Consider the following 72,089-nt stretch of genomic DNA (forward strand, 5'->3'; position numbering starts at 1 on the left):
CTGTTTTTGCAAAAAGAAACCTTCACATTTGCCTCGAAGTAACCAAACAATTTGAAGGCTCTGAAGGACATCACCAAACTCAGCCAAAGTTGTGCAACACTTTTCCCTCCTTCACATTCCTGCCACAGAGTGAATTCTTGCCTGGGCTATTGCCATGGTTTAGCATAGCTTGAGTTTTAGTTAAGGAGGGCTCCATCAGCCATGGAAGTGATTCTCTTCCAAAGAGGGGCTTACAGCTTCCTCTAGACCCAAAAGAACCAATCAAATGGCTAATTTGAATATTGGCAAGTTCGTTAAGCCACTTAAGAAGCTTGACACGCCTCTATGATCCACATTTCAGAACAAACCAAGCCCGGGAAAGCTCTCTTGCTTCTGGCTTTTGGACAGGTAACCGGGGGCCTGCGGCGCGGCCCAGTGGGGCCGAGCTGGGCCCTGCTTGGCCGGGCTTGGCCGGCTCGGCCGCGGCGCGGCTTGGCTGAGAGCTCAGCCGGTTCTGCTCGCTGGACACCCGGCACAGCCCTGCAATGCGAGCCGGGCCGGCCGGGAGACGGCCACCCTGGAGCCACGGGCCCTGCTCCGCCCGCAGCCCTGCTCCATCCACAGGGCCCTGCTCCGCCCGCGGCCCTGCTCCATCCACAGGGCCCTGCTCCGCCCGCGGCCCTGCTCGGCCCGCGGCCCTGCTCGGCCCGCGGCCCTGCTCCATTCACGGCCCTGCTCCATCCACAGGGCCCTGCTCCATCCACAGGGCCCTGCTCCGCCCGCGGCCCTGCTCCGCCCGCGGCCCTGCTCCGCCCGCGGCCCTGCTCCGCCCACGGCCCTGCTCCATTCACGGCCCTGCTCCGCCCGCGGCCCTGCTCCGCCCGCGGCCCTGCTCCATTCACGGCCCTGCTCCGCCCGCGGCCCTGCTCCGCCCGCGGCCCTGCTCGGCCCGCGGCCCTGCTCCATTCACGGCCCTGCTCCGCCCACGGCCCTGCTCCATCCACGGCCCTGCTCCGCCCACGGCCCTGCTCCGCCCGCGGCCCTGCTCCATCTACGGCCCTGCTCCGCCCGCGGCCCTGCTCCATCCACGGCCCTGCTCCACCCACGGCCCTGCTCCGCCCGCGGCCCTGCTCCGCCCGCGGCCCTGCTCCGCCCGCGGCCCTGCTCCGCCCACGGCCCTGCTCCATCCACGGCCCTGCTCCGCCCACGGCCCTGCTCCGCCCGCGGCCCTGCTCCATCTACGGCCCTGCTCCGCCCGCGGCCCTGCTCCATCCACGGCCCTGCTCCACCCACGGCCCTGCTCCGCCCGCGGCCCTGCTCCATCCACGGCCCTGCTCCATCCACGGCCCTGCTCCATCCACGGCCCCGCTCCATTCGCGGCCCCGCTCCGCCCGCGGCCCCGCTCCATCCATGGCCCTGCTCCATCCACGGCCCCGCTCCATTCGCGGCCCCGCTCCGCCCGCGGCCCTGCTCCATCCACGGCCCCGCTCCATTCGCGGCCCTGCTCCATCCATGGCCCTGCTCCATCCACGGCCCTGCTCCGCCCACGGCCCTGCTCCGCCCACGGCCCTGCTCCATCCATGGCCCTGCTCCATCCACGGCCCTGCTCCGCCCACGGCCCTGCTCCGTGCGGGCGGGCCCGCGGCTCGTCTCGGCCAGGCCCCCTCCCAGTGGAGCCACTGAAATGAAATGCTCCACCGAAACGAGCTCCGGCCGCTGCCCGGCAGAAATTCAGTGACCAACAGCAAAAGGCGAATTCCAGCTGCAAGGCCCGGGTGAGATGAACTCTCTTAGTGCTGTAAGATTCCTCCAGAGCAGATGAAACCTGCAGACATCAATCCTCTCCCAGGTCAGAGGAAGAGGAAAGGTAAAGGCGCGTAAAGAAAACACCATAGAAACACCAAAGTCAATGAAGAAGGAAGAGCTGAAACCCTGACAGAGGAGAAAGAAGGATGCTTCCAACCTAGAAGCTGACATTCTGCTGTAAAGCTCTGGTGATGGACTATGAGACATCAGAGTACATCATTTCATGAGAGCATGGGAGGTGGAGCATTCAAACTGCAATTGTGAGCAAAAGTACCTGTGCTGAAACAAGCAAATGTTGAAGTAGCTGTGATCTGGTGAGAAGCTTGAACGGAGAGAGATGAAGGTGATGAAGACCCTCGCTCCCAGGGGAGGAGGAGGGCCTCTGTTCCTGGGGCTGAAGATGCTCCCAGAGGTACATGAAGAGAACCTTTGCTTCTGAGCAGCTCATCCTTAAAATGGTACCCCAATAGCTCAAGACTGAACCCTCGAAAGCAGTTGTGGGGAAAGCTGTGAGTCGAGGGAAGGGACTCTCACATGTGAGCAGAGAACCAACCCGGGCTTGCTGTGACATTGAAGCCATGAGAGAACTGTTCCTTGTGGAGATGTCTCCATAGCATGAGCAAGAGAGGCTCCTCTCCCCAAATGAACTGAAAAAGATTATTATAGAGGTGGTAAACAGACAATCTCAAGGGTTGTCTTTTTACCTTGTCAGTGGGAGAAGGGAGAAAGGTGGGGGGAAGAGAAGTGTTCTGAAGGTTAGTCTTGATTCTGACTTCTTTTTTCTTTTAGTTCTGTTAGTAAACTTGTTTTTACTCTTTAAGTTTTGTGCCTGCTTTGCTTTCTCCTAATTCATATCTCACAGAAAGAAAACAAGTAATGGATTTCGAACTAAACCACTACAGTTATGAAGTAAAAAGTTCTCATTACTCTGAACCAAATTATACATGCTGCAGGTTCAGTACTTTAATTTTACTAAATTACGCAAATTAAAAAAAAAAAAAAACCATGGGAACACAGGGATTTGTTCATCTTTAAAATTACTCAGGTGAGAAAGTGTGTGTTTCCTCACTTCCTTCTACCCTGTCTTCTCTCCTACACTGCTTTGAATTGCATAGATGTTACCTCTGGCTCCAGATTTGCAGCCACAGGTCTCTGGAGACTGCAAAAATAACCTCAATATGTTGAAGCACACTGGGTCAGATGGCACTTGGAGTGGACAGAATGGTCAAATCACACACAACTTCAGTGCCACACAAAGTTTTATGGACAGGACAAATCTCTCTCCATTTGTTAATTTTTCAGATTGGAGACTCCTAGGCTACTCAGCCATTGCCTGAAAAGGAACATTTAATCATTCTTGTCACCAGCTTTTAAAACTTTTCAGGTTCTTTTATGTTACTTTTGAGGCAGGAGGCTCCAAGTCAATGGTCCATCCTATTTCTGTAATGCCAAATGATGATGGTTTGTTCTCTATTCCTCTCTTAATAACTCTTAGCACTAGATTTGTTTTCCCCCTTATCATTACTTTAGTATTCTCATGGAACAATCTGTCATCATAATCCTGAAATATTGCTACCAAATGATAACCACCCTATTTTTGTATGTGAAATTAGGTGTGTTTGTCACCATTCATAGTGCTTTATATTTAAGTGCATGGAAGTACCAGACACTTTATTACCAGTCACAGTTTTATAAGGTTTTCCTATAATGTTTCATCCTCTGCCCTGTCTCCACACTTCCAGCTAACTTAGTACTATCACAAAATTTTGTTCCTTCACTACTCCTCTCCTTTTGCAGGTAGTTTATTAAAAGTATAAAAATCTTCCAGGGCAGAGCACTGCAGAACTCAGATGACCTCTCTCTGCTGAAAGAACTGGCTATTTCCCCCTGCACTTTGTTTCTTACGTTTTTAGCATTTACCCATCTATTCATGGACCTCCTTTCTTGCAGCAAGGCTTCTTAGTTTTCCTAAAGTCTTTGATCAGGGGCTCTGCGTAAAGTCTTTTTGGAAATCCAAACAGACTCTATCAAGCAGATAATTCCTGTGCCATTTCAATTACCATCTCATTTCCTTTTTCTTTTAAGTTGATTGAATATCCTCTACTGCTGTTTGGAATTTCAGTTTTATTTCTCAGTTCAGTTTCTACCAATGAACCCGCTCTCCATGTCAAAACTAATATGTTTTTACCTGCTCTGATATTTTCTCATGACATACTGATTATGGCCTGCAACCTATTCTTGATAACAGATTTCAATACCCAAGTGAGACAGATTGTTCTAAAATTTCTTCTCTTCTTCTTCCTCCCAAGTATTTTCTCAAGGACTCCAGAAACATCAAGCTCCTTTAGATTAAAACTCTTTTTTGTGTGTGTGTTTGAACAGAGAGTGAGGAAGCTTTGAGACCATCATCTCTAATTCTCACAAACACTGTCTCACTGACTTTTTGTGGGTCTCCACCTGTCTCTTGGCAGATATTTGCCAGTTCTGGTTCTTGAGTGGGATGAAAATTGGTTGAGACAGTTCTCTTAAGAACTTCCTAGTATTGTGTTTTACAGACCTCTTGCACACTGTGAGTTTTCAGTCCATGACTAAGTCTACAAAAATAAGCAAATAAATCAGCACTTTTTAACAGTATTATAAATTATTAATACCAATGTCTGTCTCGAATCTGGTTAGTGAGGTTTGTATTCAAGCCCTCCTGCATCCAAGTCATACCTCCCTCACACCTCAGACAATCTGCTGAGAAACCAGGGCTTAACTGCAGAAATATTTTAGTTTTAAATTATTTGTCATTGGTTTTGTCACCTCGGAACCATAACTGACCCATAATAAATGAAACTTACTGTGAGAAAACTCCTGAGTACAGTTTGAAAAATCACCCCCTGGTGCAGAAAAACAGCTCCTTTCTATACCAAGCAGTTGAACAAGCTCTCCCAAATGCACTGGGCAAAGGGGGAAAGGAAATATTCAAGATTCTCATAGAAATAAACACAGAGATATGCATCACTGCAAACACCTCACAGCAGAACTTCTCTGGAGTTAAAGAAAGGACAAACTAAGGGAGTTATTAGGGACACAAAAGCAGTAATAAGTTGGGTTTTTTCCCTCCCCTTGCATTTCCATATTGATTCTCAGCTAAAACTTCTCTTCTCTACCTTTTTTATCTGAGTGCAGCTGCTGGGTTCTCAAAACAAACATACATCATGCCCTATCAGACAGCATTGCCTTCAGCAGGTGATGGAGTGTGGTCAAGCCAGGCAGACACCAAAGCCCCTCATAAATCTTCATGTGTGAGAGTAAGAATAGAGCATGAGGAGGATCATAAGACAGGATAAAAAACTTCACCACAAGTCAGCCATTCTCAATTAAAACTAGATTACTGCTGGAAATAAAGTGTTCTTCTCACTCACTTAGGCTGAAATTAGGAGAAAGGGATTGAACAGATGTGCTGCTGTGTCGTGGAGATAATCAATCTACCAGACTGGGCAGCCCTGGCACAGGTAAAGCTGCTACAGTGGGGACAAAAGAGAGAAAAAAAAAAAACAGGATAAACAAAATTCCAAACACTTCTTGTACTAGTTTATCAAATGAATGTATTGTAAGATACATGGAATGAATTTTGAACCTGAATTGCAGCTTTTTTTGTACTCACACGTTGTCATCCATAGGAGCTGGGGGCAGTGGGGGCAGGGAGGTGGAAAAGGGACATAATTCACTTCCCAGGTTACTGAGGGGAAGTTACCCTGCTCACATGCTGATAAGTAACACTGTGACTGCTGCAGTTTCATATTCTGACTAATATTGCACACAGCCTGACAGCCATTAGCCTGCCTTTAAAGCATTTCCTTCCCCTCTAAATGGCTAAAGGGTTGTTCTTGAAAGTATTCACTTGACAGCACAACATTAGGCATGTAAGCTATTGCACCTCTGTGCCTCCTACATGTTTTTGGGGTTTTTTTGAGACCTAGCCATCATAAGGCAATTTTTAAGATTCAGAGAGCTTTCTTCAAATATAAATACTCAAAGGGAGATATTGCTGACTGAAAGCTTAAAGCTTTTGGGTTTTTTTTCTAAGTTTACTGAATTGCCAAAGAAAGTTACAAAATATTTGTAACAGATAAGACCCAGGAGTTATGAAATTTTGCTCAAATTTAACTGCAGGCTTTGTTGCAGCAGTGTTTCTGTACTTGTTCTTTACTTACTCTGAGGAAGCTCTGAGTATGGTGTTACCCAATTTTGAACATTTTCCTCTTGCAGAGTCTCTTCTCAGAGATAACCAGGGTGAATATCAGTGTCTACAAGGACTTTTCCCTGGGGAGGAACATATTTAGTCAAAGACATTATTGGACAAAAACAGCCCCCTGTATATATTATAACTCAGAATTTTTACGGAATAGTAAAACTTTACTAAATAAAAGCAAACCTGGCACATTTAGCTCAGTGAGGATAAACAAAAAGAGGCCATGAAAAAATCATAAGAAAATAATCTTGGATTCATTTTAAAGTTTCTTTTGTTTATTCATTTATTAATATTATTTTGCCAAGCCAGATAGCAGAAGTGTGAGGGCTGGTATTCAGAAATATCATGCAGGAGATTCTCCACAACACAAAACCTCTACATTTTCTCTACTTTGCCTGTTTACTTGCAAAGTTGCTCTTTGCCGCATTAATTAGGGCATTAAAATTTAATTCCTATTAGCTACTGAAGTTGGCGAAACCTTTCTCAGCAAGCATTATCCCCTTACCAAGTTTATATTATCAAAATTTAACATTAAGTGGTATTTTTAACCGTGAACAGTACAATATAAAAAATACTGTGTGTTTATTTTTCCTGCTAACAAACAATCAAGGTCACTCAAACCTCTCTAGGGGGGTAATAAGATAATTATCAAAGTGTATAGCGTGAGGTGCCGTGTTCTAGGTAACCCTTTCAGGGAATTCCTTCTTTCCTTTATCCTTAATTTCTCATTAGCACACATATTAGGTTTACTAAATGGCTTTTCAAGGTTCAAGAAGGAGCACCATTGCAATGGAGTGTCTTAACACAGCTTGTATTTAAATCAGTTTAAATCAATTTAAATCAAGCAGATTTACATAGGTTCAAACAGCTCTCAGGAATACAGTAAGGATAGACATGTGTTAATAATGTGATCCTTTTTATAAAAAAAAATAAAAAGAACACTTTGGAACAAAAGAAATACGAATAGAAAACAAATCCTATCCTGCTCAAAGCTGAATTATTGTAAAGATTTAATTAAAATTTTCCCTAAGGTTTCAAGTATTACTCAGAGGATGCAAATGTTTACGAAAATCACTTTGGGAGGAAAGCAGTAAGTTTCCCTGACTTCCAAGGACTTCTGAAATAGCTTTAAAAAAAATTGGCATAGATGGGAAAGTATTTTAGAGAAGCTGGACAAAGAATCTTCTGCTCAACATGGTTGTGCACTGTGAGGGTGACCCTTTTTATGTTTTAGAAATCACTGTACAAAAAAAAAAGGAATAAAAAAGCAGAAATTATCTAATTGTTACTGCTGCTCAGTGCAGAAATCATGGATGAGATAATTAAGCCCAATGATTGTTGTGAACTGTGTCTTCTCTTGACAAGAACTTGGAAAATGAGATATTTGTTTAATTAGAACGATGTGCACTTCTTAAAAAAATCAGTGGAGGTTAATAACTTTTCTGTGGTTATTAGAGCCGTAGAGGAATAATTGGGGCAACTGTTTAATGGTCAATTTGCTCACTGTATCAGACACCTGGTGTGTTGGAGTTCCTTGCAGGGGGGTGGGAGGGTTTGCACTTTTGCTTCCTGTGGTAGCACATTTATCATTTCCATACAATTTAACAAGGTTTCAGTTAAACCTGTAAATTTACTCTTAACTGGAAGCTCATTAACAAAGGGATGTGCTTCGATATTATCATATAAGGGTATTTTGACCATTAAAGATACACAAAAAAAAGAGTGGACTGGAGCGTATCACAAGAGATCAATAAACACCCTCCTACAACCAAAACTGGGTATTTATTATGGCAATTATTAAAATGTGGTCTGAGATAATGTCAATTTTCTGTAATTTTATTTTAAGAAGAAAGCTGAAATTTATGATTTTCTGAGCAAGCAGCAAGATTGAGAATCTATAGAAGGAATCTGTGAGGTTTATTCTTCATCAGTTGTGGGGAATTATGGTTACCTTTATAGTGAAGTGCTTCCTTCAATCTCATTTCCAATGTGTAAATTCACCACCATGTTTCAGTGAGGTCCAGAGTGACACCTGCTCAGAGAAATAAACTTTACTGCAAGATTTCCTTCCTGAATCTGAGTCCTTCTTTCTCCCAGTAAGGTTGCCCGTTGTCTTTTTTTATAGGAAGATACTTTTGGTATTTTATATCTAGCTTGCTTGTAGTTCACCTTAAGAGTTTTTAAAAGTACACTAAAATCTGCACATGAATTTATTTGCTTTTCAAGAAAACAAACAAATGTTCTCTAGTGTAAACACTGCAATGTAGAGGATTCTTTCTGACTCTATAGCTACTTGATATGATGGAAAAAAAGAGGAAGGTAAAGCATTAATCTGACAAAGGCAGCAGAATACTGATATAAATCATACAGGAGGCACATATTGCTTAAAAGGTGATGAACTTCACATCAAGATAAATAAAGAATATCTTCAGGCTTTGAATAACATCTTGGTAAACCCATTAAAGTGTTTGAATAGCCGCATACAGGTGGCATATCTAATTTTCTAGTACAGGAAATTATACCTTGGATGTCTTTCAAGTCAGGCCTCAGATGCTAAACTGATGGTTTAAGTTCCCGAGTCAGACATCAAGTGCAAATACGGTGTTTGCATTGGAGGATCACATTCCTTTCTATTTCATTACTCACAAAGAAATGGTACCACACACAGAAATAACAACTGGATTCCTAATAGGATACCAGTCCCTGTAAACATGGTAGAAAAGGCTACAAGAACTCCACAAAGTGCCAATTGAATAATGCAGTTCAAAAAATCTTACAGGTGTGTCTTTCTAGAAACATTTTTCAGAAGCTGGTGTTCAATTCCAAACTGGAGTCAGAGAGACTCCTCCTCCAGGTGTTCCCAGTTCAAAATGTAATGTCTCTGAAAGGCTCACTTTACCCAGATTTGCAATTTTCTTCATTCAACTTAGAGAAGAACAGGAGATGCACAAAAACACACGAAGCCAAGAATATATGAGTTTATGATTTTGGGCCCCAGACTTTGTGAATCTATTTAAGATACAACATTACCCAGAGCAGACAGGATGCTTTGCTCTAAAAAAATTTTTAAAAGCATAATTAATATTCAGTAAAAAGGAAAGGCTGGGTGAATAGGTTACCATTTCTTCAACCTTTGCACAAATGAACACATTAATTCATGTCAGTTGTTGTCTTACATGTGCTTGTTCATTTTGTATGAACATCGAACTGATGCATTTCTTATTGTACAAGAGACAAAACTGGCAAATACTTAATTTTAAGCAAGTGATATTAATGGGAATGAATTCCAGATTCTGTAAAGATCACAGACCCAGTAGAAATTTGATTCTAGCAGTTATATTTGCCTAGTGATCTGATGAAAGTAGATGATCTCTGCTGTGAGGGGGATTCTCCAAAGGGCTGAGTGCTAATCTAACTTTGAAATTACACACTCAAATCTACTTCAACAGCATGCATACTCTCATTGAATCTAATCAAAAACTGCCAACACAAATTCAGGTTTTATGAACAAGTGCTGACAGCCACTTACAGATAGTGAACAGACCAGCAACAGTTTGTAACTATTTTATACAGTATAGAATTTAAAATCAAATTTGAGAAAGAGGGGAGTAGAAAAATCTTAGTTTACTCTTTAAAAACTAACTTCTCAATTTTAGAAATTAGTAAGCAAATAAAGTATGGATATTCTGATCTTATTCCAACTTGCTAAGAACCAAGGGAACCTAAAAAAAAAACAGGGAAAAAAAAAGTATTCACTCTATATACTTTAATCTCCAACTTGCCAAAATAAGACTAAGAAAAGAAACCCTGATCTCTCTGAATTAAGATTAGTTTACTCATTTTTTAGCCTTTTGGGGATAAGACAAAATCAATTCATTTATACATGCATATAAGTCTATGAAGTGAAATGATGGGGTGGGCATATTTTATTAGTAAAAAGCTAACATAATTTATGTTATTCAGCTTTTTAATTTTCTTCACAGTTTAGGAGTGTCAAGTCACTGAAAGCACTCCATTCAGTGCATACCAAGCTGTAAGAATTGTGTGATAAATATCATCCTGAGACTCAGGGAACACCAGATTATTAAGAAACCAATCTGATGATTTTATTTTAAAGTCATGAACTTAAAAAGACACGTATTTAATCACTCTATCAGAAAGGTATGAAAATTAACTTCTAAGGAAAGAGGAAATTATACCATGATTTCCCCTTTGCTTTAATTAAGACTAGCAGGGAAACTGTATTTCTTTTGTTAAGGGAATAAAGGAATTTTGCCTTTACCTGATGCTTTTTCTCTTTTTCTTACCTGCCTGTGTAAAATATAATTTTAGAAGAACAGATGTCTGTCCAAGGATACTCTCCAGAAATAAGTCTTTCATAGTGCCAAATCCTCTCTAAAACTCAGGATAAAGCTCTAAAAGGAGAAAATGATTCTCTTCTACCTTTGAGCATCTTTAGCCTGTAAAAATAAAATACAATTGAGAGCTAAATGGGCGAGATTATTAATTAACAATTTCCAAACACTCCATGATTTGCAACGCAAGCAATTGCAGGTTTTAGGCTATTACTGAATTACATTACTGAAACAGCTCATTCAAATTTGACAGTCCAAATAAATGCATTGAGGTTCACAAGACAATGATAATATAATAAGCATTATTTAATGACATCGCCTAACTTCATGGCGTTAGAAAAAAAAAAGATATAAAATGTCTGAATTCCAGAAATTCCATTGACATCTGTAATTAAAATGTCAGGTACATCACACTTGTACTCACCCATTTTCTCCTCTCTTCCCCTTTACAGTTACAGGAACTCAATTAAACAATACCACAGGACCTGTTCAGGGCTGGAAACTACAGGAGGCCATACAGGAAATATGGCCTGCTTTAGAGACTAAAACAATTTGCTAGCCACGATGTGAGCAATTCCACAACTTTTTTCCCTTAGAAAGAGAATGTTTTCCAACGTATATTTAATTTACTTGCACAGACTTGGCATTCCTCATGCCTTTTCCTTCAGCTTCCTATGGAAATCTGTGTCACCATCTGTCCTTTCACTGAACAGCTCTTCCCTAATTGTCTCTTGTGTAGGCACACAAGGTATTTACCAGGTTCTCCTAAGCTTCTCCTTATGCAAACTGGTTTTTCTCTGTCCTACCATTCCACTAAGACAAGCAGGAAACTGCTTGCAAGAGGCTTCCTGTTCCAGATGGATGAGACTAGAAATCCCTAGATAGCTGAAGAAGTCTCTTTAGGGGCTTCCAGGACTCCAGTCTTAAATTTCACGACACTTCAGCTTTGTACTTCTGTACTAAGTGTGGACAATCCAAGTGGGTTCACTGTGGTTATGTGTTTTAAAGGGAAATTGTGAACAGTCAGAACATTAAACAAAATTCATCAAGCTGCCCATTCAAAGCATCTGAACTACAACCACTTCTTGAAAATAAGCCTTCAAATGATAATCTCTATTGTTGTTAAAACTTTACAATAGACCTAGACAACTAAATTTCTTCACATTACATTAAAACCTCTTATGTACTACAGTGTTGGGGGGTTTTTCTTAATTCCTAAATATTGACTGACAGTTTTGCTCTAAGGTATTAATACATTTTTATTATCTCTAAACAGGATCATGAAATGATAAACATAATTTCTATAATTTCATCTATTTTATGAATATGTGTATATATGAAACACTGAGAAACATTCTGCCCTAGATTTTTCTTTCCTAAGCCACAAGTTTGTTTCTCATTTCATGATTGTGGACACTGGGAGAAATGAATGGTCAGTACTACAGTTAATTACTTGGGCACTACTGTGTTTCACAGTTAATTAAAATATGTTAGCATATTTTCATTTCCCCACAGGAGGACATGAAAAAAAGAAACAAAATCAGAAAATGTCTTTTGCTACTTCTTTGAAACTGTATTTTCTTTATATGTCTTTGGAAACCCCATCAATGTTATTTACCAGAATAAAATATGAGTCATCAAGGGGAAAAACAAACATTTACTTCTCTGTAGAATTTGAGTACAGATACTAAACACAATTTTTTAATTTATCCCAGACACAAAGTATTACACTCCTCTTTTTTTCAGAGGAGAGCCCAACAGCCAGCAGTGCATGTTCCCAAACCAATATCAAGCTTGATGGGATACAGAGCTGTTCAGCTGCACCAATTCTTCAGGAAATGTTCCTCCTCCCCCTCTGAAGTGATGAAAGAAACAATACCAATACCACTCTGACAAATTGGCAGTGGAAAATATGATAGGAAATAACCTGTTTCAGACTGTTTCTTGCCATTTTATTAAAGATCAAATCAAACTTGCCTATCCTCAGTGCATCCACTTTAGCCTAATACAAGACACATAAAAATCATATTTTAAAGCAAGGGAGAGTACCCATCTGTTGCATGATGATTGACAGAAATCCCATTTCTGAAAGCTGAAATGGCAGATGGCCTTTCCTGATCCTCATCAGATGGATTTGTCATAAAAGGAAATGTGTCCTTTCATTTGACATACTCTTTCCCATTGATTTCCAGATGACAAATAACTAGGAAATGCACTGAGAAATAAACAAACCATGGCCTTGGACTTTGTTTCATAAGGACTGGGATTTTCTTGAGTTTCAATTTAATTTTCCATTAAACGAAGATGTACTGTAATACAGTCAGCTTCAGAGGGGGTTTGAAATGGGTCTTTTAATTTCCCCACATAAGAAATGCATTTAAAAGCTGAACTTCTGCAGAATGCCAATGCAGTTATTGCTAGAGAGTTCAGGCTGAAGTTGTGGGCACATATTGTGGTAAAGATACTTAGCTTCTTTCAGTAATATTATTTAGAACATGGCTTTAGTATCTGTTTCTTTCTGACTATTTCCATTTCTGAATATAATTATCTATTTAATGGTCGGATTTTAGTTTTTACTTATATTTTGAAGCAGGGGGAAAGTTTCTGCAGAACACAGGGACACTACAATTTCTTGAAGGGTAAAAATACTTCATCCATGAGCATGTTTAATCGTGAAAGACAAATTACTGTCCAATTCTGCTAGGTAGAAAAAACAGTTTCCTCTACACTCAGCCTTGGCACTAATTCCAGGAATTTCTACTGATTGGTTAATAATACTTCATAGTTCTTTATAACACAGGTATGTCATACCCATTAATTTCAATTATTAGTACCAGTTTTAGACTAACATTAGAGTTCCATCCTGAATTTGTTTGCTCTTTAAAAACCCTTTATTCCTCATCTCTTCTGCACATGGGCCATAGAGACCCACCAGATGGGTATCATCATCAAAATATAATTCATGTGAAGACCACAAAGCAGTTTTGATCCAGGAGTTCATTTTTTAAAAGGTTTTTGAAGTGGATACAAGGAATTTCAAAGCTATTAGGCTGAAAACATTTGATAATACAATTCATTATTTAATTAAGGACAACATGTTTCCAGGAAAGTAGAAGAATTGCCTCATAATCCAATCTGTTTCCATCAACCAGATGAGGCCACTAGAACTTTTCCAATTGAAAAGATACAGAATCTAAGCTGTAATTGGGATTTATTTATATCCAAACTAACTCTCTGAATTGAATCTAACACTGTAGTTGCAGAAGCACAGAACTCCAGCATGGAAACTCTTAGCAGCAGCCACAGCAGACAAGGAAGATGCAGTTCCAATTCTGGGCAAAAACAAAGTGATTCTTCTGCCTGCAGCACTTACAGAAAACACTATTTTCAGGCCAAGGTTGACAAGAAGAATTTCAACCTGAAAAAACTTCCAAGATTGAGAGGGGTGTAAAGATATGATAAAATCTTCCAGTATTTAAGAAGCGGAAGAAAAAAGAGAACAGTTTTTCTTCGATGTCTGTAGCAAATGAACTGAAAAGTGTTGGCCCAATGTTGTAGCACAGACGTTTCTGAATTGGAGTATAAAGAAAAGCACTGGAATAAATGAGGATAAACTGCTCCATGACTGGAGACCTCAACAAGTGGTTTGAAAAATCAGTCACTGAGGACTGATTGACATCAGACCAGAAGCTGGACTCTAATCTCCTCAGAGACCCTCCCAGCCCCATGATTTACATCCAGACAAAAGAAAAACATATCTAAAAAGTATGTAAGCATGCTGGTTTGTTTAAATCCACACAGCTTTATTGGCAGATATATTTCCTTTCACACTACAGCCTGTGACAGGCAAAGCAATAACTTCTTGAAGGGAAAATCTGGTTCTGGCAACTCTCTGCAAAATTTTGAATGACCTAAGAATTTAAAAAATGGATTTGAGACAGAACAAGAAAAGCCCTGGTCCTGGCATAACCTAACCAGAATCCAGCTCCTGTGTCAGAAAGTTGCTATTTTTCTCCTGCAAATTGAGAGAGTTTAACACCTTTTCATTTTAGCAACATCTAGGGACCATTTTCTTTGGTAGAAGTGGCAGAGCAAACCAGATCTCAAATGCTGGAAGGAGAGTTGTAGAGAAAATCTCCTGCATTTATCTCCCTGAAGAAAAATTAGGACTGATTTTAGGAACTAGGACTGAATTAGGGAGCAGTGGTAATGCACACATATAAGTATAAAGCCAAGAAAGTATTGTTAAGAATAATTGAAATCTTAAGAGTCTGCTAACTACTAGTCCAGGTCTAGCCATTACAGGGAAGGAAATAATAATGTAGTTTAAATTGCTATATTCTTTGATTTTTCACCCTTTCCTGGTGTCATTCTCATGCTTCCACTGCTCTGCAGGTGATTTTCTCACTGCTGTGGGGTCCCCCCCAAGCCTATGTCCTATCCTTTATAACCTTATCCCTGCACTCTTCCTGTGCCTCCACTTCTACGTATCTGCCCTTTCTCTCAAACTAGGACTGTATTTTTCAATGCTGCATTGTAGTGTTAGATTTGCAAATACCTCACTTAACAGAGAAAACCTACTTGTTGCTTTTATCATAATAAAGGTATGTAGATAGAGAGATAGAAACAGAGGTAGATATAGATAAAAAATTCCACCATGAAAAACACAAAAAACCCCAACAATAACAACAAAAAAGAAATTCCCAAACAAATTCATCATCATTGTCCCCCTCTCCTTCCCCATCAATGATTACTGAAAGCAAAGTGACACTGACCAGTTGAATTCTGACTACTTTTCTTTATACACTGCCCCCTTCTTCAGGTTCTGACTATCAAATCCATTCCTAATTCTCCCCTCTGCCTTGGGATCTCTCATGAATGGCTCTCAGTCCATGGGTTATTCATGACTTTTTTTTTTGACAAATAGGTGTGAACACATGGCAATGGAGCAATTCCTTTGAGAATGCATCAAATTTACTGCTCACACACAAGCTGTCTGCACAGTGTGTCTCACATGCAGCTGTGCAGGGCTCAGGCAATGAACCTCAGAGCTGATCTCCAGAATATCACTGCTCAGGAATTCAGGATGTGGGTGGTGCCAAGCAAGCTGCCAGATTCATGTAAATCCTACATTTTATCAAATAAATCTCAGTTTGAGGCAAATGCTTGCATGTCCTGGGGTAAGGAAAGGAAAAGGACATGGACGTGGGCATGATATTATCACCTTGAGTTACATCTATTTCTTTTCATTCTCCAGTTCCTCTACAGGATTTGTCAGCCGTGCTTTTGCCACAAGGACAACCAGCCTCTGGATTTGCAGCTGGGAGTCCTTGTCCCACACACACAAAGACACATCTCAATTCTCTCCTACTTCATAAACTCCTTCTATCTGGTCTTATATTCTGCTTGACACTAAACCTCCTCTTTCTCCTTTCCACAGTCTTTCTTTGAGACCTCCCTTTAATGCTTGCTCCATTCTTGCTGGGATTCAAGACACAGCAAAGCTGCTGTCTCTGATGTGTAAACAGTAGAAGTGATTCTTGACCCTAAAATCTAGATGGTTTGTCACCTCTCTGCTGATATTCCCTTAAACACACTCTCTATTCGGTGTGAAACAGGGCAAATACAAAAAAAAAACAAAAACAATCACTTAGATCATGTTCTCCAGCTCCCCAAACTTTCACTGAAGTTACAAAATTGGTTAGTTTTAAAGCCACTGTGTTACAAAGAAAAGGAAATTGCATTGAGTCAAGGTGGACTCCTCCACCTCTGCTTTTGACTCAGCCAATTCTTTGCTTAAAAAAAAAAAAGTCCCTTTTTATTATGCACTTACAAACAACAGAGTCACCCTCTGAGATTTCAAAAAATCTATATTTTAAATAAAGCCAAGTGAGCAACTAAACAGAGGAAAGGAGAGCAAACATGACAAATGACTGGGTTTGAATTAACAGATAACAAGGTTTATTCACTTACATAACCAAATGTGAACATGCAAATACAGTTTAGAGCTTTCATACAGCTTCTGCTGGTTAGAGATCTCCACCCAACAATGCGTAAAATAATTGTGCACTGTCAATCCATCTGCAATAGTATGTTTGGCTTGGCAGTTCATTAGTCCTTCTGAGTTCAAATGCTACAATTCCGCATATTTACAGATTTTTCTTGTATTATTAACAGCAATGGAACACTCAGGTACTAAGAAAACAAGGAGACAGCTGAAGCATTAGCTCTGGAATAATGTAAATATATAATCATTCACACAGACATCTCACTGCATCGTTTGCTTTGCAGATTGCTTTACAATTGCATCTCTTCATTATTTGGTGTCCCTCACCCAATTACTGACAGGAACCATTAACAGGCAGTCAAACAGAATATGCCAACAGCATCAAGGAGGTTTCAGTCTTGGGAGGAGGAAATGAGAGGAAAACCAAAATACTTCTCCTGACTGGGATTTTCAAGTACATGTATTATTGTCGCAGTGACCGCTGCTGACCACAGCCCAGGCCAGCTCCAGCGGTGTGCGGCAGGAGTGGGGAGCAGCCGGAGGCTCTCAGCTTTAAAGCTGCTCCTCTGAAGCCTCAGCTCTGCCCAGCAGAGCACAGGCTCCAGACACTGTGGCAGCCAACAGCCCCTGAGGAAGGAAGAGATAAAAACTAGCGAGGAGGCTTGCCATGGGAGGTAACCCAACTTTATTGAAGGGTATCCACAGAGGACAAGCCCTGATCCGATCTGAACAAACAACAATTTATAAGGAGGCGTTACAACCGGGATGGCTTGACAGGGGACAAATAGGGATCTTTAGGGGAGGGATATGGACAGGGATTGACATTCACGTAAACCAATAGCCCCGAGGGGAGGAGGGAAAGGGGTCATATGCCCCAATGGGGTGTCGAGGTTTAGGGGGATTTCCAGAGGGGAGGTATCAGAAGGGGCAGGACCTCAGGGGATTGACAATGACCAATAAGGGTAAACAGGGAGGGTTCGGGTGATGGACACCGAACTTTCAGGAATAACAGGAGGGCTTTTGGGTGATTGATGGGGAACTGACTAGAACAAGGGGAGGAGAACGACCACATAGGGAACACTGGGGGAGTGGCTTGGGTCTGGGGCAAACCGACTGGGAATAGAAGTGGGGAAGGTAGGGATGAACCATTGGGGTACAAAGAATATACAAAGAACATATAAAAACACAATAAAAACATCTCATCACCACATATTATGAAACACTAAATTACAGATGGCGATCTCTGCAGCCTTCCAGTAATTAGTATTAGATCTTTAACAAGAGTTTAGCTCCTCAGAGAATGAAAAGGATGGTGCCTCTGTATCTTCTGAAGTGACCACAGCCGGCCATTAGCAAACACAGTGCTGTGAGCTGGTGTGACCATTTCTCCAACCCTGAGGCTGAGACAACCAGCTGGCCTTCAATAAAGTCCCCTTTTGGCTTGTGCTCTTGTATGCCAAATAAATGATGGAGGTCTGACAACTGCTCTGCCAAAGGAGAAAGTGGTGCCCATGATTCCACGTTTCTGTAGCATTTATTTAACATATGAAGGGATTCAATGTGGAACAGGACTCAAATGATGGGCTCTTATGAATAGACACTTCTAAGTTACTGGTAAACATGGTGGAATACCCCAAAGCTGAAATAATTTCTAGGAAAATTCATTGGGAGAAAAGCTAGAAAATGCATGGCCTCTAAATATATTTGTTTTTTAAAAGGAAAATATCTCTCTCTCTGTGTACAATTTAAAACAATTCTGGAAGATTCCATACTTGCAAAGGTAAAGCTCTTTATGCTTTATAACACTGTAAATGTTACCAGGTCTATGAAATGTCATGGGAATGTAATTTTAGATGGATTTGAAAGATGCAGTGGCATTTCCAGGAGTCCTAACTGTCTTAGCAATAAATCCATAAATGGACTTCAGGGTTAGTTACTGCAGTGTCTGTAACTGGTCTGACACTGTCTTAAACTTGAGTTATGCATCCGATCTCGACAAAGCACAGACAAAAAGTTAAGGGCTCCACAGGTGCTGTCAGGGAAGTCCTGAACAATTTGAGCACATCATGGATTTTGTGCACTCTGTCTCTCCCTAGGGAGGCATGTAGATTTCCTTATATCAAAAGGGGGGAAGAGAATCAACAACAAGGAATGCCCAGGAAGTCTGCATTCAAGACATGAAGAGTCCATACAGTTAGACCTAGAAGATGAGAAATGCTCCCACACCTGACTTCTTACAGAATTGCCAGCCATGCAGATGTGCAAATAGAACAGAACTGCCAAAATAGAAACACAAAGGAGAATTCCAACCCCTAGTCCCAATATTTTAGTTCCTATCTCTTTCAACTTCTGCATTTTCTTCTGTTTGTAAATCCCACAACAGGATTTCCCAGTTAAGATGAAAGAGAACTGTAAAATGGCAGGAATCAGCAAGGTAGAACATCTGTTTCCAACTCATTGCTTTCACAGAATTAGAAAAAAGGGATTGCATACTCTTGAATTTGGAAAGTCTCCTTGGAACTTTTCTGGGGGCTGCTCTTCAGTCTGCTCTTCTAAAGCAGCCCTGACTTCATGGTGAGTTGAAAAGACTTTAATATGGACCCTGCTGTCCACAGGGCTGAGGGGCATGTGGTGGTTAGGGTTAAATTCACACGAACCCTGGCTCGTAATTATTAATGTTAGCATAGCCATTAAGGCATTTAAAATCCCCATTTTACAGCTAATGGTTGTTCAGAAACCCTCATTGTCAGAGAGCTCCATCACAGAGTCTTCAGCTCAGCAGTGACCATGTTTTGGGAAGGTGCTGCTCATTTCCTGCTGTCCTCAGACAGAACACTACAATGAATGCAAGTTTCCCACCCCCTCAGCAGACAGCTTGAATCACTGGCCAGGGGCAGCACACATTTCTAAACCGAACCTTTCCATTTTCTCTCTCCACATCCCTGAAAGACCTTCCCAGAAAGCTTCATCCAAAGCATTTGCATTTTCAGGAAATGTTTGGCTTCACCACTCACTCTTTCTTGCCAGTAGCACACACCTAAAAAAATTCCTGACTGTGTCTAAATTCTCTAGGTAAGCAACACATAATTAAAAACTTGTTTTTCTATCATAAGTAGTTCCATTCAGGACACTACCTACACATTCATAGGTACATGACTGCACACCATACAAGTATGTGCAAAGAAAGCCAGCTTAGGATTGTAAAAAACCTGTGACAGACCCAGCTCTGACAGCTATTCCAAGGGAAACCAAGGATCAGAAATTGTTGGAAAAGGTCCACATTTCTGTTAGCAAGTTGATGTCTTCTTTATTGCATCAAATAATGAAAGAAGTATTCAATACTATTCGTAAACATTGAGATTTTCAGAGAGGCCCAGCTGAGGTTTCTAGCTAAGCAATCCCCAGCCAAAAATACCAACATTTGAAAGTAGTTGAGTGCCAAATATTGTGCACTGGAGTTTTGCCATTTCCCTCAGAGGGTCCAGCAGTAGGCACAAAATCCTCAGAAAACTAATATCCTCTGCCAATCACTACATTTATAAGGTATATTTTCGGTATGAAGAACAAAACACATAACCCTGGTTGTTTTAATACCTCCATTTCAAATATTAAGACAAACAGACCTTTTAAGAATAAGCACAAAGAGGAAAGTAAATATCAGCCAGGCAGTCTACTGTGAAAAATGTGAGCTGACCTGAAAAGCTGCACGATGAGCAGGACATCAGTTTGGGCACTGCAACGACACAGTCCTCAGTCTGCAGTTCCTTAGTGGTCGTGGCCTTGTTGGCTGACAAGAGATACTGATAATTCCATCACAAAACTTTAGTTTTGATGGTCTGGGCCCCCAAAATGCTTTTCAATGTGCCATAAATTGATGGGCACATGTTTTACTGCAAATTGCTAACTAGTTCCCTTATATCCAGAGACTGCACACTTGCATAAAGGGGGGATCTTGCTTAAGACTCAACTTTTATGTGGCATTACAGTTGCAGGTAATTTATCTCTTGATAGGATGCAATGTATCATAGAAGATGGGTTAAACAGAGGTCAAATAAAGACTCTGGCAACTACAGACAGATCCCACTGAAGCAGCAGCAAAGTTACCCTACATCGAGATCACATGCCATCAAAAAACACACGTCTAAGAAAACCAAGTAAATTTTGTTGTATCGTTTCTTTCCCTTTTCTTTTTTCTTTTCCTCTTAGAAGAAAGCAAACACAGATGGAGATAAGTTGAAAATGATGGCCTGTCTGCCAGCAAATATCTTGTTGCCAGTCTAGCTAGGAACGACTCTTTGAACACACAGGAAAGGAACAGTTTCCTTAGCAACCAGGCGAAAGCTCTGAGAACATCTCTTCTGCTCTGTGCTGCTCTGCCCTTCCCCAGCTCAGTCTTCCACCTGCCACTTATGGAATTCATTTAGTTTAACATTTCATGAGGTTCAGACGGGACAATTCCTGCCAGTGCAAGAGGCAGTAATGCTAAGAAAGTTGGGAGAAGGGTGCCGGGGAGGGAATCCATGCTCACAGTGAGGTGGGCATGTGGCTTGCACACCCCGGGGTGTGGAAGAGGAGTTCTCCTCAGGAGAACTGAGTTCAGGAGGGGTTCTCTGGTTTATCAGCCTGGTCCTGTCCTTTTCAAATACCAGATCTCTCTTCCACAGAGCCTTGGCTCTGCCCCAGGTCTTCAACCTCCTCTGCTCACCTGCCTTTGCAAAGCAGCTCAGGGACTCAGCTGCTGTTTCCTCCCTTTTTAGACAGCTACTACCAGAAGGTACAGGAAATAATACCTACATCTTTTTATGTTTTCAAAGCTCTAGCCAAATGTTAATCCATGCATGTGATCTTTAGATACCAGTACATTCCAAACTATCCTGGAAAATGAACCACCTTGGTCTGAGTTGCAAGGAGAGGCAAGGGGATGGAGAGGAGAAAACAGACCAATTTTATCGCCAAAAGCTCCCCGCATTCTTGAATAAAAATAATACGATTTTTATATTTTAGCTCCTGGGTTTTTTTGACAAATCCAGACTTAACTCTTTTTGCACTTTTTCTGTTTCAATTTAAATGCATGAATTCAGATTGCCCCATTCATTTATAAAACCTTTAGCTAATATATGTAAATATTTAATTTTCTCCACTAAAAATTTTGGTGAAAAGCCTCTGTAGTACAAGTTATTTCTCTTTATCAGATGACATTTTGATGTGGGACTATACAACAGGCAGCATATAGACCAGTAATAGTGCTCATACATGCTAAGGCTGGAATTTCAGCTTGATCCCTTTTATCAGGGAACACAAAGAAACTGAAATCGCTGGCACACAACCAGCAAGGAATTCCTCTCCTCTTCCTGCTTTTGCATCCTTCCCAAGAAATCTCACAAGTGAGGCACCCTATGTAAGGAAGAAGTAATTTTAGGGATACAAAGACTTAAGGTACACAAAACTCTCTGCTTTCCAGACCTCTGAGAAGTTACCAGATTCTGTTAGTAATGCCAGAAATAACCTATGAAAATGAGATATAACTGACCTTGTTTTCACACATGAAATCTGAAAATGAGATGTAACTGACCTTGTTTTCACACCTGAAATGTGAAAGTCTTACACAGAGAAACAATCTCCATTTCAAAACCTAAAGTGAGCTTCCTCTTTGAGTTTTAAAAGTGAAGCATCCCACACGATGTGGTAGCATGCTGCAAGTCTGTTGAAAGCTTCACTGAATTTCATATATTAAAGAAAAAAAAGCCGCATAAAACACTGAAACTTATTGGTTTTAATCACACAGCAGTTTTTGCTAAAATATCCTAATGCTTCTGAGACACATCTGAATGAGACATGAATTTAAAGAGACAAGATAGGAATCCCTCTTGACTTCAAACCATCTGTGATAAATTTCTGGAAGTTGGCTAGGTGATTATATCCCTGGATGCTTTAATCACAGCGGTATTCTATCATACACATTTCTGAGGCATCCATTTGGAAAGACTGATCTCATCTGTCCCTAATTGATCAATCTATGCAGCCCCTCAGAAATACTCACACCATGTCAGTTGGGTTTTCAGAACTTAAATGATTGGAGAGTTTGCATATCCATTCTGTTCCAAATTGAATTTCCCCATTTGCAGAAGCATTCTGCAGTATCACAGCTCTCAGGCTGAGAATGCATCCTTCCACTGTTGCAAGCTAATCAAACATAACATCAGGCAAGAATTATTTATAAAATTCATTTATTATAGAAATATATCTCATGCTGGCTTTGATTGATACTATCAAAACAACTATTTGCTTCTGAAGGTTCTACTTTTTCATGTGTGCTTGCAATGCTACATATGTTGGTTTTATGAAAAAATCTTCTTTTTTAGGTGAGGAAACCCCTCTGATTTTCCAAACCAACCACAGCATTATGAGACAGGACAGTTCAAATAGCAGGGAAAGAGAAACAGCCTTTACTGTGCCCTTTCCTCTTCCTTCTCTCAGCCTCTCTTTTATCCCTCTTTCCTCTTTCTCAGACACAGAGCAGTGATAGGGTTGAGAAAGTGAAAAGCGTAGATAAGGAGCACAGCTGAGGTTGTGAAGGAAGTAAAATTAGCATTGATTGAGGTAAATCAATCAATCAAAGGCAGAAAGGAGATGAACTGCCTGCAAGGAAGCGACAGTGGAATGGGAAATGTGCTAAAGTAGGGAGGGGAGAGCACAGGAAGAGGGCAGATGCATTTACAGAGCAACAGATTTCTGGTCCCATAGTAGTTAATGGGAATTTTGATTTCAAGAGTCAGGATATTACTCATGTCATTTAAATAGCAACTGGCAGATGTTTAATCTGCAGATGGGAAGAAAATTAGATGAAAGATGAGACAATAATGTCCCTGTAGCTGTGTAACAATGCAAAGCTCTTCTTCACTCATAGGCATTCAGAAGCCAGAGCTGCTATTTTGAGTTTATTGTTTTGGTTGCATTTGGTCTGTTCCAAAGACAGTGGCCTGATTATTAACCACGCATTTGAACAGGGGAAAGGTGGATTCACCTTACGTGGCCAGCTAGCCCCGCCATTCTCACCATATTCTAAGAGTGTGAAAATGACATGAATCTTTCTACCTAAAAAGAAAGATAACTGTAAAAACAAATACACTTCCAGGACTGCAAGTATCACCACAGGTACCAGAAAACTTAATAAAACATAAATACATACATGAAAGTGAATGACGGTGATAAAAGTTGAAGTAAAACCCACCAAACAGAAAGCTGAGGGGAAATATTTCCATGTCACAGCCTTCTGAAAGATTACTTTCCACTGAAGTTTTTACCAGTATTGCAATATTTATAAAAACTCCTTGAATAGTGTTCCACAAATATTGTGAAAAATTCATATGTTATTGCCCATCACTAATTCATATCCCAGTCTTCTCTTTCCCATTTTGGATTAATTTTTAAGGCTTTTCTTTGAACAAAACAAAACAACAACACAAAAAAAAAAAAGTGGTTAAAAGACAGCAGAAACTATAAATCTCAGAATGACTTGAGCACCTCATCACAAGACATATTACTGTCCTCCAGTTACACACTTGCCATCATTTTATCTCCCTGACTACTCTAAGATTCCTGTTCTTTACCAAACAAAGTAAAATTACTAATTTTGCAGTAAAGGTAATATGCAAGTAACCCAGAAATCTCACATTCCCATGCCTGGCTTGATCCAAGATCATCTTATTTTGTCGCTTTACTGAACTAGCAGATAACCTTCTTAGGCAACCAAAGATGACAAAAATCTGTGTGGAACACTCTTAACAAAATGTCAACAACCATCATTGTGTTGGCAAATGCATCCCAGAAGCACAGAGGACCCTAAAAGAGTCATTACAGAGTAAACAAGGTATTAATGAATAATGGAAAGCCTGAACAAAAAACAGAGTGGAGGCAATTACAGCCCGGTTGCAGCACAAGGGAGAACAAAGAAAACACCTCCGCCCGAGTTTACCGCAGCAGATCCTAGCAAAGAGCAATTTCTCTTCTATTGAGCAGCAAGGGCCCTCAGCAAGGGAAAAAAAAAACAGAACTGAGGAACTCCATAGCTGAAATTGTTAGCTGAACCCAAGTGTTTAGGACAGAACTACATCAGAGCCAAGGTTTTCTGGGCATGATGAGCAGTCCTGGAGAAACATCATCACGTCAGTGGCAGGAACTTTCTTTAGAATTCTGTTTAATGAGAGCATTCCTTGGATTAAGCTTTAATGAGTCCTCTAAAAGGCCTGCACTGTTCTTTCCACAGGTACAGCCAAATGCCAAGAGGACTTGGAGAAAAAAATGAATCTCAGAAGTTACAGAACCTCAGTTCAGTTGAGATAAGCAACAACAAAATCTTTTCTTTATTTTTCTTTTTTCCACACCACTTAAGCTCAACACGTCCTCAAGAGGTTTCCAGAGCTTCCTGCTCCAAGGCAGAATGAACACAACACAAATAGCCTCCTTTGTAATTAATCAATATCACTGCTTTGAGCCTTTGCAAGAACACTACACTCCAGGTTAAACAAATATTTTAAAAAACATGAGGAAAAATAAATTGAAAGTACAAAGTTTGAGGGATAGCACTGGTTTCCCATTGCTACGTGACTCCATTCATACATTCTAAAATAAAGGGAGTGCTTCCCAAGTTCAGCAGGAAAATACTGATTAAGGACATGAAGAAAACAAAAAATAAAACTACCTGAGAAAAGTTGCCCTTTACCCTAAATCTAACATGTACAGATCAAAAGGGTATCTATTAATTCCATCCCCTCCCCTCTTTATAGCATGCAGCGTTGTCCTGTGCCCTTTATTTCACTTAGTTGCATTGTTATCTGACATTCTCAAGCCTCATTAATAATTTGCATAAGCCATATTTAAGTATGTTAATTAGACTTGTAATCATAATAGCCGGTAAAGCATCATTACAAATTATCCCCTTAAACAAAGTCCTCCAATCCATTTTACCTCTTTTTATAATAAACTAAGCACTTCAGAAATTAAAGGGATTTTCTCAGCTTTTCTTTGGTGACATTAGTTATGAATCAAAAATGAAAATTGCCACGATTCTCTGCACTCCGTAATGGCACCACCAACATCCTAAAGCCACCCCACTTCTCCCAGGTTCCAGCAGAACATTCCCTAATGTTCTGTCAAGATCTCAAGTGTCTTCGACTGGATTCTTCTCACACTTTTAAGACACCCAGTCTACAGTGCAGGTATCACTTTAATTTCTGAATAAGCATTCACAAGAAGCAATTAAATACTCATCGAAATTAAAGTAAAATTTTAAAATGTTTAAGGTTTAATAATTTGTAATTAATTTATCTAGTATTTTTGAGCAATTGTGCCGCTGACTTCTTTCAACTTCATTCAGAATTGGCAATTTTACTTGAAACCAGAGATTTTACATCAGTAACTTGACATAGATAACCAGTAACACAGGAATTACACAGGCTATGTGAACTTGTTTAGGTTAAATACCAATGAAGGTGCTTTAGGCAGCAAGGAAACCTTGAAGTTGGAGATTACTGAGTCTGAGATTACTTGAGAGGACACACTGTCAAAGCAAGACCCAAAGGGCACTTTTCTTTGATCAGGTAAAATAGGTAGTGAAGAGGACCTTGGAAAACAACTTGGTTTCCTGTTCAGTGTGGAATGAGGCCCTGATAGCTGCTGACATCAAGCAGATTAGCTCATTCATAGTGGCACCATACACAAAAAAAATTACACTTTTCTTGAGAGTCTGGAGCAGCATAAAGTACATGAAAGATGATAACTATGTATATATTTAGGGTAAGATCACCCTTGGAGAAAAGCAGTAAAGAACTGGATTTCTTGGTAAGACTGCAAGCTGTTTCTTTAATTGCTTGGATTTCTTTGTGCTTGTCTTTTTTATTTTTTAGTACAAGCTGATTAAATGGAAAATCAAGTATAACCCACCATCGGCCACTTCTAAATCCCTGTTCAGTTCCCATCAAATGGCAGGGCAAGCTTTGCCTCCTTGAAGATTTTTTAAATGGTATCACTGATCTTTGAAATGCCAATTTTTATTGAAAAATTATTCTGGTTACTCCAATAACCACATTAATGTAGATTTGAAAGATAGAGGTCATAAATAGGTTTTACATTAAAAACATGCACTTAATGGAAAAGACTTTGTGGAGCCTTATATTATTTCACTAACAGAGATCCAAATGACAATATACGTCTCTGATGATAAGGCTATCAGAAAAACATCAATAAATGTTCCACATTATTTTTAAGGGCTATAAATATACTTTATTTGACAGAAGAAGCTTGGTCTGACCTACATGATCAAAAACCCTTCAGATTTCTGCTGCTGGCTCAGGATGTAGAAATATATTTACTTTTACCCAGAAACAGTGAATTTCCTGATTTGGTATAGGTAAAGCCTTGAAATATCAGTCTGGGTTTCTTCTTTTCATCTTACATTTTATTTTTCTGTAACTTGCAGCACCACGAGATGTCAATTGATTTTTTTCATCCAGCAGTTCTGAAATATTAAAGCTAGCCTGTTGGAAACAAAACAAAAGGAAAGTGGCACTATTACCATAAATAACTGAAGTAAATATTAAGGTACAAGTCGCCTGTGGGGGAATTCTGCATTAGTTCTGTGCTCCTCGTAAGAGCTTTAGGTATTACAAAGCCAAAATGTGAGGGAAAATTGAAGCTATAGCAGAGCACTTTATCTTGGAGATTCTCTTAAATACTTTGAGTCAGGAAAAAACTGCTAATAAAGTAGACAAAATGTTAGTATGGGAGGCAAAGTCACTGCTCCAGCAAAGGCAGCAGTGCAGAAAGCATGATGTAATTCAAGAAACTAAAAATGTATTCTCCATTCAAATGGCAACCCCAGCCAGGGATCCAGGTAATGAACTACATCAAAACACTGCATGTAATGGACAGGGCAGACTAATTTCACTCCTCAGCCTTACACATGAAGATTAGCAAACACCACTTCTTTATTCTTAAACTGCATCCTGAACTCATGTGTTTGCTGTGAAAGCTCCACTGAAACCCTCATGATCTGAGCAGGGTCAGTCAGCAGCAAAAAACCTTCTGACTGAAAAGTGCAAAAATCACTGACCAGGCAGGGAAACAATCCCATCTGTGGTCTTTGCCAGATTACTCCACAGACAGGGATGGGCTCCAGACTAAGGTTTAAAGAGCCATATTGCAGGTTTGGCACAGGCTCTGCGCAGAGGCTCATGGCAATCAGGGCATTCTCAAACCTGCAGCAGCCTGATGGAGCGATGGCCTTGGTGTCGCTTACTGAATGTACCACCCTGAAAAAACAAACTTTCCTTTGATTTTTTTTTAAATACTTTTCATAGAATCATAGGATCACAGAGCATTTTGAGTTGAAAGAAACCCACAAGGATAATCGAGTCCAGGTCCTGGCCCTGCACAGGACATCCCAACAATCCTGCCTGTACCTGAGAGCATTGTTCAGACATTTCTTCTATCAGGCTTACTTTCTCTTTTTTTAAAAAGAAAAACATTAAAAAAAAAAATGAGCAGCTCCTCAAATTGTCATTTCTCAATGTAACTTCTCACCCATGGGCTTATTGTCAGGAGGTCAATGATGATGACCAGATATCTCATCTCAGAACAGTATTTAACATACTGTTCAGAAAGCATGCTAATAAGAGAATAAGTAACTTGGATATTGTCAGAAAAGAAAATACAATAACCTACAAGTTAATCCATTACTCTTTCTGTAAGCATCTTTGAAAAAATTTCTTCACCATATAAAAATAAATAAAAAGAGGTTTTACATTTTGGCACAATGTTACTTTGATTACAAGTTAAAAGGACAATCTTTCAATTTCCATTCTGAGATTTTAGCAGATAATACACAACCACTTAAGTAAAAGTAATGCATTAATAAAAAAATATCTCTCTCATGCATGCTATCTGTGAAAATATTACTTTTGGCTAATGTCCCAGGAAAATTGTTTGTCAAAATACATAATATAAGTAATTTTTTAACAGCAAGGTAACATGAACTTGGATTCATGATAGTGCAAATGCTGGGCCTTGAAACAATAAAATAGGGGGTTTAATTCAATGTATGTGTGTGGGATTAATAGAGAGAAGGTTCTTGGCTAGGCACAATAAGTAGGACACAGTGATTATTAGGATGATTATGATCAGATTTATTGCTAAACCAGTATCTAAAATACTGCCATGGAAGTTTTAAATAACAACTTTACCATCTAAGACAATGGATTATAGAATCTAGAGGGTTCTAATATCAGCAGATTCAGCTGGAAACCTATGGATTTGGAGTCTTTGGCTTTGCAGAATGCTGGAGGCTGATGTCAATGCAAACATCTCAGCTCCACCATCTCTGGAATGCATTAACTGTGTGACCATCCAGAGAGTTCCTCTTGCAATTCCTGTCTTGTGAGTTTAATATGGAACAAAGCACATCAGAGGAAAAGGGAGTGGGGAGTAGTACATGCACAGGTGATGACCCAAAGAATTTTGGTCACCTGACCCAGAAAAACATGACAGACAATGCACTGCTCATGTCCTTTATCTACATCAGCCTTGCAATGCAATTTTCAATTGAAATTATTTTATTTTTATGCAGTGTTGAGACATTGTGGAACAAGCAAAGCATTTGCTGTTTTTCAGGTTCAGCTTTTCATGGATAAAAAAAAAAAAAACACCACAGAGATAAGAATTGTAAATGTTGTGTTAGAAAAATAAATACAACATGGGGACTGTGCCATTGTTTCCATACTACTATTTTTTGTGCTAGTTTATGTTTTATATACAATCCAAAATTAAAGTATTAATGTTATTCTTTTAATAAATTTCAGATGTGTTCCAGAATAATTTATTTATAATATAAATGAAGACACCAACAGGTCGGAACACAGAGTTGGAAAGCCAAAAGCAGTCACAGGGTTTCCCATTTTCATCACTGATTGATGCTACACTGCACATATTCCACAGTTTTTAGCTGCTTTCCCCAGGTTTTCATACATAGTAATCCTAATTCACACAATTAATCCCCCTGCAGTGAAATTGGGCAACTTTCTGAGAAATTGGATATGTTTTTCTTAAAAACGAATGTTTTGCCATTAGATTTTAGCAGATAAATTGGCGTTAACAATAGATGAGAATATTTAAAAATAAGTTATAATTTACACTAACAGAATTTGGTTGAATAAATTGATTGTAGTAGGAAACACTGGTCAAGGGGGAAAAAATTACAGTCCTATAATTGAACTAGAGATGTGTAGAAAAGAGGGAAAAATAGACCTAAGGCCATTTTCACTTTAGAATTAACAACATGAAGAAGTGCAAAGTTCATACAAAGAAAAAGTAAATTCTTTTTTTCTTTCCTAATTGTTTTCTTTTTGTTGATTCCAAATACAGTCACATATATATACACCAAGTGTAATCAGCAAATCTGGGAAACTCATACAGATAGTCAAAAGTTCATGCACCCTCTATACTACAGAAATTTGACAGAATTGAGCAATGCCCAATGGTTAACTTACTTTTTTTCTGCAGCCACTTTTTTTTATTCTACTTATCATCTTTCCCACTGTATCACGAGGAATCAACAGTACCATCGATTCCGTTCTTTCTTTATACTCCAGTTTCTTGATGATTTTTTTAAAGCAAGCTTTACCTCACTGAAAAAAAATTTACAAGTACAAGAAAAAAAAATTGTGACAGGTTAAAAAAAAAAACCAACCCTCAGACAGAGCTTTAAACTTCTGCATATAACCTTAGCATGACACTGCTCCCCTTGCCTGTCAAAGCCGAGCACTGCTCTTGGATTATAGAGTTCATGCAGTGTGTGGTAGAGAAAGAAATTGCTTGCTGTACAGCTGCTCTTGTTAACATCTAGCTCATCAGCAGGAAATGCCTTGTCCATTAAATACCTCTTTAGCTCTCTTTTGTCCAATTCGAGGAACAGGAGCACCTCTGACAGCCAGGTAATTTGGCTTTAAACAAGTGACATCCCGAGGCAGCCTCACCCTGCCAGGCTGGTGAAGGAGAGGAGGTTGGGGGTGGAGGCTGGGTGGCTGGAGAAAAAGGAAAAAGGAAGGAAAGCCACCGAGTGGTCACTGATAATCTCTAAGAATGCTGGATGTCACCCAGAATTATTCATCTAGATAAAAAGTGAATGTATGAATTGGGAAACTCATAACATGGCTTGGACATAACTGTGTGGCATAGACATAATCCATAAAATGGGAGGCAGCTGGAGGTGTGAAGGAAATAAAATTAAGGACAATGGAAGGAACCTGCACTTCAAGGGTGCTATTTTTCTCCACTAAAGAAATTCTGGACAACTAGCTCAGATGCAGAAATGCAGATAATAAATGTACAGGGAAGCATGACAGATTAATTATCTTTGCAGATACTTTTGCTCTATTTAACAAAAGTGCTCATGGCACTTTAATCAATGCATCTGTAAAAAGACAAGACATCTGGAGACTTTTCTTACCCACCAAGGCACAAATGATAGGATTTACTCCTGTGATTAGTAAGAGCATCAAGTGTATTTAGCTTTTAAGTCCCACTCATAAATAGACTGGGGCAGGAAGCAAACCTTCTACTAATAGCTTAAAAGTCTTTGTAGACTCTCCTGTCTGTGTGACTTACCCTGAAGAGGATGAAGAATCTTGCAGATTATTCAACAGCCTTTGGCCTTGCAATTACAATTACAAAACAACAAAGCACCTGTGGAGCTACTTTAGGATTTTATCCCTGTAGGGGAGTGAGGGTGTGGACCTGACTGTTTTTCATTGCCATCACTCATACATTGGTGGACGTTTGCAAAACAAGTGCATAAATAATGCCTCTTGACTTTTCTAAACACCCGAGCTCTAAGACTGTCCAAATCAAATTTGTGATTATTCCAGTCTCAGGGAACACAATTTGAACTACTCAAATAGTGAAAAAGATTTCTTGAGAACAATTCTAGGCAGAATAAAGAAAAAAATCCCCATTTATACTAAATACTTACTATGCACTTTGGAATTTTTCCAAAGCTAGTTAAATACCTTAATTGCTCACTAATTATTTGCAAGAAGAAAAGCAAAATGCCTGAGAGAAATTATTCATAATACACAATTCAGTCTGAGGTTTTAAAGTGCTGCAGTGCAAGTTCCTTGTACAACACCTGAAGTGTTACACTGATAACTAATGTGTTGGTACTTGCATCCAAACTAATTACCCTGCTCTCCTCCATTCAAAAGGAGAGTGTTTCTAGGGTGTGATATATTTCATTTTAAGCAGACAATTTAGGAATACGTCAGGTGTCTTTTTCAGAGACATCCTCTGGTGTCTAACCTGACACAGACATTCACTGCAGCCTTCTAATATCCAAGGAGATGCACAGCCCATTAAGGGTACAGATTTTGTGGTTTTTTTTCATTTTTCCTGGACATTCTGTACTAGTCCAATAGAACAATTGTAACCACAAGCCAAACGTATATTTGTATCAGCCATAGCCAAATGTTACCCATTCAAATAACTTCCATGGAAAAAGCCTCTACTGACAAACTGTGGTTTATGTGTCCTTCTCTAAACTTCCTAGAAAGACCATCTTGTTGGAATATTTTTTGTAGTTGAAACTGCAACATCTAGTGAGCTGTCTTTCTGGCTTCTTCCCATTGGCCAGGACAGAAGGTATGGGTGGACAGGCCAAAAAACAAACAAACACCAAAAAAAAAAAAAAAAAAAAAAAAAAAAAAGGCAAAGAATACATTTGTAACAGTCCACCTAAAAAAACCCCAGAAGTTTTATAACAGTTAAATATATGTGACTAGAACTTGCCCATCATGTAACTGTATTACTGCTGTGCTTTTGCAACTTGTATCTCCAAAGCCTTGCAGAACACTTCTCCTTTTAGGCATGGGGGTAAGAAAAGTGCAACAGGCGCATTTTTGTATTTATTCTGTGTAAGAAATAAAAGCAACTTTCTATTTCTTTTGGCACCTTCTCCTCTGCTTAAAATCACCTTCAGTACGATAAAATTGCATTGTGAAATGTAACAACATTATACAGCTAAGAAGTAAACACATAATAATAGAAGTTTTCTGCTTTAATAATAGAAGTTTTCTGCATCACTTGCCTGATGAAGATTTACTATGCAAATATAACTTTATGCATTTAAAGAGGACAAGATGTATTTAAATAAAGTCTTCTCAGTTTTACCAAGACAGGCATGTACTATTTATTTTCCTTAACATTTTGTGTTTCTTCCTCCCTTTCTCCCTGTAACTCTAAATTTTCCAGCACCCAAAAGAAACTATAAAAAAAAGCAATTCAAGTTGACTCTTTCCATCCTGAATTATCCACTTTTGCCTCCTCCAGATTGCAATTTATGTTTCAAGAGGTGGCTGGAATGAAAGTAAGAACTTTTTTTTAAATTTAGAGGTTGTGTATTCTGTTCTGAGCACTATTTCTAGGACAGATTCATGCATCAAAAATTCACAACAACAAGAATATAAAATTGCCTTGGGATGACTATTTCTAGGGCACATTCAAGCGTTAAATTTGTTCATTACAATAAGAAAATGAAATTGCCCTGGAACCCAGCATTTAACTATTTTTAAAACTGTCCTGTTGAGGTGATGTGCGATAACCCCCTTTTGTCTTCTCTAAGTGAACTGTATTAATTAAATAATTTTTCAGTTTCAGTTATATTTCACTCTTGGCAACACCAAGACAGTGTTGATGCTTTTTTAGGTTGGGGTTTGTTTTTTTTTTTCCTTAAAGGAGTACTTTAAAGCCCTTGAAAATCAACAGAAATCTGTCCATTGACTTCGGAGCACTTCAGGTCAGCTTAAACATTCTAAGTCTTCCTTGAAAGAATGTTGAGAATTCAAGAAAAAAAAGTACAACGTAATGATTAGAGAGTTCTGGACAATTTTTTTTAATCCACAAGTGAAAAATGCCTCTCTGCACAGTTGTGTGCAAATTGAGATATTCCCAAAGCAATTTCAGTACAGAAAAGTTTTAGAGCTACAGAAAATGTAGGAACATCCACAAAACAGCAGACTGTATCAAAAGAGTTAGAAAACTAAAAGCCATGTGCAGACTGCCCGTTGTAGATTAAAGGCAGCCTGAGAAACTACAAAAACAAAACAAAAAAAACCCAAACAAACAACAAACAACAACATAAAAAAACAATTCCACCAGAATCCAAAGAAGGAAGAAAAGCAATGTAATATAATAAGTTTTTATTGCTTTAAGTGGTTTGGGAAAATACTGACCAGAGGAGTTCGAAATACAGAAACTGCTTCAAAACTTTTACTACATTATAATACAAGGCAAACAGAATCTCTTAGATCTTATGCTTGCAGCTAGAACTGAAAATAAAAATAAAAATTAAAAAAAAATAAAAATAACTAAAAATAAAAAATATGCATAAGACCTCTAAAGATACTGATTCAAACCTCATAGTTCCTCTCACTGAGTGATGAATCTTCATTTCTAGTGATTCATAAGATTTTATATGATGTGTAACTTAAAAATCTGTAGTGGTAACTATAGCATAAGATGCAGAGGCCTGTATGGTAATATAAATATGATTATGAAAATAGTAAATAGAACAAGAACTTGTAATTTCCTCAGTATTAAAAGAAGTGTCCTGGTTTCAGTTTTTTGCTCCTGAACCAGATTTTCTAAGTGATGCTAACACTACCTCAACTGCAGTTTTGGGGGATTGGTTTGTTAGCAATGCCAGTTTTAGCCAGCTGTGATATTACTGGGCCAAATACATACATACTATTAATAATTAGACCGTTGATAAAATTTCATCATTTTAAAATTAGAATGCTTTTAAAAATTTTTGTCTGACAAAGGTCTTCTATGAAGTCTAGAAGGCAGAAGTTTGAGGAATTAGTCAGGAATCTTTTACTTTAAATGACTGCACCACTGAATCTGTATAGTGACTTGAGACCTGGAAATTCAGAATTTTCAAAAGATGAAGTCCCTCTGGGTGTTCTTCACAGTTCTTGTACTTACAGCACTCCACTTTTGACTATTTAAACTTCAAACTCCCTTTTTAACTTTGTCACTCACAGTCTGTCCAGGCTGTTAAACCTGCTCTGAAAAAATGCCAGACAGATTCAGTCTTTAAAAGTACTGCCAAGCAGGTGCTCCCCTGAATTTTTCAGCTCCAAAGAAAACCCAAAGAGCAGCTTAATATTGGGCTAAATGTTACGTTCTCCTCTTTGTACAAAAACTGAGTCAAAAAACTGATGGCAGCACCACAGTTAGAAACACAACCCTGCCTCTGGCAGAAAATAACATTTATGTTATTAATATTTCTTAATTCTCATGGTACACAGGCACAGGAAAAGGGAATGGCTTTGCTGCCTGTCAACCTCTCACTTGCACTGCTAGAAATATTCCCTCAGAGTTAGGATGAGCTTTGGAAGCAGAGCAGAAGCTGAGCTCTCGTTGTCCCTAAACCATGTATAAACTGAGGAACCAGACTTGCTGTGACCCACTGTGTGCTCTCTTTGATGGCTGAAACAGGATTCTGGGTGAAAAGGAGGGAAAAATTATCTTCTTTCCACCAGCAAGTCTCTGTTTCTCACTGCCAGGAACATTGCTAGAACTAGAACTATAATGTAATTACAAGCCCTTTCTGAATACTTTAACTTCTGCAACTGAGCAGAATAAATTACTGTCAAAAACTGATCTCTCCACCTCTGATGGGGTGCTCTCAAAACAGAAGAAGAATCTGAAAAAGCTGATCATTCACTGGAAATAGTCCCAAAGCCTACTGTGAAAGTAGTGTTGGCCCCAGGAGAGGTCCATAAGGAAGCAAACAGCACTTCTGCTCAGAGATTAGGAAAGGATGCAAAGAAAAAGAGGGACCCCAGGTGCCACCTAGAGCTGGCTCACTTAAAGTGGAACCTCCTGAACCACTGCTTAAGCATAATGGTTAAACATTAACTCAGGGAAAGCATCAAAATCCACCTTAGACCTGAAAATTCCCAGAAGCTGCTACTGGGAATGTTTCCAGTTTCTGGAACTCTGCCAATTCCCAGTGCATCCTTCTTGATAGTGCTGAGCTTTGCTGACCTCTGATTCTTACTGGGGTTCAGAAATAACATCACCTCCTCCATAAAACTCCTGAGGAGTTCAATCCCATGGGTGTTCTGAGTCCAAGATACTTCCAGTAAGTGTTCTGTGACTAAATTTAACACTTACACCAAGCCTGGGGGATTCATAAAGCAGCACCACCCACCTCCTTCCCTTTGAGTAACCGTGAAGCTGGGAAGAAATGGAGGGGGCTTTTGTCAGAAGGAAACATGCAAAAAGCAGGTAACACTCTTCTGTTGTGTTTAAGACATGCTCCATTTGCTTTCAAAATGAGGGAGATAGGTCTCTGTTTCCAGGAGAGCAGCTGCAGCTCTGAGGCTATAAAGAGCCCTAGCTGTATAAATAGCTCTGGAAAATGCACATTTTCACATATTGTTTTCCTACAGCAACAGGTATGGACTTTTTTTTTTTTTTTTTTTGGTAGGATCAACTACATGAGATCACAGGAACAGAGGCTATATCAAAATAAAATTGAGTCGGGGAGACAAGATTTGGCCTTCCCAGTACATATCCTGAGTGATGGTCATAAACAGACCAGAAATTATCTGCATTACTAAAAGACACCCTCACGATTGTGGGTGTGGCTCATGACTCAGATGAAAAAAAAGTTGCTTTTCAGAGAAATGAAGTGTCAGATTTATTGGGCTTTTAATTTTTTTTTGTCTGTTTTCAGTGTTCCCAGAAGGGAAAGCCGTATTAATAAGGAGACTGAAGACCAATTTCCTCCTGTAAAGCATCATTCACCAACAGGACACGTAGCCACCCCATACCTTACAGCCCTGAGGACCACCTGTTCTTACAGAAGTGTGATTAAAACTAAAACAAAATTTTTCAGGTTGTTCCACAGCTGGTAGCAGTGGCCACTCTGGCACAACAGATGAAGTATCCTCAGGTCACACACATGTTCCATTCTACATGATCTGGCTTGGAAAATTTTCACACAAAATGTTCTCACCCTTCCTTCACCCCTGAGGCTCATTACAGAGCCAGGACATGAGGCAACAAGGAGAAGGCAACAACCTTCTTCTGAACTTGTTCAACCTGTTAAAGAAGGGATGATGCAGCTCATACTTGTAAGGGATTACTCACCAATCCAACCACTTTCCAAGTTTTTTTTGCATTCATCTGTGTTTGCCCCTGAAAGAACAAATTATGCATAAGATATCTGTGTTCTGTAGAGTTTAATTAGAAACACAGAGAGGGAAAACAGACATGAGAAAGGATGCTTAATTATTTAACAGCATTCAAGTAACCAAGTTGCTCAGACTCAACAGCAGTCGGACTGTGGTACAGCTGGTGTTTTGAGAGGTTTTAGCTTCCTTTGATTTTTTATTCCATATAAATTGAAAGACACATAAAGCATATTTTAGCTCATATTTTCAATTACTTTTGAGCAGATAATATGGCTAAAGCTCAGCAGCCAGCTTAGAAGAAAAGGAAATAGTGTCTCTGCGAAGTTAATTTGCTAGAAAGCAAAGGGCACTGTCCTGTAGTTGCTCATTACCCTCGTCTGTGACTGCCTTCCCTGGAAGCTGGAAGAGCTCAGTGTGGAGGATGAAGAGCATTTTGCAGTACTGAGTCCACAATGTGCATATCTGATTAATTTTCAGTGAAATTATGGGCTAAATACTTTTATCTCTAGCTGGAAAATCACAGATACTGTCTTGATGGAAAACACTAACCAATATTTGTAAATAGAAATGCCTGAAGTTTTATTTGGCTGAACCTGTCAACCACACAGACATACAGAAACCAACAGGTACTAGGGATCAAACCCAGAAATGTCAGGAATGAAAGATCAGAATTCCATGGTATCAAGTGAAAACTGGATCATCAAGATGGAATAATTAGTCTGTTCTGTCACTGGAAAAAGGTGCTGCAGGTGCTAGCTGAGATGATAATTTCTGTTTTGCTTTTCCAGTGGCCCTATATCTAAAGAAAATTAGGCCATAAAATTGTTTTTACACTGACTACAAAACAGCCACCTGAAAGAAACTTTTAAGCTCTTACAACCTGAACCTGAACCAGGCACAAACTCAGAATCTGAAAGGAAAGGTCCTTCTCTTGGACCAGACACACACCTGGTCTTTAACAAAGGTGGAATGAAAGTTGGTGAATGCAAAAGTAGCAGTTACCTCACTGCAGCTACTCTGCTAATTCCTGTCCTATTCACATGGTGTGCAATTATTTATTTGCATTACTCAGCCGTCTACAGATGTGCAACCATAAAGTGATTTATGCATTCTTCTCAAAATGAAAGTTATATTCGCGTATCAAAAATGAAAGTTGCAACTGCATATCCCTTTCACCCTTTTTTCATTTATTCCATGTCATTACTCATTTTTCCACATGCATTATTCTGCCCAATCCTGTATAAGAAAATAAAGTAAATATAGGTACTCACGTACACCTTAATGGCAACTATTTTATTTACAAAGACAAAAGCATGACTGCTGTCCACATGGATTTATACAAAGCGCATATTAATAAAAAATACACCATCTATAACTGAAAATAGAGGTTGTTTAAAAATTTATAAGCTTTGTGATCCTCAGCCACTTTTCCATGATTATCTCATCTGTAATTCACATTAAGGGTCTTGTAAGTTATTATAGATCAAAACTGAGGGGTATTTTTTTTAAAACTCTGTATCAAAAGTAATCATCTCCTAATGATGTAGAATAAACTGTAAGTAAAATACACGAGGGTCTAAATTTTATTCAGGAAGCTGCCCTGAGGCTGAGTTTGAATGGGTAACCTCGGTCTCTTTAAAGAATCCTCTTACTTGACAGAAAAAAAGGGGGGATAAAACAGTCACAGAAAAACAGCTTACAAAGTGATATGCAGTGGAAGCCCAGTGACCTTTTTTGTATTTTGACGATTCACAATTTCTTTGTAAAGCAGTAAAACAGAGGAAAATGAGCTTACTCTTTTGAAATCATTACCAAATTCACTGGGCCATTAGGCAACAGAGAAATCTCTTGCACGGGAACTCTGAAATGTTTCATTCTCTGCATCAGACAGTTGTTCCAGCACCACAATTTCTGAAGTAGGTGTTATGCTGGCACTGAGCAGGAGATTACTTTTTCCTCTCATGACCAATAGTTCAGAGAAAATTTTCAGCACTGATAAAAGAAGTGTATTTTCAGTTTGAATTACTCAGAATGTTCTCCTGACATCAAAATAATCTTGTTTAATGCTAAGGGGCTTTTGTGAAGATTACAGTTTCACTGCTCATTAAATTTCTGAGTATCATGCACTTAAATTCTGTTTCAGATAACAGAATCAAAATCTTCACTGTAACAAGGCAAGCACCTGATACTATAAAAATCACTGTTTTCCAAAGCATTTCCTGACAAGTTAACTGAACCAAGCACTTTCTCATGAAAGGTTTCTGTTTTGCTAAATTACCACTTTCAACAACAAAAATGTCTCACAATATTGAAAGGCCTTGTGGTTTTTTTTATGAAACCTATCTTTTCAGTTTCTGCTTCTACATCTCTACAAGAAGAAAACTCTTTCCAAATGGCACTTTTCCCACATTTTAAGACTTGTATCTGAAATGATGACATGTACCAAAGCTGTCTGTATTGCAGTGTCTGGCTGTGAAGGGTTCTGGGACATTGTTACCTTATAAAACACAACATGACAATGAGTAAAATGTAAAAATGGACTCGTCCTGCAGTCTTAAATGTTTAATGCATCTGTACAATAGGGACAGGAAAATATGTAATGGTTTAGAGGTAAATCTCAAATGTGGGTGGCTCATTTTCTAAATCCACACCACAGATATGTCTCTTGTGATCTGCTCTTTATTTCCTTTATCCCTTCCAGAGAACTCTCTTCCTTAATTTCTTTTGCAAAAAATTAAATATGTCTGGGTAGAGCAGAGTGCCCCTCAGGGGCATCTAAAAAGTGCTGCCTCTTTGCCTATGACTAACAAGCAATAAAACCCGCAAAATTATCTTTCTCTTGCCATCACACTAACAAGAATTCGTGTTCTGTGTTTCTCTCCATGGCTGTTCATTGTTCTCCACACTCAGAATACCTGTCTTTGCCAATGTGACAGAATCTCCTCACCAATATGTCAGATGTGCTTTGGTCAAACTTCCTTAAAAAAGCGGAGGGAAAGGTAACTTCTCAAGCTGTTAAAAACATCAACATTTCCCAGTGTCACTTTCATTTACCTCCCACACACACCTACTCACCAATACCTCAAAACACTGAACTAGAAAGTCCTGATATTCCAGCCAGAACAACCAGACACACTTCGAATCCCAGAATCACAGACCAGGTTGGGTTGGGAGGGACCTTAAAGCCCATCCAGTTCCACCCCCTGCCATGGGCAGGGACATTTTCCACCATCCATAGGTTGCTCCAAGCCCCGTCCTGGCCTTGGTGTTAAGGATGTTAGTGGTGATTAATGCACGGGGCAGTGTTTGTGGGTGTGTACTTAGTAGGATGAGCAATTCAAGCAGTGCTGGGAAAGCTAAAGCCACTTCTGCCCATGTCTGACTGATCTGACTGAATCTTCTGTGTGTGAGTAGATGAGTAAAAGTCACTCAGACACCAACTCTTGTTCACCTCTCTTGCCCTCTCTCTTAAGAAATCAAACATGATTAAATACTTGGTTTTATTCTCAGTGGACTTAAAATAAATTATTATAATGAAAGATCAATGTGTTTTACAAAGTATAAAGAGTAATGACTTTACAGAGTTCACAGTCAATCCTGTGTGGTTGATTTCCTCCTTGAAGGCATATTTCATTTAAATAGATTTCTAAAAGTTGGTTAATGTAAGAATGGATCTATATGTAACATATCAGTCCTTAGCTCTATTTGAAAACTAGACAATAAAATTTGCAATGAAAAATAATAATTAAATATTTATAAGATGTATTCATGTCTATTTCTTGTATCAATCTTCTGAATCATCATTTCTCTTGGATTTTATAGCCCTACATTTTATCATTAACTATCACTGAATCCCAAAATGAAGTTTCTTCCATGTCAGGGAAAGAAACAAAAACCAAAAAACCTACAAAGCCAAACAATCAACCAAAAAACAAACAAACAAACAAAAAAGCCAGACAAATAAAAAACTAAACATAATTCTGAAGTTAAATCATTGTTATTAATTTAGGAAGATGATTCAAGTTCAAAAATCTGTGGGGCTTTTCAAGAACTGCACTCCTAATTTCCTTCAGCATTTCTGAGCATGCCAATTTCATGTGCTGTGAACAGTTAAACTGATTTTGGTTCAAACTATTGCAAGTGAAGTAAAATGTGGGAAAGTCTGGAAGAGGTCCTAAATCACCTCAACAGTGTGTTGCTGTTTTCTATCTCTCCACTTCCAGGCAGACCTGAGGGTTTGAAGGATGTGGCAATAGGAAGTAGGGAAAAAAAAAATATGAAATGTAATTCCACAGCTCCAGTCTTCACTCAAATGCAACTATCATCAAAATACACACATATTACAAGAAAGTAGTCACCAGGCTTTTATCAGCAAGGTACTGACTCTTCTGGCTGGAGAAGGATAAAAAGCAGCAGAGTGTCTTGCTCACAACTGAGTTTACCCCAAAGAAAGTCGTTTCAGTGACTTTCTGTCCACCAGGAAAGGAGCAGACCTCATAAATTTTTATCAGCAGTTTCTAGAGAATCATTAAGGGCTCAACTGCCAGTCTTTGCCTGGCTGTAAATGGAGGAAACTGATCTTCAATTCCCAAACACCTGAGACTTACAAGATAATGGTTATCCCGAAAAAATTCCATCATAACAAAAAGGTGTCAGGGAGTACAGGAAATGCAATCAAACTTAGGAAAATCATTGCAGGCCTGATGAAAGAAAAGAACAGGTAGAACAATCAAAAGTTACTTTTGTCATATCTTCAGATTGCAGCAAGTCAATTTGCTGTTCATCTGACAGTAACTTGTCCTGCAAAGAGGCACAACAGCTGAATGGAGTATTCATTCCTCCTCACCACTGGATCTCTGCTCCTTGCAGCGATTTCCAAAATTCTCTCCCTGAATTTTTGCTTGTGACTGTGCAAACATTTGTCCAATGGAAAGCAGCCAAAATACACTCATGTAACTAGTTTACATTCATTTGCAATAAACGTGTTATTCATTCTTCACCTTTTCAAGTGGTACGTGCTTGTGAGGGGAGTGAATAGGATTAGCCCAGCATGTACAAATAGATTTTCATAATTAATGCAGTATTTGAATTTTTAATCCTGTATGCTTTTGGTGAAAAAATTCTTAAGGCATTCATGAAAAACTCTTGCAAGACTTTGAGAGAAACACTTCTAAGAAATGGAATAGCACAGACAGTAATCTGCACTTTTACAGAGATTCTTTTCTTCCAAATTCTTTTAATTGTGCAATGACTGGATAAATGTTTAGCAAGTGGTTCTTTTAAAAGTACCTGGAAGTACAAAATGAGAAGTACTATCTTCAGTCAGAAGAAAGTATCATGTATCAGACAAACCAGCTCTTTAAAGCCTGACACATTGTAATGATCTTATCTACACAGTAGAAACAGAAGACTGGATGTAGATTCTATATGAACATTAAAAAAACAAAAAGGTGGTTCTAAGTATTTTACATTATAAGCTCTTTGGCTAGAGTTAATTATTTTGATTAGATCAGTGAATAGGACTACCAGCTAGTTAAAATATAGAGTTTCATTAAGCACTAAATCAAAACAGATGAGAAACATCAACTCTGAATAGAGTATTATTGCAGTATTGCTAATAGTGTCCAAGATACCAGATGCAGGTGTCTGAGTTACCTCCCCTAAAAATGATATCATTAGAGAATGCCATATGTTTTAATGCAGGGCTTTTCAGCTGTAACACATAGTTATTTCTAATTATTACAGCAATATTTTGGACTGCTAATGAATCAAGTGAGGTACTGACTGATAGTTTGTCTAATGAAGGATCTACTTCACATTAAGGGGCCTCCTTGCAATTTCTTTGTCCTTTTGTTAGTAAGCACAACTTGACAAGTGTTCAGCTTTTACTTCAAAAATTTCTTCCATTTAGTTCAGGAGGTGGAGTGTTCCTTTGAAATATACTTTTACTGTTATAAGTGTGTATTTCTGTCTCTGTGCTGTCTTATGACTCTGAATTTTAAGAAATTTCTTTTTGAGGGCTATTCTCATCATAGAGGAAAATATCTAATGAAGAGATTATTAGTCTTATTATAAAAGTCAAGTGAGTTCTCTCTCACAATCCACTGTTCACACCTTTTCAGGCAAAAACTGCTAACTGAGGCAACCTACTGTGGAGCTGAAAAGCAGCAGCTGGATTGATCTGCCACTGTGCTAATGAGCAATTCAGCTTCAAGAACACCTCTCCTGTGAGGAAAGGCCAAGAGTTGGATTTGTTCATCCTGGAGAAGAGAATCTTTGGGGTGACCTAATTTTGGCCTTCCAGTACCTGAAGGGGCTGCAGGAAAGATGGAGAGAGACTCTTTACAGGGGATGAAGAGTGACAGCACAAGGGCAGGGATGGATGGGATATTGGGCAGGAATTGTTCCCTGGCAGGGTGGGCAGGCCCTGGCAGAGGGTGCCCAGAGCAGCTGGGGCTGCCCCTGGATCCCTGGCAGTGCCCAAGGCCAGGCTGGACATTGGGGCTGGGAGCAGCCTGGGACAGTGGGAGGTGTCCCTGCCCATGGCAGGGGGTGGCACTGGATGGGCTTTGAGGTCCCTTCCAGCCCAAACCATTCTGGGATTCTGGGATTCTATGAACACTGTTGAGAACAACTGTTCCTTCAGCTATGCCAAAAAGTAAGAACAGGACTGAGAGCATAAATGATCACAATGTGGTGCACTGACAAGGATGTCTAATAGAAAACATGGGCCATGAAAGAGTCTACAGGATTTACCAACCACCCACCCAGTTTTGCTGAAAGCCTCCATCTCTCCTCTGAAGCACAAACTCAAAGCAGTCTGAAAAAATCTGCATGTCCTGTTTACTGCATTGAGTTATTACCCTGCTACATGTTCAACACCTTGGTTATAGAACCACAGAAAAACAGAACAGTTTGGGTTGGTGGCTCTCAAAACCCACCTTGTTCTACCCCCTGCCATGGACTGGGACTTCACTGGGCCAAGTTGCTCAGGGTCCCATCCCACTGCTACTGCCATGACCTAGGGCTGTATATCTATCAGACATGCCTCACAAAAATGCTACCTGGAGAGAAAGGGAAAAGAAAAAAAAAAAAAGGAACTCGCCCTCACTTCAACAACCAGTTAAGTATCACAGAATACATAGGCCTGTGCACAATGTTGTTGCATAACCTGGAAAAATTCAAATGCATGAAGGAATCTGACTGTTGAAAACAGCGCACCATGACAGGTAAGAATAAAGAGATTAATAGCAGTAATGCTTTGTGCCATCTTAATGCTTTGTCAGACTAAATATTTCATTAAATATTTTACAAGTAGGACATAAAAAATTTCAAGGTATTGGTGTGAATAACTCTAGGAGGTTACAGAGTAGGGAGTTGTACTTAAGGCAGCTGAACAAGAACTGTGTGCTCTGCTCTGTGCCAAAACCCTGACAGCAAAAAGAAGCTCCACAGAGGCTGGAAAAAAGGTTTTAGAAGCTTTCAGAATGGACTGAACAGTCCCATTCCCAAGCAAACACAACTCACCAGGTCCTGCCACAGGGGACATATATTGGATGCATGTTTTGCCTGCTGGCCTGAGGGTCCTGCAGCATCTGACAGCTCCAGACCTGCCCAGCACCTGCTGGACAGTGGGGATGTGTTCATTTATTTACAGATGCTGTGCATTGTTTTTTTTTTCCCCAGTAAGCTCTGCACATCTCTATCAATTCCAAGCAAAATGCTGGATGCCAAGTCACCACAGGGTATGTGTCAGCGTTTGTTAAACACACTCTGTACACTCTCATTAATTTTACATGGCTGTGGTTTCACTGTTGGGGAAATGCAAATGGCAGCACATGGCATTGCCCTGTGGGGAAACAAGGGAAACACTGCATATTTTAGTAATGCAGGATTCATTTTTCCAGCCTTCATAGACTTCTTTGCATTTTCTGCTGTACGGACAGTTTCTGTGCCACTTCTTCCCTGCCTACGGTACTCCTCTCTAGACAGGAGTTTTTACACATGACTTATAAATCTCTGAATTTTAAAAACAATGAAAGATACATTTTCATGGCAAGAGAATATTTCTGAAAAAAAAAAAATAACCCCCCCTTAATATTTAAAAAGCAACAGCAAAATGCTTCTTCCCTCCATATCCATGCATGGAGTTTGGAGGATGGCTCACACAGCATTTCAGTTCTAAAGCTTGCTTACTCCCAGTCCAAATTCCCTATTATTGGACTTGAGAAACAGGATTAGACTGGAGCTGGATGAACATCCTACTTGATTTGTAAAGATAAAAAGAGCATTCCTCCTGCAGCGACTGTTTTTACTCTAATGTAGGAATAAGTTGCAGCTGAGGAGTTCTGTGGCCAATTGATGTTCCCAGAGAGGAACAGCAATCAGGGCTGGCAAAGCACAAGGTTAATGTGATGGCAGGGGAACATCAAGAGGGGAGGATGAGGGAAACCTGCTGCTCTGATGGAGCACATTTCTCCCACTATCAGTTTGTTACAGCCATCCTCTGCCTCTACATTTTTCTGCCCATTTTCACAGTATTCACACAGGATTTCTTTACCAGCAAAACCCCTGAGCACGAAGACTCCATCTTTTGCAGATCCCATGGCCGTAGAAGGTTGCTTTGAGAAATACCTGTAACAATTTGTCTTCCACTTGACCCCTTTGTCTCAAGACCAGCGGTCTGGCACCAATTAGAAAGCACAAAATTGGATGGACCTGGCTGTATTTTCCATGGGCAACAGTTCATTTATGTTTTGTAGCCTGATGTCAGCCAGCAACGACAGAACATGAGAAACACAATATGTACAAAGACCATTCAGTACAGGGACTCCGCTTCCAATGAGGACCAAATATTTTCCTTTTTCTACCTCACCAATCTCTAGATATTCAGCAGCAGCCAGCTCCTTTCCCAGTATTCCACAGCTTCAGAGGTTTTCACTGTACTGTGGTGCTTTTAACAACATCCTGCTTTACTTCTTGCTAGTTTTGATCTTGTTATATAACAGTACATCTATCACTCCCAGATGTGAATAATACTAGGCTAGGCACACAAATAACATGAGGACTTGGTAATTTATGGTAGCTCAGGGAAGCCAGGGCTATAGATGCTGCCTCTGGAACAGCTGAAAAGATAGCATATATTGCACTAATAGAAATAAAAAGTTGAATATGTTTTAATTATTTTCAAACTTCTGGCCAAAAATAATACCCAGTGTTGGATACATGGCTATTTTCAATCACCCGGTGATTTAAATCAGCATGTCTTGAGGATGTGCTCAAGGTTCACAGCACAATGAGGATGCACTGCAACTACATTTAGAGATAATGTGAGAAAACTGTGTTTCTTCATAAAAAGGAGTACATTTTGGATTTTGCTTACTGCCACAATGTACTTATAATAGATTCCTGATTATAAGAAAAAGAAAGTAAGATTTGTATTAATTACTCAGTAACCAGCACTGTACCATGCATGATTTAGACAGCATGAGGTATTTTCCACAGTAACACTTTGGAAAGTATGCATGTGGATCAATACCCAACATAATAAATGCTAGTAGCACAAGGCTTTGGAAGAAGTTAAAAGATACTAAATTTAAAAGAATAGAATATATTATTCTCTCAATATAATACAAAATTAAGATGTCAAGTTTGCTACCATAAGATGTGGAGAGTAGGATTTTTAGAATTTCAAAAAAGAATAAGCCATAAAAAGATTTTGCATGTGAAAGTGATGTCATTTCTCACAAATTTTTTTCCTCTAATTTTGAAGATTTTCATATCAAAGATAGAGGCCTTGAATAGTCATTCTTCCTTCAAACATAAGCTTTTCCTCATAGTCTATCAAACACAGTATTTTAAAATTTTTGGCAAGAAATCATTAAAAAAAAAATTATAATCATATAGGAAACAGATGAAAATTAAAGTAGCATAGCAAAAACATTATTTTGGGGCCTGGAAACAGGTGCTGAAAACTTATTTAAAACATTGGCCCAAAACCTGCCCACTTTTTCCTCTTTCTTTCTGCCCTTCCTTCCCCTCCCCTATCCAGATACATTTAAAAAGAGATGAACACTCACCATTATAATGAGCAAATCAGAGTATCTGCAGCTTTTCTTCAGGTATTTAAACCACTTTTTGGGTCAAGTTCCAAATCTTCCTTTCTTGCTCATAATCAGCATTTGGGGGGTTATGTCAGTTGGAATCTCAGAAATTTTGAAGTTCTTTTTGTTGCAAAGACTACATAAAACTGTAAAACAAGTAAAAAGAGAGAATAAAAATTAATAATTCCTTAAACAGGACAGCAACTGAAACTTATTTTACCTGTATGATATTCAATAAAAACCTTATTTTCTGCCACTTCCAGAATCTTAACTACCAAATGAAAGAAAAAGTTTAAACGTTTATTTGGATATTTTCAACTGCTTTCATGCATAATGTAATTGGTTTCCTGCTAGTTTGATTGTATTAATTCATCTTGTACACCATGAAAATAAAAATAGCTCCTGGGGAGTTTAAATTGTCTAGCAATGAAGATTATATGGGAGCAAAAGTCTGTTATCTGCCAATGCTGCAGAAATTAATGCTTAAAAAGGGTTAGTATGTCTAAACATATTCAGTCACTTAAAATTTTGCCACTCATAATATCTTACCATTGTAAAAGATCAGTGGTCAATGATAAATCAAAGAACAAAAATGAGAAAGTATAATTTGTTTGACTAGAGAGGTTTCTGGAAGAAACTTAATAATAATAATAGTTTTATAAAAATATTGAATGTCTTTCTGTATCACAAGTCAGTGTTGAGTAGATGTCAAGCAGAACTTCTGATTTTTATTTCTCTTTAGAGTAGCAAGAGTTTCTCCCACATTTCCTTCTGGATTTTGGAAATTCCTTACTCTGAAGCTCCTCTGGGAATTAGTCCCCATGGTATAATCTGATTTGTCTCACATTAATACCACTGTGTGTCTTTTCAGTGAATTTAATAAGGATTCTCTCTGCTGACAACTAAAACAGTCAAGCCTTTGACTGTCAAGAAATCTCCCTGAGAGCTGTAACTCATTCACAGACAAACTGGAAGTTTTAATAATCACCAGCTAAACCAACACAAAATATATGCTTGACAGGGAATTATTCACCACAAGGAATTTCATCAATTTTTCTGGTACGTCTGTCAGAAAAACTTTTGGATCACAAATACATTATTTTCTCATTTTACAGTTTCTTCTACTAGTCCAGCAGCACATTATGATTTCGGTTGGTATGTAAGGCGAAAACCAGTTCCTGATGGTTGATTCAGAGAGAAAGATGGTATTTTTTGCCTCAAGGCATGGGGGTTTTTCATTCTCTTTTTCTTGGGTAAAGAGTGGATAGTTACCTTACTAATTCAAGGATCATTTCTGCAGATTCAGTTTTCTATAGGTTTTATCATTATATTATCTGAGTAGAGAATCTCTCATTTTTTAATAAATTTCAAGACTTGGAATAGAGACAGTGCTACCTTCTACATAGTACTTATAAATTGATGATTAACTTAACTGAAATTTCTCTTACTTCGTGAAACATGCTCTGAACAGAACTGTAACTACTCTCGGTGGTTGATTTTTAAACACAGATTAGTTTCAATCACCCAGTGCTATCTTGCCTCCATTTTCAATCAAGTTCATAAAAACCCCTGCTGCTGCGTAACACTTTCATTGGTTTTAATCAGTGAAAAGGTCAGGTAAAAATGCAGCATATTCCTACAGAATCCAGAAGAATTTTGCCATTTCTTTGTCTGTGAGTAGAGAGAGTGATGTAATTCACAGACTGGGTGATTAGAGCACTTACTGGAGGGGCAGAGAGGTTCTCATTGTAGTACTTTTCAGTCTTCCATTCAATCTGAATTGGCTTCAAATGACAAAATTGTACTTTAAAATGTCTTTTATTCTGAAATTTCTCCAGAAAAATGGGCATCAGGGTTCAAACCAGCACAAACAGAACACGGTATTGAACAAATTTCTATTTGAGTGTCAGTCATTACAATACTGTTAAAAAGCACTGGCCTGCTTTAGCTTCCTCATTTGGCAAATTCTTCTCAGAATTAATTTCAGGTGCTTCACTTTCATTAAAGATTTGTGAAAAGAAAAAGAAGCATTTTTTCATGGGCTGAAATGGAACAAGAGAGCTGTGATCATAATTCTTTCCCCCTAAAACCTTCAGTGGTTGCAGCAAGGCATGGACTCTGTAATCGAGAACAAGCTTTGATGTTTTGTTTTTTCCTTAATTTAACTCAGATTGCATTGACATTGTCAGAAATACATGTAACACCAGTGGTATTCACTTGTTACTGGTGCATTTTGGTTCAAAGGTTCAAAAATTACTCAAACTCTTAAGGTCTCTTCTTAGGGTCAGATCCAGGCAAAGACCTAAGTGAACTTTTGCAGGAGGAACACCTACTAGCACTTGACTGCAGCGCATTCCCAGTTTCATTTTTCCCTGTTCTCACAGTCCCCTGAGGTGAGATGTCTCTCTGATGAAATCACCATATCCATATCTATATACATATCCATGCACATCAGCCTGGAAAACCTGGCACACAGCCATGCTTCATGCTGCTCACCTGATCCCTTAGCCCAGCTGAATTCTCTGCTGTCAATGAGACCAGTGACATTAGTGTAGCGGGTTTGGTTTGTAACCGGGCAGAAACACCAATTTAGTGTAGTGGTTTGGTCCAAGATATTCATTACTGTTTACCTTCTGTGAGGTAAGAATTAGGAGAAACGCAAAGCAAGCACCAAACTTGAAAGAATATAAAGAAGTTTATTAACAGACCTAAAAGAGGGGAAAAAAATTTTACCACACCTTCAGAACACTTCTTCCCCCACCTTCCTCCCTTCTCCCACTGACAATGTAAAAAGACAACCCTTGAGATGTTCAGTCTGTTACCACTTCCATAAGAACCTTGTTCAGTCCATTTAGAAAGAGGAGTCTCTTTTTGCTCATGCTATGAACACATTATCACAACGAGACAGCCACCCACTTCCAAATATTGTTCAGTCCATTCAGGAAGAGGAGTCTCTCTGCTCACATGTGAGTCCCTTCCCCTGACTTGCAGCTTTTCCCACAACTGCTTTCGAGGGCCCACTCTTGAAGTTTTTTGGGGTACAATTTTAAGGTTGAGCCGTTCAGAAACAAAACTTCTCTTCACCCATCTCTGGGAGCATTTCATCTCTAAGAACAGAGGCCCTTCTCCTTCCCTGGGAGCAAAGGGTCCTCCTCATCTTCATCTCTAGGACTATCTCTGGGAGCATCTCCAGGAATTGAGGTTTTCTCCTTTTCCATTTGGAGCAAAAGTCCTCATCTGGTTCATCTGATTCATCTCTCCCTGTCCAAACTTCTCATGAAATTACAGCTGCGTCAGCATCTGCCTATTGCTTACGAGTTGAACACTCCACCCCCCATATCTTCATGAAATTACAACGGGATACTCTGATATATCATAGCTTCACAACAGACTTTCAGCTTTAAGCATCTCTCTCTTTTCCCTCAGGTTTTCAGCTCTTCACAGCAATAAAAGGGGGTAATCTCACCTCGGCCTTGCAGCTTTGCAGCTGGAATGTTGAATTTTTCTTATCGCAGTGGAGAGGGGGGAGAGCCAAGCCGCTCTGGTTGCCCACGGCAAGGCAGTGGGGGGGGGGTTCCACGACTGGAACAGGCCCATGGCTTCAGCACACCCAGGGCCTGGCCTGGCCTGGCCCAAGCAGGGCCTGGCCGGGCCCGCTGGCCCCCGCACGGGGCCTGCAGCCACCTGTGCCAGCGCCGGAAACGAGAGAGAGCTTGGGGGGGAGTTTGTCTATTCTTAAGTGTGGATCACAGAGGCGGTCACAACTTTAAGTGGCTCAAAGAATTGTCCATATTCAAACTGGCCACTGATAGGTTCTGTCAGGTCCCAGAGGAAGCTGTAAGCACCCCTCAGCAAGGACATCCCTTCTGGGACTATGCTTGCTAACCCATGACAATTAGTCAACAAATTATCCTATTATTTAATAAAAGCTTGTGAGGCTTCAGTGTAATCTGGGAGGAACATCTGCCGCGTCTCAAAAACTTGAATTATTAACTTCACTCACCATTTTATCATCACAGCCCTTGGTCTGCACCAAAGGGTCTTTGTGAAACAGAGTAATTAAGCAACATCCAGGAGGAAGAACACATTTTTAATGGAGATGGGTAATGAGTTTCTAACAAGAATGGATGATGTCTCTCATTTCTGATTAGAATGAGTATCCCTAGGGAGGGATAGCCATCCTAAACCCAGGTATGAAAGAAACCAGTCTAGGTCAGATATAAAGATTAACCTTCATTTCTTCAAAAAGCTGGGGAAGAAAAAAGAAAGGAAAGGAAAAATAAGCACCAAAATGCAGCAAGTGTATTTTCTCATAATTTCACGGACTTGAAAGGGGGGCTTTGTCATGGAGTAAACAACTGCCATCAGCAAGCACATAAATCTGATCTGTACATCCCTCACTGCTCTGGGAAAGAATAAAATTCAGTCCTGGCCTTCAGGTCTTCGTGTGCTGTGTATTATGCCAGAAGTATCCTTTCACTGCCACACTTAAAATTTTATTTGGGTGTTTTCAGTACATTCTTCTGGTCACTCTAAAACCTTATTAGGTATGACTAGGGCTGATTTTTTTAAAATCTGTATTATAGAAAAATAACTTCTACAAAAGTAAAACCTCCTACCCATCTTTACATTTATTTCCTTAATTGAGGGCTGTTCCTTTTATGCTTTTTCTATTTTTAAACAAGTACAATATATATAAATTGAAAAGTTGAGCATGTGAGTAAGTGAACTTAGCATACCATAACTAACTGTATTCTTCTAATTACTCTTCAATTTTTAAATAATTTCCTAAATCTAACTTCAATTACTGTTGGCAGGGGGAATATTTTCCTCTACTTAAAATATAAATTTCACCCAAACGAAATTATGGCAGAGAACAAATCTTGTAACCTCAAAAATTAAATAGACACTCCTTTAAGAAAAATTGCTTAAGCAGTCAATAGTCCTAGGCCATTTTTCAGCCAACAAATATGCAAAGTGTTAAATTCCAGATTGCTGAATTGAGGAAAAAAAACTTTGGTGCTTGTGTTTTAATTTTTGATAGCCAGAATTTCTCCAAAAAGATAAGCCTTCCTGATCAGCCTTCAATGATATCTAGCTGGCATTACCCAGTGTACAATTTTTCTCTGATTTTTCATAAACAAAATCAATATATTTAAATTTAAAAATAACAATTGGATACTTGTTAACTTGAAGGTTGGAATGTCAGAAGATATGGAAAACCCTCATCTTGTAAATCCTGGTGACTTGGGAAAATCAGACCGTATTGTGCAATCTTCTGCAAAACCACAGGAAAACTCTCTATACAGCCCTAACCTACCATCTTCTGTGAAAAACAACAAACAAACAAAACAAAAACCAAGAACAACAAACCAGACCGAAAGAAAACAAGAAGCTTGTCAGGTATCTGGAACACATTTACACTCAGGTCCATTTCTTATGTCTCTACAGAAGTTGGTAGCAGACAAGCTTCCTCTGGAAATAATGTATGCTAGCAGAGCAAGCATAAACCAGGCCTAATTCTCTGGCAGATAAAACAATCATCAGGAACAGAATCTATTTTGCAATCCTCATCTTGTAAAGCACTTATATATTGGTACTTTAAAAGAACCCAGAGAAATAAAGAGCAATCATTTGCGCCACTTTATCTTCTTTCCATTTCCTGGTACCAGGAGTTTGTGGGTATTTATGTTTCATCTGCATGGAACTCCATTGCAAAGCTAATGTAATCTCCACTAATAACTACACCCTGGAATTACAGCTGTGGTAATGCCTTCCCACAAACCCCACTGTATTACCACCTAATAAAGTACTGCCTGTAAAGAAAACAGCTATGAGTGCCCCGTTTTTGATTTCTGGATTGTGTGTGAAACTCAAAGACACTGCAGCACAGTGACAAATGCCCTGACTGCATATCTGACCCCCTCCATGAGGTGGCCAGAGCATCCCTCCCTCCTGCACAGCTACACCAGGACTGCTGCACCTGGTGCCACTGGAGACCAAGCTGTGATGCCACCCAGAGGTGCTCCAGACCAGCCTCATTAAACAGGGATGCCCTTCCACAAGCATTTGCCACCAGTCTCAGGATGAAGGAATCTGGAGAGATGCTAATTTTTTCAAAAAACATACCCAGGCAGCAGAAATATGTAATCCTATTTAAATATTTCAGTGTGATTCTATCTAAACTTGTCCTTCTTAGACATAAAAGGAGAGGGGTTTGAAAGAGCATAATCTTTTAAAGATGTTTATTTCTAAAAGTACTGTGAAGTATACATCTCTTGGGGAATAGACTTGCTTGTAATGAAGTGTAAATCAGTTAAAAATACACTGAATCACATTTCTGCACATGGGCTACCCTCTAGCTTTACACAAAACACTACAAACATCTGATGTAGCTACTGTACATCAGTCTACTGATGTTATAGTTTTTACTGTGCTTTTAAAGGGTGATATTTAAAAGCAGCAGATGTATACCTCAGGATTTCTTTCAAAGAATGATTACAGCTATGGAACACAGTTGGCAGATTTATATACCTCCAATTTTTATAGGTTTACTCTTAAATAGTCAGGAAATAGGAAGGATAGAATTGCTCAGATACCAGGCTGTGCTGCCCCCAGCAAAAAATCCTAAGTTTTACCTTCATATGTGAATTTTTTGGGCAGAGAAACACACCCTGTGCCATAACAGAACACGTTATTCATAGTGTAGACAGTACAAGATAGTCCTTTGAACTCAGGACTTTGTATTTTACACATTCCTTCAATGCATCCAATGTTATAATTAACATTTCAGTTATAAAAGCACAACTACATCAGGAGTTCTTTCCAAAGAAAAAGAACAAAGGAGAATACTCACAATTTTATAACATGTTTAAAAAGGATTGAATATTGCAGCTCTTGGATTCCACATGGAAATGGAATATAGTCTGGGGGTTCTGTAAAGAAGAGCAAAAGGAAGAAACAGGTGATGGCATGTGGGAATGTTTATTTATCTATATGGATCCACATGCAATGCTTTATTTACAACCCTTTTGCAGGCAGAGAGGATTTTACATCCATTCTCCATCCCTTCCTCATTCATAATCCAAAATGAGAAATGCAGATTTGTGCTCACCTTTGGCCAGGGGGTTAACAGGGAATAAACCCAAATATGCATCTGGACATCATCTGGATCCCACCTGAAGCTGCTGCTTGGAAGAACAGCAAATTAGGAAAGAGAAGGATTGCAAATGCCTACATAAATTTTGTGAGCCATGCGTAGTTCTACTCCATATATTTTAACTAGAAATAATTATGTGGAATTCAAAGTTTCTGAAAAAATATGTTTGTTTTTTATTCCTTCCTTATTTCCCCTGCAATCAGCACAACACAACAGATAGTGTAGGACTAAGCCATTTAACTAATATTCTGGGGGATAGCAAAGAATCATGAAATACATATAAAGGTCAGGCATTTCTTTTTCATGTGCAGACTGTGTGCAAACTGTGATATGTCAGCAAATGCCCTGACAGTTGCTTAAATGAAACACATGGTTGTGGCCTTGTTTAAGAACCTTAGCATTAAACCTTCAGACACATCAGTGGGTTTTGGCCTGAACCTTGCAAATTCAGAACCTGTTGTTCACCCAAGGCAGCTAAAAGAATACAAACTCCCAAAGAAATTAGTTATTATTTGTTCCTGAAGTCACTTGATCACACAAGTCTCTGCTTTGATATAAATACCTACTAAAGCACTATGCAACTAAGAGATGAGTGTCAGGTTTATCAAAATAATTATTAATATTAATCTGGTCATTCTTTATGATCCATTCACACTCACACAAATGTATAGGCTGTCTCTCACAAGAAAAAAAGAAGAAAAGTAAAAAGGAAAAGGAAAGAAAGAAAGGAGGGGAGGGGAGGGGAGGGGAGGGGAGGGGAGGGGAGGGGAGGGGAGGGGAGGGGAGGGGAGGGGAGGGGAGGGGAGGGGAGGGGAAAGAGGGGAAAGAGGGGAAAGAGGGGAAAGAGGGGAAAGAGGGGAAAGAGGGGAAAGAGGGGAAAGAGGGGAAAGAGGGGAAAGAGGGGAAAGAGGGGAAAGAGGGGAAAGAGGGGAAAGAGGGGAAAGAGGGGAAAGGGAAAAAAAGAAAAATAAGTGAAAAAAAAAAAGGAAAAAACGTATCTATATAAAAAGCTGTCCTTAAGAGAAACTGTAGTTCTTAAAAACTGAAGTTTTGCCAGTAACATGTAAGTTCTTACTTCTTATACTGTATATATTTATTACACAGAGTAACTTATTAACACTAGGATTTATGGGAAATGCTTCATAATTTAGAATTCATTCTGGATGTTTCAAATTTTGGATGTCTCTGATGAGATAAGCCTTTTTAGAAGCCTTACTGTATGTGCGTGACTGCTCAGGATTTCCTGAAAATCCAGCTGCAGAATTGCAACGCTCTCGTCTCTTCAGGAAACACGAAGAGCACTGCATCTGCATTACTTAAAATGTTATTTCTCCAACAGAACAGAAGCTGAGTAAAATATACTTACCAAAATTGGTAGGTATTTGGTTTTAAAAAACCTACCAACGAATGTTTCTGTGATGTACTGATTTTCTCCTCAGGGTAACGAGGGCATGTAGAGCAGCAGAGATTGGGCTTATGGCTGTAAAAAAGATAAAAATATTCTAATTGGGTAAAAAATATAGACTTATACAATGTCAAAATATGAGTTCCATTTAACTGCACTGTTCACTAACATAACCCAGCAAATTATGACAAACTTCATACCTCTGCAGTAGAAGAAGCTTGGAAGCAACACCGGTATTAAAAAAAAAAAAAAAATAATTAAATAAATAAAGCTCTGAATAAGTAAAAGGCTGACAGTAGATAATAAGTTACAGTTTTAAAAACAGTAATATCTTTTATTAGGTACCTGCTCTGCAATTAGCACTGGTGCAAGAGTCTTACTGAATCCCTATGGAGCTTCTAAGTAAAAAATATTTTTTTAAATTTATTAATTATTAACTATTATTAATTTTTATGCACTTTGAAAAGGCTTTAATAAGTGAAGAAATCATGCCTCTTGTTATACACATCGCCAGTTTTCCAGAGGAGCTTTGGATAAGCCCAGAATGAACAGAAATTCCAAGACAATGGTGGATTTAAAGCTCAAACTCCCACTGCCTGTAGTGCCCAAGTCATACCAAATTCCCAATACATGCACTTCAGTTTCACATATCTCTTCTGAACATACCAAGCTTTTGTAGTTGAGCAGGTCCCACCTATTAAAAACATCTGGCAGGTGAATATATTGAGCCTCCAAGTGAAGGCTTTCAACAGCCTAAGTATTTTTTCATTCTTGTTTACCCTTTCTATTTTCCTCTCATTTGTCATTTTTATCTTAGTTTCCCTACCAACCATCTCGTCCACTCATTTATTCACTGAATGGCTCATCTTCCATCATTTATATTCCTTTTCAACCTTCATTTCAAAACCCCTTTCACCTCCTTTTTCAGGAATACTATAACTGCAATAGAACAACATTTACACATTGCATTTGAGCTCTCAAAGGAGATGTATGACTGCTCAGGTAAACAACTCGAAATTATGATGAACTTATGCTTACAGAAGAAAAAAGTTCTGTAGGGCTAGAGAGCAGTGGATTATTCAGCATTTCTAGCCTTATTTTTTTAAAAACCAACAAACAAAAAATTTCTGCATTTATGATTTTTCTAATAGATTCTTTTTTAAAAAGTAAAAAAAAAAAAAAAAAGAGGAAAAATATCAGTATTTAAATGTGAGACATTCGGTAGCTAAATACTAGGAAATAAAAGACAAATATAAAAGTTCAAAACCAATCCCATGGGTAACCAGTAGAGAGGATGTTCCGGGAATTGAGAGACCCTGGACATTTCTTAGGGAATAATTTAATAAAACTTGTAAATTGCAAAGAGCACAGAGAACCTTCCAAGAATTCATAACACAGAAATAATATGCATTAACCAAGGGGAAGATTTAAAGAGCTGTGCATAAGAGAAGCGCCTCAGTGCCCGGAAGTGAGTATAACATTCACTATAAAATTAATTAAAGACCCGTCTCTTTGGTACCTCATTGTAGTGCCCTGTGTAGTGCTAAGATCTTGCTCCTTAGGAGGTCAGGCACCACAGAAGATGCTGCACCTCTGTGAGACTTCTGACATTGGTATGACAGGAAGAAACTAAGGCAAAGACCATTTGCTGACAGGATTCACTAAGAACATTTCAGCAATAACCTTCTCAAATTCAGAAGGAAAAGAGAACAAGAAAGGAAAAAAAAATGAGATGCATCAATGAAAGATAAAGTTCAATACTAGCAAATGACAGGCGAGTTACATAAAATTAATAGCATGCAACTAAATTTCCTTTTGAGAAATTTTGTTGAATTCTAATATTGCTAATGATAAACTAAGCACTGATAACTTCCTTCAATTACTAAATTTTTTTTATGGGGCACTTGCAGTGGCAAGAATAGCTATATTCCATCTCTGAAAGAGAGGAATATAGGGAAAACATATGGAGACAGAAGAAAAACAGGGAGAAATTTAAAAGGGTTAGATTATGGCAATAATTCATAAAAAGTCTAATATATGCCCCCCTTGTACTTAGGCAGGACAAGTTAGATTTACACAAATATTAACAAGGTAGTTAATGTATATGTATATATACATTATGTATATATACATATATGTATATGTACTTATGTATACATTGCAATAATAAATACGTATCGCAGAATGACAGAATGGTTTGGGTTGGAAGGGACCTTGAAGCCCATCCAGTGCCACCCCCTGCCATGGGCAGGGACACCTCCCACTGTCCCAGGCTGCTCCCAGCCCCAATGTCCAGCCTGGCCTTGGGCACTGCCAGGGATCCAAGGGCAGCCCCAGCTGCTCTGGGCACCCTGTGCCAGGGCCTGCCCACCCTGCCAGGGAACAATTCCTGCCCAATGTCTAAATCCACTTTCTCTCAGTTTGAAGCCCTGAATATGAGAACATACATATATGTCTATGCGTCAAAGTGAAAGAACATTACTGCTCAGATGCATAGAAAAGCAGAACTCATAACGTTATAGATTTCCCATAGATTTAAGATGCACATGGATTTACTTGAGGTGTATGTATATTTAGAATTCAGTCTCATCCAAAGTTGTTGTTCTTCTTTCCAGCCTAAAAAAGAGGTTTATTTGTTTCTACATTTTACATCCAAAATGCACTTACAGAACTAAATACAGAGCTTTTGAGTTTATAGGGAATTTGCATTTCATATCCAATAGCAAAATTTGTCAATCCCTAAGACCTGGATTTAATAACTACTACAATTTCATAATCACAGGGTATACAAGTACACCATGTGCATGGATAGGAACAAGTGCTGGGACATCAATCCTGTTCTCACCCACAGATCTGAAGGCAAGGGTTAAACCAGCCATCAGACTTATTGTGGCTTGACTTTTTCCCTGATATTCTTCTTTTTACTGGGATAAAGAGAACAAAAAGAAAGAAAAAAAGCCAAGAATCATTATAAATTCTCTGAAAAATGTCAATGAAGAATAAAGTAAGGGAGGCACCCTCTCAAAAATCTCCCTTCCTACTTTTTACTTAAAAATGAATACGGTACTTGGGGCTGGGTTCCACTGAATCCTACTAAGGCCTTTCAAATGAGGTAACACTGTGGAAAATGCAATTTTCACTCTAAAATCACCAAGTTTTATTCATATAACTGAGAGATAAAACAAAGTGAATGATTTAGTGATAGTCTCAAAATCTATCAACGAAGATTTAAAGATTATTCATTAGACAAAGCTTCAGCATCCAAAAAGATGTCCAAGGACCAATCATCTCCTCATAAGGGTTAGAAGTAAAATTCAAAACACAACTACAGACCTTTCCATGAAAATGCATACAAATTCTTATATTTTCTCTGTGGACACTGCAGGTTTCAGTTTCTAAAGAAAAACATCTGACAGATGCTCAGAGGGGTTTCAGAAGGCCAAGCTGCTGAATGAGAACCAATGGACCTCAGAAAGACACAGGCTGACATTTTCTTTCTCGCTTAACAGGCAGTACAGATTTAAAACAGATATGATGGTTACTATTCAAAATTTCAATTATCACCTGCTTTTCCACATCCCAAACTCACTGCAGAATGCGATGCATCAATCAGCCAACTATGTATTCAACAGATACCCATTAGGAATATCAGGCAAAACTGGCAGAAACCCTCTTTTGAACTGATCTTGATCACACTTTTTCTGTCCGCATTTTAAGTTATTGGCTGTACCTGGATATAGTCACTTAGTTCCAGAGATTAAGAAATTCTCAGTAGCCAAATGTTTTGCCCCTGGAGCGGATTAGCAGGACATATTTCCTATCTGTCATCAAAGCCATTTGGTATCATTCTCTCATTAGGAGCCATGGCAACAGTGGACAGTGAAAAATGATACTTTTTGAGGGAAGGCTCAGTCCTTCAAAGAGCTGAGATGTTCCCAGCACTTCCAGTGCTTCCCAGGCCAAAAGAAGCACAACTCCCTCCAAAATTTGCCATGAAGCTTCAGGTTGTTCAAGGCTTTCCCACCTCAAAAGGGATCACCAGCCTTATAGACTTGTTTCCTACAAATCAATAAAGTATTTATCCACGGCCGACTTGCAAAGATACAGATCATTCTGCACTCAGGCATTTTGTGAGTGTTGCCCACTGTAGACAATGGGTTATCCAAAAGCATTTCACAGATGATAGAAAAAAGCCAAAGTATATAGGAAATTTAATATGTGAGTTGTTTTGAAAGCCCATGAAGCAGCAGTGAGTGGCCAAGGATAATGCTGTTGGGAAAGTCTGTATAGAAGAAGATTAATAATGAAAAAAAGAAAGATTAAAAAAACCCCCAACCACTTCTCAGTATTCAGTGTCTTTCATATGGATTTCTGTGCTCATTTTCTCCAAACCAAAACACTGGAAGTGCTACAACTTAAGTTGGATATATTTGTTACTAAATATGTAAGTCTGGTATAACCAGCATTTGATCTGCCAGTATGACCTCTTCAGACAAAGAGAAAATAATCTCATCCTGGTCCAAACTTGGAGAAAATTGAACTCAAATCAGTTCCAATGCAAGAGCAGCTAAGCAGGTCAGAACCAAAGCAAGCAAAACCCATTTGCATGCCTTCTCTCTACCTAACTCAGTCCTCCTCAGGATCAAGTGCAATAGCAAAACACTCACAAAACACTTTAGGCAGTTTTGTATCAATCCATGAAACATTATTGGGTTACATTTGATCGTCATCATCTTCCAGCAGCTTAAACAGAGCTTAAACACGGTTCTAGCAAGAGAGAGGATGAAGATAAGCCCTAAGCACACAGTTACCCCTACAGGAACTACAAAGGTCCAAGCAAAAATTTGACTCTCTCACAGTATCTGGGAAAAAAAGTTTGTCTGATGACAAAGCCAAGCTGCTTCTTTTTCCTTTAAGTATTTTGTGTGCCCTTGCTCAAGGACAGGAGTGTTCAGTTTGAATAAAGAACTGGAGTTTTATTTTCTTGGTCCCAAGTTATTAGCTGCCACCATGGTGATGAAGCTGTTGTGACTACTGTGGCCTCTCCTACTAAACAGTGAAGTAAAATCCTATTTCAGTAACACAAAAACTTTATTTAAAGGAATGTTCTTTTTCAGGGGTACATTTATCAGAGAAGAGACTAAAAGTGCTGTGCACTTTTACTTCTAAGCATCAAGTCATTCATTTTCACTTTTTCTTCTAAAAACAAAAAGAACACAGTTCAAAGGAAAAGTTTCATCACAGGTGATCTAAATGTGAAGTTTCTGGATTACACACATCCATTTTTCTTGCTGATCCTACTCTCTAATAACCATTCTTTTGTACACTGAACGCATACACTGTCTATCAGAAAATAAACAAACCCACACATACACCAAGCAACACTTAAGTTACTTTATGACAGATTAAGTGCTATACTTCTTTCAAAAAATGGCTTGTTGAAGCACTAATCATCTGAATCTGTGATTCAAAAGAAATAATGAAAATTAGTCCAGGGTACCCAAATGATTTGATCTCAGGACTTTGGAATGGTGTGTTAGGTTTCAGTGCAAAAAAACCCACCAGATGCATTCATTTTTAATAGTCCCTTTCCAATTCATTTTTCTGCAAGGACAGAAATCTGTTCTGTCAAAAAACAAGGGGAATTTAAACACACACCACCCACCCTCCCTGCAAGAAAACTGCAGAAAGGCTAGGAAACTTTCCTTCACAAGCTTCAGAGCTTCAGATTAAAAACCAACTTATGACAGCTACAGGGAACATTTCTGTTTCCACCTTCAATAAGTCTGATCTCTCCTGCCATCACCAGGCCAACCTACAAGAGGAACAGCACTCAGAGCATTACTTCACTTTCAGCTGAGGTTATTTCACTTGCCCTAGGAAAAAAATAAAACCACACAAGGTAAAATTAAAAGTCACAGACCATTCACTGTCAAAACCCATGTACTTACCAACCTCAGTCCATTATGAGGCCAGCTAAACAGAAATGCTTCATGGAGACATCAACAGTTTTAGCTGGATCTCTGAAGATTTTTGTTGTTGGTTTGCTGGTTTTTTTCAATTTGGCTAGCTGTTTGAAAATGTAATCAACAGGCTAAACATAATTTCAGCTAAGATATATGCTTTAATTATAGGAACTTCAAACAAGTTGCCAACTTGGCTTATCTGACAAAAGCCTTTTCCAAATTGGTTTAGAATATTATGCCATCACCTCGTTAGTACTACAGTTAAAATGCATTGCTTGGGTCAAAAGAAGCACACGTATTGAAAGACTTCCACAGAAACACAAAGAAAAACATTTTAATTAATGTAATGAATATCTCAAGAGTTCTAGCAAATTACCTGATATACAAAGGTGGTAAATTGCAAAATGTTGGCAAGAGAATAATCCTAGGAGAAAGTGTTTTTCTTTGCTCTTACTGGTTCTTTTTTTTTTTCCTAACAATATGTGAGCTTCTAATCTTAGGTATTCTTCTAGGGAGAAAGAAACACTTTCCTTCCATGTTTCATTCTTTCTGGTTTGAGTTTGAGAATTGCTTCATGATTCTGAATGTTGACATTTTTATGTGCCTACATCGAAAGATATTAAGGGAACATGATAAGACATTTATATTTGGGTATTCAAGAAACAAAGGCACAAAAAACATCAGTTTGCATATTGTGTGCCTAGAGTTACTTCAGTTGTTCGACTTACAGTTTGAAATTTTGATAAAAATTCTAAGGAAATAAAAGTACAAGTCTATAACTGATGCAGAGGAAAACAACAAAAAATCAGCAGGGTTTTAAAGTTATTTCAGACTTTGCAGTCAATCTCAGGAACGCTGATGCATCAGTGGTTCAAGCCTTGGTATTTCCTATGAGATAATGTACAGAAGTACAATTTTCTGGAGTGTAATTGCATAAAGCATTTCTAAAAGAGTAATAGAAGAATTTCAGGTTATCTATCAAAGGAAATCTAGTGAAAAATAGAATGCATTTGGTTGAAAATGAGGACATTCTGTCACATTAGGCACCACTGCCCTCTTCAGTCAGGCAGACATCAATTTCATACACTTGTTTAGAGAACTTTGCCTGATAAATCCCCACCAAAACAACAACAAAGATGACCTTTATTTTTACTTTAGGGAACACTTTTCTCCTAATAGCAGAATATGAGGCAGCATTTCAGTAACCTAATAAAAATAGATATTTTGCTGTAACGTTTGATTTGACACATGGCTTCGACACACGTGCACTATGAAGGCAATGTGCATTTCTTTACATAATTAACATATATATATAGGGATTTGAGAAACATGCTCTTTTTTTTTTTTTTTTTTTGGAAAAACTGCAAAGAAAACAAGTCACTCATGGTTTTCATTCACTTCACACCTCACAGGACTACTAAGCAATCGTGTACCTTCAAAGCAGGACTTCAATAAACTTGCACCAACTGGTAAATTAACATAAAACCTTATCTCTATATCAAAAAAAAACCAAAAAAACAAACCCTCAGCACATCTTTCTCAATTCTCCCTGACTAGGATTCAATAATGCATGACTAACACTGGGAATTTTTCCTTAAGGTGAAAACATACACTTTTCAAGCAAAACCTCTGAGATCTGAGAGTTTTCAGGTACACTGGGATGAAAAGGTAGCACTGAAAATCCAAACAATCCAAGAGAGATCTGGATGTCAAGAGATTCTTAGTTCAATACTTTTTTAATCATACCACTTAAGAATTGAACCTTAATTTAAGAGAGTTAGTCTTTCAACAGATGGCAGCATGAGAATAAACACTAGGTAAAACATTGCTTTTAATCAACAGAAAGAAAAGTCATTTGCTCTGAGCTTCAATTTCTTTTTTTTTTTTTGTTAATAGAATGGGAATAGGTTGTATTCATTATCGTAACTCTGTAATTTTTTTTTTCCATGTCTCCACTTTGAAAGATGGAGAAAATTTACAAAATCATAGAATATCCTGAGTTAGATGAGAGCCACAAGGATCACTGAAGTCCCACTCCAGCCATTCAGGCAAAAGCATGTCATACCATGCAGAGACTTCTACAAAAGACCCTGAGCAACCATGAAAAAAATCATTAGACAAAAAAATAAAATTGCACAGCAGCTTATCTCCAAACTTTAGAAAGTACAGTATCTACCCTCATACACAAACTTGCATATGGAAAATAAAGGCTTCAAATCTGGCTGTTACAGCCCATTACAGGGAGTTATAACCTCCACTCTCAAACACTGGAGAGTTGCAGACAGTAAAGGTCCAGCATTGTTAGAACTATCCCCAATCTAAAGCAGATTTTTCTTAATCCAACTACTTGAAAAGGTGGTTTGGAACCTAGAAGCAATACAGAGGTTTTTCGTCCAGTGCTAACTGCAAATGTTACTGATTTCCTTACAGCAAATTTCAGGCTCAGGAACCTCAGGAGATCAGTATGTGTTGTCTCAGACAAGCCAGCTCAGAGTCAGCAGCACAAGGACACAGTCCAGTTGAGAGGGACTCAGGTACCTCCATGGGAAGCCCTTCAGGTACCTCTCAACCCTGGCAAGGCTCTGAGCTTGGCAAACCCAAGCTGAGCAACATTACACATGCATGTGGCGCAATGGTCTCAAGTCAAAAAGTCATTCAGACCCTGGGGGAAACAGTGCACAGACAGCTGGTTCCAGGTGGTTCCAGAACTGCCAACACAGTGTCATGTCTAGGATCAAAAATGAGCTCTCCTGTAGTCTGCTGAGACAGTTTAAGTGCCAATTTTTTTATTTAGTCTTCATCACAGCTGCATCTGTATTTAATATATTTTAAAACTGTATCTCTCTAGCTCATTTATGTCCCTTTCTCCCCATCTTCTTTCCAGTAACTTGTTCCATAGTTTTGATTCCTCACTGAACCCACTTCTGTCTCTACTCTCCTTCCTGCTATTAGGTGTAAAATATTGGTAGGACAAGGAAAAAGATCAAATAGAACAGGATTCCAAGAGAGCCAACACAGCATTGACATCAAGTTGTAAGAAGGAAAATGTTATTCTTTAATGGTTCAACTGAATACCCATTTGTGGTTTCTATGGCAGAAGAAAGTTAACAGCATGAGAAAATAAGGCACATCTAACATATGGATTTGGAGTTATCATTTTAAACTGTAAAAGGACATTATGTGCATTTGTACTCCCCTGCACACACCTATCTACACCGTAAATCAAGGCTTTTATCTATTTTGGGTACTTGTACAAAGTTCTGATGAGCTTTTGCATGATACAAATAGCTTTACAAAAAATTTTGAAAACACACCAAACCTACACTGAAAATTAAAAAAAAACTGGAGGCAATGACACCTGTACACTTTTAGCACTGTGGTTCATCATAGCAGTAAAAATACTCAATAAACACATTTCGAGAAAAACTTTTCAAACAACTTTATGACGCTGAAAGCATACAAGAGTCTGAGGTTTCGAAATTTTGTAATTCGTTTTTTGAAAAAACAACACATGAGAAAAGCTTTTTTTGACATTATTCTGTCTCTAATATCCTTTTAGAAACCAGCAATTAAGTCAGAATTGAGAATCTGAGAGAGGACAGTGAACCGTGCTCTTAATCACCAGGTTTTACCTGGATCAATAGAGTGGATCTAGTTGTAATTTCAAACACTGTATCTCCTTTCCTTCTTCACTAAAACTAAATGCATAAGAGATATTGCTCATATTTACTTGGGAATGCACAGGGCTGCATAAGACCACAGGAAAAACTGAGAGGGCCAGAACAATGGATGATGATGATGAGGATGATGATGATGATGATGATGATGATGATAATAATAATAATAATAGTCATGGATAATAATTCATTCCTAAAGTCTGTTTTGCTAAAATCAGCCAAAAAAGGAAGACAAGGACCTAATAAAAGTTTTCACTGTTTGCAAATTGACTTAGAGGTAGGCATTTCAGAGTTGATAAACAGAATTATAAAACTCTTGTGTTTTTAATAAATCTTCTTGATTTTGGCTTCAGACCAAATTTTCAAGGAGATTGGGTGCATAACTTATTCAAAGAGATGACTAGAGAATTTTCATACATAGAAACATGGAATCCCAAAATGATTTGGTTTGGAAGGGACTTTAAAGATCATCCAGTTCCAACTCCCTGCCATGGACAGCAACACCTTCCACTATCCCAGGTTGCTCCAAGACCTGTCCATCATGGCCTTGGACACTGCCAGGGATCCATCTGGGCACCCTGTGCCAGGGCCTGCCCACCCTGCCAGGAAACAATTCCTTCCCAATATCCATCCAGCCCTGCCCTCTGGCACCGGGAAGCCATTCCCTGGCTCCTGTCCCTCCAGCCCTTGTTCCAAGTCCCTCCCCCGAATTCCTGGAGCCCCTTTAGGCACTGGAAGTGGCTCTAAGGTCTCTCTGGAGCCTTCTCCAGGAACGCCCCCAGCTCTCCCAGCCTGGCTCCAGAGCAGAGAGGTTCCAGCCCTCAGAACATCTCAATGTCCTCCTCTGGACTCCCTCCAGCAGCTCCAAGTCCTCCGTATGTTAAGACCCCCAAGCAACAGTGCCAGTGGAGCCTCACAAAAGGGGAGCAGAGGTGGAGAATCACCTCTGTCAATTTTCCAGTCACATTGATTTTGATGCAGGCCAGGGCATGGCTGACAATTCATATCCAGGCAGTGTTTGAAATTAGCCAGAAAAAAAGAATTGGATGCTTTTCTGAAAGCCAATTTTCATCCTTTATCTCAAAACATCCTTCTGGCCTATCTTTATCATTCAGTTTTACAGATTTCTATTATCATCTCAAGTCTCACTCACTCTGTGATCAATAACTGCTTTTTTAGCACTGCAATGGAAAGCAAGTTTCCTCCTGTACTACAAGGGCACACAAATACCAACAAAACTACCTGTGACCGAAAATGACAACAATTTTTCCTCACTGACTGGGGACAAAAATAGATGCACACACACACACACATTATGAAAATTCCTCTTTTCTTCATATTTCTTTGTATCTTCCCTTTTAATTATATTTTCCTTTCAAAGTCAGTATCACAACAAAGAATCCATAGTTCCTCTTTATGTGATTCACTAATAAAATAATGAATACGGTGACACTCAAGTGTCTCTGAGAATGTTTATGAAAAGCCAGAAGCAGTATTAGAAATTCCAGGGTTTTTAGTAGCCACCAACTGACAATACCAGCACTGCACAGTGAAATAGAAACATCTACTGCACTAACAGGAGTGGTGGAAGGAGACAGAAGGTAAGAGGAAAGTACTTGTGATACACTAGGGAGAACTGATGTTGTTTTAAATGACGTGACAGTCATGCAATGCAGCTTCTGACCTGGTATGCTTTCTGCAAACTGGGCAGAAGCAGCACAGGTTAACAGCAGCTCTTAACAAATGCTGCCTGCAGAATTCCAACCTCATCACACACTTGAAGAAAAATCTTTAACCCAAAAGATTAGTGTGACATTTCAACCAGAAAACCCATTCACAATGATCACCCAAACACTACAGGTACCTTTCAATTCACCTTTCTGTTTCTGGCTGGCAGCATCAGAAGTAGCATTGCAGTTATACAGGGAACTGACAATCCTTCCTTTCAGGAGAACAAAAGAGAACAGAAGAAAAACCAGACAAACACCTCTGTGTCCTTGAAAATACAAAATGGGAAGCCAGGGAAAGATTATAGTGAAGAGGAATATATTTGTTCAGGAGGGAAACTACAGAAATGTGAAAACTTGTTAACAGTTGCATCAGAAAATTCTTCCTGGCATATACATAGAACAAAGGCAACATTTGGTGAATGGATCACCCCAGGTTTGCCTACAGGAAGAGAGAAAGAAAGTCAGTGGTTGAAAATCTGGCTTCTCAGAGGGTTCATTCATTCTCTTCACTGAGAAAAACGTAACCAGGAAGGCTGAAAGTTGGCAGGATGGGGTTAAAGAGACACCTATGGCTCTCTGATACTGTGGTCTGGCACTACTCCCAATGCAGTATCAAGGTAAATATAAACCACATTTTTTTGCTTGTATCAGTGAAAAATGGCAGTGTTGGAGCTCAGGTCCATCTCGTTCCTGACCATGTTTTGCAGAAATCTGCTGCAATTCTCAGCTGAGTGTTCCAGCTTCGTGTCACCTACAAAGCCCCACAGCTCTGCCAGAGGTTGTTACTGACACAGATCCATTGGTACAACAACCATGTCTAAGTACAGGTTGGCTTCTTCAGCCTCCTCCACCTCACATCCAGTTGTGAAGATGTGTCTTAGAATTAGGAGATGCTGCCACTGATGGGAAGGGATATTCTGTATTCCAACACGGATCACAGTCATGCTCTGTTTAGAAAGGGAGATGGCAGGACAAAGGGCAGTATAAGATACAGTCATGCCTGGTACAAATGTTAGGCAGCACACAAATTAGTTCAGACTGCTGCTAAATGCAAGTTCCGCTGACTTTACCAGCAACTCTCTCAACACTGGAAGGTTTAAGAGCACATGGGTTACTATGGACATGATCCACTGCCTTCATGAAATGGCTGCATATATAATATTTGATCATGTACAAGCAGACCTCCTGTACATCACATAAAGAGCTGAGTTAGAGCGTAAGCAGGGCACTTTCTCTGAGACTCCTGCACATTTGTCATCTCAGAAACCCACAAGCAGAAAAATGCAAAGCAACAGAGCTACAGACTGCTGCTCTTAAGTTGTGCTACAGCCAAAATAAGTAGAAATGTAAAGTCTATTTAGCATTTCTGACATCATCAGTAAGAACAGCAAGTGAATTAACTCACCAAAAGCAGACTGCATGTAGCTGGGCCACAGCCAGTGACTGGTGGTGTAGTAAGAACTGACCTACGAATTTGTGAGCATCTAAGACTTTAAATGAACAAAACCAGCTTTGGTATGAATTGATTTAGATTCATCAGTGTACTGCTCCAACACTGATGAGATCCCTACTTAAAAAAGTGTTGTCCTTGCTCCTGAAAAGAGTATCAACAATTTTTGACTCTCCACCATCTTACAGTCTGAACAAGAAAACAAAATTAGGGAAAGATGTGCATGTACTCTAGCTGGAGGTGCACCTACAGCTGGTACAAACATTTCCAAGGCATTTTTAAACTACTTATCTTTGGTACACCTGGCAGAGAAGTGTTGCCACAAGGAAGTGAAGTTGGGCCAGCTGCCTGAGTGCTTTCAAATTCTCAGGTAAATATGGTAGAGGGGAAAGGGGCAAGGTTGTTCCTGGTACACAGCTTCACAAGCTGCAGTCAAAGAGGTGAATGAAGTTTGTGTTACCTTTCCTGAACACTGGGTGCAAGGCAAGGGCTGAGCCCACAGCACATTAATATGGACATGAAAGCTTCGTGTTGAAGGAGGTTTTTTATTACAGATAAAAACAAGACAAAAATTGCTCATTTATAAATAAAATTCTATCAGACTTCCTTATATTCTGGTTTAAACCAGAAAAATATTCACCTGCTTTAAATGAGAATGGACAAACAGTTCCTGACCTTTTTTTTCTTAAAAAATAAATTTCCTTTTCTTAAAAACAGAATTAAAATGGGTTGTGTCTTTAAAAAAAAAAAGGTGATAAATGTTGTTCCAAAGTTATCTTATGCTCTTATCAAAGCAACTATTATACCTGAAAGCCATTTACATTATAGAGAAAAATATGAGAAAAACATGGACCTTTAAATATGAATATGTCTGTCATTGTGATGTTTTGAAAGAAATCTGTTACCTAAATATAATCAATCATCATATCTTTGGGAGCCTGAAAACTCCATAAGGTAACTGACATATGTCAATGGGAAAATAAATAAATCTGGAAGTTTCCTTTTTCTCCATTGTGAAATGATTTATGCTGCTGTTTAGAATCAATAAGCCTAAAAACCAAAAATATGAAGGTGTTTTAAGATTCAGAGTTGAACAGCACAACCCTATATAAATTTGTCACTATGCAGAAGTAAAAAAGCTATCGCCTAATGAAAGGATGGCTTATTAGCTCAAGCACTACACCTGGCTAATAAACATAATTCTCAGATCAAATTAGTGCCTTCACAGAGTTCTCCTTGGTGCCGTGGAGACACAACCTCTGGTTGAGGTACACTCAAGAACAGATAAAATGCCCCACTGCAGAGCTAACAACTGAGGAAAATCTGATTTTGAGTAACCAATGGGTACTTTCCAGCAAGTCAGTTGTGTTTAAACCTTTTCTTCCACTTGCTTTTCTCTCAAGCAAATACTGTGCACTGCAAAAGCCCAGGGACCAATGGTGAGCTCTTGCATGACTCTGGCAGGAACACAGACCTGCAAAGGGTGAGGTAAGGTCCAGTCTGCTGCAGAAATCACTGCATCCTGAAAAGGATCAGGAGCTTTATAGCCAGTCAGGAGGGACAAAGAAATGAGTCACTGCTCCATAAATGACAGAATCAAGGGGGGGCAGATGGAAGGAGTTTTAGAGGCCACCTAAGGCACCTCCTTGCCCAAGAGCAGGGAAAATGACATGAATTATCATACAAAACTTGCTTAATGTGTTCTTCAAATCTCTTACACTTGTTAAAACAGAAGGCCTGAAATTAGATGGCACGCTGAGTGACCTCTCCTTAGAGATCTTGTTAATTCCCAAGCAGTGACAAAACAAAAGGTTACAAGAGGCTTTGGGAAAAAAAAAGACTACGAAGGAATGAAGCCAGGACAATTTTAAGTTTCTTGGGGTTTTTGTTTTCTTTTTAAGAATTTCCCAGTTTTATTTTTCTTTTACATTTTTTGTGACATGCTGAGTGGGGATGTCTTCTCAAAACAGGGCAAACAGGGATGTCAAGAACTGAAAAGTATCCAGGTGATTTATGACTAATGATTGATTGGTTGTTTTAGGAATCTGAATCTATATAGTGAATGAAAAAGTTAGATCCTTGCTTAAATGCTCCAAACCAAACTCTCTGTGTCTTTACAGAGCTCCACACTGGTTTAGTTCTGGTCTTGTCTGCAGTGCAAAATCTGCTTGCTTTTAATACTCAGACTCTTCAGCAATAACAGTTGTCACCCCAGCAAGACAGAGAATTTTCCTGTTTGCCTTCCTTCCTCCAGTGCTGCTCAAGATCATCCTCAACAGTGTGGCAGCATGGAAGAGAACCAATCCCAGCTTCTGGTCCCAGGTAAATTCATCACAAAGGAAGCAGAAAGGCAACAAACACCTTCAGAGAAATGAACCTATGTAGACGTAGGTGCTCTTTGCACATGAGTGAAGAAGAAAGAAACTAGATTATTATGATTATTATCATTATGTTTAGGACAAGGATTAACTGTCATTGTTTCAGGCAGACAGAGAACATATTTCTGAAAGGAAACAAAAGCTGGGGCCGGGGTGGAAAATCTCTCCAGATAATTGCAATTGTCCCATTTGTGATATTCCCCCTCCCTGAGAACCACTGCAGTTAACAGGGACAAGCTTCTGTGATTCAGTGCATGACTTACACTGATGCCAAGGAAGCACTCTCTGCAAAGCAACATTCACTTATTTCCCAGCAAACTCATTTAAGCTCCATAAAATGTGCATCCACTTCTCCCCTTTGTGGGGGGAAGGATGAATTATTGAGACTGGTTTCCAAACCCATTGCTTTTCCATCCTCCCTCCTTTTCTCCCAGCACAGCTGATGTAAGAGCATCATTCCTGGTCGTGGCTCACTCACCAAAGCGTTAAATAAAATCATAAAGTCAACCTGCTCGTATCATGAAATGAAATATAATGCAGATGTCGTGCATCTCACTAATCTCACCTACGTAATGCTGCCCAAGCAGATACCACCAGTCACACACCAGAGGAACACATTTCCAAGGTACTGCCCGATCTGTTTAGTACTGCTATCATTTCCTCAGGCATCCACGTAAGTGGATTCCTCAAAATCACAGGCATTCCTCAAACACAGGCATTCCTCAAAATCACACCACTGAAAGGATCAGAAATTAAACTGATGAACAATCCTACTGGCTACCTGTCCCACTGACAGGGGATCAAGGATTTCATGAAACACAGATTTAGAAGAAACATAAAGATTTTAGTTACAGGCCAGCTGTGTTGAAACTAGTTAGAATTAGGAATGAATTTGGGCCCAGCTAGAGTTAATTAAAATAGTTAAGAGAGCTGGACCTGAAATGGATTTTAAGATGTTAGTAACTGATTACCAAATAACTGATGATCTGTCATTTGCATGTTTGCTTAGCTGTGCTTAGAATGAGGAATAGAAACATTGATAAATTGGTGTAGGGAACAAGGACAATTACCAATTTCCTCCCTTGGTGGGAACCCATCCAAAAGTCATGCAAGAGGAAACTTAGAGGTCACTAAAGTAATTAGGATTGTTAAAGCTCAGAGAGGCGAAAAGGTCAAAATGAGGACGATGAGTTACTTCATCTTTTTAAGACCACTGACCCAATTCAAGACCACCGACTCAATTCAGATCACACACTACGCATGCTTAATGACATGCAAGCTCATTTCCATACGAAGCAGGGAATGGGAGGTGCTAACACTATGAATATGCATTTGTATTTTGGATATTCATAATATTTGGAAATAAAAGGTATCATGTTTGCTTGGATCAGGGCCCTGCGTCTTAGGGAGCTATCCCACGCAGTGCCTGGCACCAAATGGAACATGCACTTTCTAACTCTAAACTGTTAGAGAGTTTTTGTCCGTCTCAGTTGGATATCGATATTAGATCGATATTCGTATTTTGGTAAATCAATCACCTCAAATTTTTATCCTCTGTAATATGTGAAATACATTTTTAATG

The 72,089-nt window shown here is 39.2% G+C and overlaps 1 long non-coding RNA gene across 1 annotated transcript; it reads right to left on the bottom strand.

Moving 5' to 3' along the window:
- Positions 1–26,597: 26,597 nt before the first annotated feature.
- LOC138102570 (uncharacterized) lies at positions 26,598–31,138 on the bottom strand. Its single transcript, XR_011147439.1, has 4 exons — positions 31,046–31,138; positions 30,319–30,462; positions 29,929–30,066; positions 26,598–26,922 (listed from the first exon to the last, which is right to left on the bottom strand). It is a non-coding gene; the product is annotated as an uncharacterized lncRNA (long non-coding RNA).
- Positions 31,139–72,089: the final 40,951 nt, after the last annotated feature.

This window comes from Aphelocoma coerulescens, unplaced genomic scaffold, assembly GCF_041296385.1.
Source record: "Aphelocoma coerulescens isolate FSJ_1873_10779 unplaced genomic scaffold, UR_Acoe_1.0 HiC_scaffold_87, whole genome shotgun sequence".
NCBI classification, from domain to species: domain Eukaryota; kingdom Metazoa; phylum Chordata; class Aves; order Passeriformes; family Corvidae; genus Aphelocoma; species Aphelocoma coerulescens.